Raw genomic sequence first — 69,800 nt, 5'->3', positions numbered from 1 at the left:
AAGGACATTTTTATCTCCCCCTGCTTCAACAACAACAACAGGCATGAGTGGGAGGGAAACTGGAAGAAAATGGCAAATAATCTAATTGGTAGTTAAACTTCAGTTTGTAGGCTCTGAATTAATTATTACTAAAATATGCATAATAGATGAATTAGTGCATTCAAACTGTGTGTGTGTGTGTGTGTGTGTGTGTGTGTGTGTGTGTGTGTGTGTGTGTGTGTGTGTGTGTGTGTGTGTGCGTGTGTGCGTGCGTGTGCGTGTGTGCGTGTGTGTCTGCCTGTGGGTAACAGACCTCCCAGTTCTTCAAGTAATGTAAAAATCTGTTTTTAACGTTTAGTCTTATTTGAACAAAATAAACAAGTCTATTTATGCTCCGACAACCCCCCCGGCAGAGCTGTGAATTCTCCATCTAGAGGAGAGAACTTTTTCGAATATATTTGGGAGCGATAATTTCACAGAAGGACAAAACAGTAAATGCCCATTCTTTTCTCTCACGTGTGAAAAAAAGAATTAAAAAACAAAAAAGCTGTTAGAAAATGCTTTACTTTGCATCCAGTAGCTGGTGGGTATTTTCAGAGGGTGAGATGCCGTTACAAAACAAAACACAGGCACGCACACACACACACACACACACACACACACACACACACACACATAAACTGGTCAGTAGCAAAACACAAATAAGGGGTAGGAAACCTCCTTCCTGTTTGAGACCAAATTACTAATTAAACACATCATAATGGGCAATAGACTAGTATTAGCTATTCAAGAGAAAAAGGCCGAACTGTCCCAAATTAATCCAATTCTTTTTAATGAAATAAGGTAGGACCGATTTTTCTAAATGGGGTCAGAGGTTTCCCACCCCTGCCACTCGCATCCAGACGGAGAACAATTGAGCTGGAGAAATCACTGCGTTGCGTAACGAGGGGCCTTGTATTGTTCAGACTGTGACTGAGTCTTTCCGTTGCCGTGGCCCGCCCAGCTGCTTTGGTCGTCATCTACAGTCCCTCTCCTCGTCGTCCTCTCACCTATTTCAGAATCAGAATCAGCATCAGCATCAGCATCAGAATGAGAATCAGAATGGTCTTTTATTGCCAGGTATTGGTTCTGGACATAAGCGACATTTTACATTTTACACATATACAGTCTACGCATTCCTAAAAGCAGGATCTGAAATTCTGACTGTTATGTTCACGTGGTGTAAGGACGGGGTAGGGGTTCAGTTCACCGTTGCTATTTTTGTTCATTTGTTTGAGTCCTAAATCAGTCAGTATTGAAGCCAAATGCCGGTACGACCCATTTATCGAGCTTTACCTGTGTAGTACGGGCTGAATCGAAAATGATCATTTAAACAGGGGCCATTACAGGGATGTAACACTCCCTCTTTGTGTCAACGAAAGTTGTTTGACGTGCCGCTTGAAATTGTATTTATTTTTTGTATTGTATTGCATTGAATTTGTGCTTGTATTTTCAGGATTGTTGTTTTCGTCCAATATTGTAAAAGTAGGAAACAAAACAGCCTTAATGTCAGGGCTTTTTAGGCGTCTTACTCTCCTCGCTGACTCAGGCTTACATCACACTTTTTTTTGCAGGAGAGGACACGAGCTCCGACAGAGTCCTTTCCATTTCTCAATGAAGTTGAGTTCTGTTTGAGAAGCGCTCTGGATCTCTGCAGATAGACAGATAATCAATGTTATCTATCTATCTATCTATCTATCTATACATCTATCTATACATCTATCTGTTTGTCTATCGATCTGTCTGTCTGTCTTATCTATCTATCTATCTATCTGTCTATCTATCAATCTGTCTGTCTATCTATCTGTCTGTCTGTCTGTCTGTCTGTCTGTCTGTCTGTCTGTCTGTCGATCTCTCTATCTCTCCATCTAAAAAGCTTAGAGAAAATATTTTTGTTGTTTTTATTTTAACAAGCGACACACTATAACTGTTGTTTGTCCAATAAAAGTATGCGCAAGTATTCAATGGAACATGGTGGTCCACATTTGGGAACATCAAAGGCTGACCGCTGCATTTGTCGTTCATTTTATATGATCGTTACCAGCGGGAGGGATTCAGCATCGGATCCTGTGTGTCACCGAAAAAAAAAATACATTTGGCCCTAATCTCTTGACATTCTCATTTTTACAAAGATGTGAAAATCTGGAGTTATCCGCTCACTTCATTTGGTGCATGCAGATTATTTGTCTTGTAATCTATCATTGTTGCTGACCTGGGCTTGTTTATCATTTCAGGAATATCGGTCTCTGGGAAATAAATGTATGTGTTGATTAAATTGCCATCATTTTACGCCAATTGAGGTGAAGTTTGTTTTGCTCCTGAAAATAGACATCGAAATGGACAAAGGGAACATTAAGGAAAGTAGTCGGTACAAATCCAATGTTATTGTGATCATATTCACCCTGGTTTAGCCATCTAGAGGAAAACAATTCAAATGAATACAGGCTTAAAATGCCATGCTCAGTAAATATTTCCCTCGATGTTTTGTGTTAAGAAAGACATAACAATTGTGATTGAGAACCGTAAAAAAGCAAAACATAAAGATACACAGAAGAGCAACAAATTTAGATAAGAAATTAAAAAAGTTAACAAAAACGGACGTACTTTTTCAGTGTTGACGCTTAGTGCTACATCAAAATACATACATGGACATAATAGATAACCTGACCCTAAATCTAACCCTAAACATTACCCTGAACTAATCCTAACCCTAACCCCAACCCTAACCATAAACATTACCCTGAACCTAATCATAACCTAATCATGACAAAATGTACTTATTATATTAATAATTTGATTAATATTATAACATTATACTAATATCATAGCACAGATATGCATTTGCATCCATTTCTCTATTTAGGATCTGATTAGTTCTGGTAAAGATTCATAAGTGCCAGCAAAGATGCGTGTGTGTGTGTGTGTGTGTGTGTGTGTGTGTGTGTGTGTGTGTGTGTGTGTGTGTGTGTGTGTGTGTGTGTGTGTGTGTGTGTGTGTGTGTGTGTGCGCGGGCGCGTGCGTGCGTGGGTGTGCGTGTGTGTGGGTGGGGGCGGACCTGGGACCCAAACAAGGAGAACCCGGTGAGTAATGGATGGAGGGATGGGGCAACATAAGTCCCATATAGTGCAGCATTACACGCCCACCACATGGAAGTTTAATCAAAGAATATGACGTTGGCCACGTGACAAACAAACGTTTTTATCACTTTTACCCAGTTTTACACTCATGGTCTCACCTCAACGCAGCTCAGAAACCTTGGGAGACGCTCTTCATCAGTGATTTGTAACGTGCCGTACAATGTGAGCAAACCTGGCAACCTTCCTTACAAGGTGAGTCAGCACGTTGGCGGTCCCTGAAGACACAAGACTCATTGCTGTTTGTTTAGGTTCCAACAATTCACACACAAATGTGTGCGTGTGCGTGTGCGTGTGCGTGTGCGTGTGCGTGTGCGTGCGTGTGTGTGTGTGTGTGTGTGTGCGTGTGTGTGTGTGTTCAACAGATCTGCTGATAAACTACTTAATGCAACATCCAAAGTTCAGTTTTAGTTTCACACCCAGTCCCCTGGTGAGCCAATACACAGAAAAAAACATCTTGGTTCTGTGATGAGTTTGTACAGCACTGATGGCAGATCAGATTTATCAACAAAACGACTGGCATATAAATCCACGTGTCATTTTAGATACTTCTCTGTGTGAAAAAAACAGGAAATCAAGTAATTGCAATATCTAACCTTGGATTTGACTCTTGACATCAGATATTTTTGTTGTTTTAGCCCTGAATAGTGTAGTATTGGCGCATCTCTGTCAGTTCTTCTTTCTTTCGTTCTTTTATTCTTTCTTTCTTCCTTTATTTATTTATTTATTTATTTATTTATTTCATGCACATAGTCTTTTGGGTTTGTTACCACATCAAAATGTTGACAAATTCCACAATATTTCACCAGATCCAATGAAAAGAAAGCAAATTTCAAGCAGTTCACATTTTTTCCTGCCTGGTGAATAAAAGGATTCTGATTTGTGATTTGTTTGTGGCTGTGTCTGTATGCGCCTGCGCATGCACAGGCACGTGCACAGTGTGTGTGTGTGTGTGTGTGTGTGTGTGTGTGTGTGTATGTGTCTGTGTCTGTGTCTGTGTGCTTTGCTTGCGTGTACATGAACAAAAAGCTCAGAAAATGAAAAATATCCCTCGGAAGCCCTTGTGAAAAATATGTCGCTTTGACAATTATAAACAGCAAATACTTCATTTTAGACAAATAAGAAGTGGGTCCTTGGAGTGGAAAGCCCTGCGCCGGAAAAAACCACATGAGAAAAGATAAAGGAAAAGGGAGCTTGCCTGCGTCTTCCCTGCTCTCCAGCGCTATAGAGGTGCAGAAAAATGGATTTCCGGGCAGCCCAAATATGGGCAGCCGTGATGAGGTGTGCAACAGATGAGTCATGCATTGAACTCCCACACTGAAGCCTCACATGCTTGCAAGAGATAGAGGAGGAGAAAGAAGAGGAATGACAGAAGTGCTGCTGCTGCTGCTGCAAAAAAAGGGGTGTATTATCCAGCGGACAGGGTACACATTGCTGCAGCAGCAGCAACGAGAATGAAAAGAAAAAATGGTGCATAGCAGCATCGTCCGTGTCTTTTGTTCTCCGATGTGAAACCCCGTGGCTCTGCAGCATCATGTCGCCAGATGTGAAATGCGTTTTAAACATGCACATTACCCTTCATTTTGAACTCAGCCGAATACAGTTTGCTCCGTGCTTTACGATGTGCACAAAGAATGAAACGTCTCGGTTCAGGTGATGCATCTCCTGACCGGTTCAAACTGGAACCTGGAAAGAATCTGACCTAACTACGTGGGGAAGTGCAAATGAATGGCCATTTAAGTCGGAATTCAGATTGTTCGGGGCCGAGTTTATGGTGAACAACATCTGACAAAGATCGAAAGAACTTCGGTTTGAGCTCCTGTGCAAGCATCATAAGCAGAGGTTTTCCCAAACAAAAGCACTGGCACGTGATGCAGAGTTACTGGAATGCAGCCGTGTTTAAGAGAAAACACCGGATCCAGGAAAAGCAAGGCTTTCAAATTGTAAAATCAAAATGCAGTGCTTAACAGTCAAAAATATAGAGCTGACTATTCCACGCTTGATGAAATGGTAGTGAATAAAGGTTGAGTCGAACTGGGAAACAAAATCCATCGGTTCTTTCACTTTCATGACAACAATTTGTTCATTTTCATCAAACGTGCTATAGCTCATTTTGAATCAAAGTTATTCCAGTCAAATAAAATTGTCTCCAGATCTGCTTCATTGCTGAGGTCTATGTCTTTACAGGTTCCAGTGAAAAGAAACTGTAGTTCTGATATGACAGGCTTTAAAACCATATGAGCAAGAATCAGCTTCCAAGGGGACAGGGGTCGGGCAATGTTAACATTAACATTAAATGACGATCTTCACGTTCTGTTAAAAACGTGTATTACATCAGTACCGCAACTGCTATTGCGTTACAACAAAAATGACCGTCCAGTTAATCTGGCCTTTTGTCTAAGTGTCTCTGTGTTCTGACACTTCCTGAATTTATTAAGGATACAGCATCACCGGAAGCGGCGGCTGCGGCGCTCTCTTGGACAATAAACTGTTGCAGATGGGAGACGGAGGCTTCCTCGGGCTAATACACTCCCTGCGTCACGGACCGGTCATGGGCATCTTGAATTGCCTGTAATTCCTCTCCCTCTGGTCTCTTCTTGTTTGTCTTTGGTCCCGTGTATGTCTCCCTCCTGTCTCCCGGCTTCCTGTGCCATCCAGCTGTTTTCTAATGGTCAATTTCCAATGGTCCCCGTGTGTATTTGTTGCGTCTCGTTGCTCGTTCGTCATTCCTTCTATGTGTTATGTTACCCGGCCACTTTGATTACTACCGCCTCAAAGTTCGCTATTGGACTCAAAGTAAAGTTACTCAGCGTTACCCAACCGGGCCGTCGTCTCGGTGCCTGATTCTGGGTTCTACCTTCCTCCCTATTTGCCGTGACACCCTGTTATTCCATTGCGGGGCCTACACCTCGCTTCAGTGGCGCGAAAGGTAACACCTTCCTCCACTTTCTAAAATAAAAACAGGGCTTTTTCACAGATGGGGGGATGACTGGTCTGCTCGGTATGTGCTGTGAGCCGGCTGCTGCTGGTGATGGGCAGCAGGAGGAAACCTCCACTTGATTAAAAACAAAATTTGCATTCTTGGCAGGAAACTTCACACTGACATCTCACGCAAATACAACAAAAAACCCAGCATTCTCAAAACCATTAATTAAGAAAACACTTGTTTTCATTTTAGTTCATTTTATTTTATCTCTTTATTTATTTTGCAGCTTTGTGTCTGTTTTTTTATTCATATTTTTAATATCATATTGCATCTTTTGTTACATTTATCTATTTATCTATTTATAATAATATAGTATTATAATTGCATTCAGTCCTTTTAAATTGTTCTATCTTCGTTTAATTAAGTTTATTTTTTACCGTATTAAAATCCAAAACAAAAATCCTAAAAAGAAGAAAGAAAATACATAGTGCTATGCAACGGCAATTCTGTTGTTTCATCAGTTGTGATTACTCTGCAAAGTACGATGTTTGTTCCCTTCTCTTTAAACCCTGATGACCGACCCATAGCCTGGGTGCGCAGTGTTTGTGCCTCCTTCCATTACGGCCCAGCGGTGGCCTTGGAACATCTCACTTTCTAGTGGTATTTTCTGGAAGGAAGATGGAGCACGGGGAGAAGGGGAGTTTGGTTTATTTTGAAAGGCTTCGGTAGAGACTTGCAGCTTTAAGCAGAATTTGCACAACCAGAAGTGCACGCTTAATGTCGTATGCCCTTGACTACAGGGAAGCCAGACCAAAAAGGGAACTAAATGGGAAAATGGGAACAGCTGGATGTTGCAGAGAACGTCAATTTACACCTTTTATACACTACCCTATGTCAGCGTTGATCACCAAAATGATTGCATAACAGCCCGGGATGTTCAGACGGAGCAAATAATCACTGTGGTTCTCAGACAGTGACAGATAGTGTTCAGGACTTGCTGATGTGCCTCTGGGGCATCGATCAGGACAGTGAGACTACATCTCACTGTCTTCCCTCTCCAGGCCAACTGGCACCTTGGACGGGGTAGATATGTTTTAATCATATCCAACCTCAACTGTCAACTTTGGTCATGTCAATCCGCTTGAAGCATTGTTTGATTAGAATTTTGTGAGAGTAGGTTGAAGTGCTGCATGAGTCTCACGGTTTCCCACCCAGCGCTAATAGCACAATGGAACCTTTTTGTGATTGCTTTGGTTTGAATGCGAGGGGGTGAGATATAAAGAGAGAGAGAGAGAGGGATGGAGAGAAGCAGGGAAGACAAGAGATGACATAAGTGAAAACATAGCAAGACGGGGACAGGCTTCACTGTTATAATAGGGAGTAGGTGTCAAAATGGAATTGAAGGGACATTTGACAAAACTCCTTCTCCTGCTCTGAACACTGGTATTAAAAAAAAAAAGCCCTGTTTTAGTTTCATCATTCTATAAGTGTTGAATGAGCATTTACTTGGCTCCACCACACGTGGAAACCTTTACTTTGTATGGTTTTTGGGAAGGTTCAAAATCAACTGTCTTCAATACATTTCAATGGATATACAGAGAAAAGGCTAACAATATGCTTTACAAGGCAGAATTTGGACTGAGCTAGCGGGGCCAGTGCCAGGGGGCCTCGGACAGCCAGGGGGCCTCCAAGCCTCAAAGCCTCAGGCCGCGTGCGGTGTATGGCAGAAGACTTCCAAAGGAAGTTGAATACCAGGGCCCTCAGTGCACACAGCAGACCCCTTGGTGTTTTAAATGTAGGCAGACCACTACTGCCCCCCAGACCCCTCAGTGTGTGAGGGTCCGCAGACCCCTTGGTGTTTAAAACATAAGATGACCACCACTGCCCACCAATTTTATTTTATGTGATTTTCAATTTAATTTTCTTTAATATACCCAAATCTGCCTTTAGGTACAAGTAGATTACACAATACTACCACTTGATTGTAGTTTCCAACAGTATTTGAATGTTGTAATTATTTAATAAGTATTGAGATATGCTATACATATATTATACATACATATACATATTAATACCATACTAGTTCTGAATTATGGACCACAAATGTTTGAATAGTGGTTGTGGTGTGGGGATGGTGTGGTTTGAGCAGCCACACCTGACCTGGATCTTGGTCATTTGGGGCCCAGGATCAGGGTGGCTGCATACTTGTTGCTCGTTGGTTGGCACAGTGACACAGAGACCCTGAACAGTCCCTGAACAAACCACTTGGAAGGCACGTGGTAGGCGAAACTGCCACAGTGGTGCTTCCAAAAGGAAAGCCAAAAAGGAAAAGGAGGCAAGAGAGGCAATTTTGCCTCGTCTAAGTGTTCCACTCCTTGCCAACTCCTTTCAAAACCCCTCAGATAGTAATAATGATGGCCGCCACACTATTCAGTCAGCTGTGAGGAAGAAACTAGCACTAGTTCGGTTTCCAGTAATGTTGTCACGCCCCCAGAGCCATCCTTTGAAGGCGAACCCTCAACAGCTAATGGTATATGTGGTATAGACGAGGGGGCGTGGTCAAGCCACGGTGTGCAGGTGACAGCTTGGCTTCTTCCCGCCGCGGCGCAGCTGTACCGGATCCGCCTAATCAGCCTCATTAGATTGGTCGGACCCGGTCGGACCCGGTCGGACCCGGCTGGAAGAGCTTTCTTATGTGTTGGATCGCGTGGTGCAGGTCGCTGAAACGCCTGCGGACCAGACCGCTACCCAGTGGAACCCTGGATACCGATTATTCCCTTTATTTTATGCTTCCGTTTCGGCCAGCGAGCCTTTTTGTCTATAATTGTTCATTAAATTCTCGCCATGTCGGCATCCCACTGCCAGAAACACTCCCTCTCCTTCCCTAAACCCATATCTGTGGATAGAGACTCCCACACTATACAAGGACCACAATTTCCACCTTAGCAGTTGGGCACTTCACAAGAATCAAATCAGCAATCAAGCCATCCCTGGTGTTATGAGGTTAATGAGCCTGCATTATGGCAAAGCACTTCAAGTGGCAGTGTTAAGTCGGTGCTTATTCAAAGAAGAGCAGTCCCCTTCCAAAAGAATGCAGTCAAAGACATCCAGCTTTAGTCCGAGATAGAGCGCTTGGTGGAAAGACTAGAACTTTTAACAATGAACTTCTGAACTGCATATTGCCAAATGGGCCGAAGGTTTCAAGACAGTGGCTACTGTACTCACCTTCTCCAGGTTGAAGCTGTCTGTCCTACATGCAAACTGTTCTCCAGCAAGCTAGGTGGCTTAAGTCAGGGGTTTAGTGACTGGAAGCACTTTAAAAATAGGGGAAAACGAAAAGAATGCAAACACCGATCATCATGCATGCCTTGCACCAGCGAACAAAGGGCAGTGCTATACTGTAGATGCAGATCCCATGCAGCAACTTGATGGGGTCGTAAACACTGGAGGGACATTTTGAAAAGACTTGTAGCAGTGATCAAGCTCTTGGGTGAAAGAGGGCTTGTCTTTAGGGGAAATGATGAACAGTTGGGTCAACCCATAACAGTAATTTCCTTAGCGTCCTAGAATTGCTATCCAGATATGACCCATTCTTAGCTGGACATATTTTAAAAGTTTGACGCCAAAAGGAAGAGGCGCGCTACAGTGTCAAATTTGCCATCGACAATATGTGAAGAACTCGTTGAGCTAATGGGTCAGAAAACTCGCCAAAAAATAGCAGATGAGATTTGGGATGCCAAATAATTATAATAATTTTTGACTCCACCCCAGATCTGTCACATGCGGAACGATTGACGTTCAAATTTGGGTTTGTTAACAGCAGAGGGAATGTGGTAGAGCGATTCCTGGGCTTTGAACCAGTTGAGAGCCACACTGGTAAAAGTATTAGCAGGCTGTGTGACTTTGATGGTGTTATTGTGTTATGAAGTTATTCAGAAGACAGATGTCAGACTGACATTAAAAGTCAAGTACTCGGCCGAGTGCTCGGGCGGAGTCGACCGAGGCACTACGGAGAAATGACGCCCACCTTTGAGAGGCCTTTGGTGGTATGCGCAATGATGATAATGAGAAAAGTGATGCTGGAATCGAGGCCGCTGGGCGATGTGCTAAGTTGGACACCTTCGGGATGGCGATCATGGCACATTTCTGGGAAGTCATACTTGACCGGTTCCACGCTACAACCATGCACCTACAGAAAATTGACATCGACATCTCTGTTGCGACGCAGCTCGTGACCTCGTTCTAGGCTTTTGCAGGCGCAGCCTCAAATGTGACAGGTGTCTCTCAGTCATATAAGCGCAATCTTCAGGGAACGTGAAACAACTGCGGCTGAGAGCTCAGAGGAAAAGTTTGAAATAGAAACAATATATACGGTCAGTGATAAGCTAGTGGCATGCTTTGAACATCACTTGGACGCTTACAAGCGTTTGGCCGGTCTCTTTGGAGTTCTGCCTATGTCTGATCAGGCTGTTTAACGGGGATGTCACAGTGGAAAAAAGTAAATGCACTCTCCGCTGCGTATCCATCAGACCTGGACGGGAACTTTGCCGACAAACTCATCCAATTCAAGTCTTTCATTTCTGACTCTGAGGGTAATAAGTGCCCGACTAAATTGCTTGAGACGTTGCAGGCACTCACCCCGCAGCCACTGTTCCCCAATGTTTTCCTGCCACTTCGGATTTTTCTAACTTGTGACAAACTGCCGGGGTGAGCGAACATTTTCCCTTTTAGGCAGAATAAGAAATGAGCTGCTGAGTAGCATGATCCAAACACATCTCAGCTCATTGTTACTTCTGTCAAAAGAGTCAGACCTGGTCAGACAGCTAGATTTTAATGATCTGTTGGATGATTTTGCACGATTTTTGATGTTTTTGATGATTTTTGCAGGAAAGACCCCAATATAGGAAAGCGTAGCGTGGGTGTCTGTGCTCACCAAGGTTCCCCAGAATCCACACCCACACACCCAATAGAGTGACAGAGAAAGACACCCCAACACAGTAAGAATGATGAAGAGTCGGTCACGTTGGATCGAGTGCGCCAACTCTAAATAAAGACCCAGGGATGTGATCAGACCACAGGATTTAGTCACAGAATACATTTTGGGGGTGGGAAGGAAAAAAAAGTGTTTATTCTGTAGAACCGGACAGAATGGGTCATTTTGTGTCTCACCGCCCGCTTGTCTCTCAGTGTCATAATCTGCGACACAAACGACTTGCATCTTCTTTCCAACCAAAATTATTTGTGTGTCATTTCAAACCCTTTTTTTTTTTTTTTTTTTTAATCCGAGACAACAGAATCAACGAAAGGACTGCCACACGTGTCACCCAGTGCATCTTATTGAAAGATGTGTGAAAACCAAACAGGCGAAATTAATTATGACTGAAATCCCTCTCAGGTGCAAAGTAGTTATTATCCCAGCTGTGTAAGAAAACACAACCTGCGTCATGGGTGTGGCCTCAGCCCGTCCGTCTCTTTCATGCTGTCGTTCCAGGCTTCAAATCACTCTTTCTGCAACAGATTGCCAGTAGTTTCTATCTGTCTGTCTATCTGTCTGTCTGTCAGTCTGTCTGTCTCCCTCTTGAACTCTCTCAAATCACTCTCTCCCCCTCTGTTGTCTGTTTGTATTCCCCCCATTTCCCCACAAACCAATCCATCTTAAGCCCGAGCAGGTGTTGAACAAGAATCAGACTTTCAGAGTGCGGCCGCTGCCAAAGGGACTTTTAACTGTCTGCATTCTGCAGACAGGGTTTACCTTCCACTAGATAAAATGAAGTGGATAATGAAAGGTGATTCATATTTTTTTACCTGAGGTGCCAGGAGACAATGCAGCCACAGTCTCATTGACCTGGATTGATCTTAAACCCTCTGGACACAGGTTGGGAGCGGTTGTCGGCCGTTTCCTCCAGCTGCGTTGCATTCCTCTCCTTTCCTCCCTCATTTACTGCCATAACTACGGCAGGAAGAGGCCACGTGACCAGTTGTTAGGTCAGTTTTCCTGGACATAAATAACTGTTTTCCAATGTTACATGTCGTCCAATGTTTATGTTTTTGTGTAAATGTTATTTGTCTCACCCGTGGTGATTCTCCCCCTCTTGGAGTAATGATCAGTTGTTTATAGACCCAAACATGATAAATAGTTCTCCAAAGAGGGGGGTTGGTGGTGGTTCTCTAAAACCAAAAACTGTGCTCTTGTCGTCCTACAGGTCGTCCACAGGACAGAGTTATTGCAGCAGTTGTTGATGATTTAAGAATGAATAAAGAGTTGCATTGCAGGTTGAGAAGTTGAACTCCACTTGCAGACTAACTCTGTCCTAGATGCAATGGCATCCAAATACTTTTTGTTGTATGCCCAGCATGCTGACAGCACAGGTTAAAAAAAAAAAATAAAAAAATAAAAAAACCTGTGGACACATCTGAAAACAGCAACCTCTAGAGGATAAACAGCCTCATAACTAGAAAAGATTGCAGGAGAGATATTAGATTGAGAAATAAGGTCATTATCACTCCGGCTGAACGAAACCCTTCAATGGTTTTGTAGGGTGATAAACAGGCGATAAACAGATTGTGATACCGTTTCAAATTCTAACTGCCCTGATCACAGGAAATGCAAATCCACAATTTCAATATGCATTCCACCATCTCAGATCCGTGTTTTTTTGTTTCTCATACAAACATAGCAACATTTGGTCCTTCAATCCCATAATCCAACAAAACCCACAAAGCCAAGTCTGCAATGTAAGAATTTGATATTTATTATCGTCTTTTGATTATTTTCAGTGCCTCAAACTGCGTTTGGAAATAGAAGTGAATATTGGGCTGTCCTGGCGTGTGTGGGATCGAGTGCAGAGGCAGTCGGTGCAGAGGAGCATTACAGTGGTCATTCCTCAAAACGTTCTCTTCCACCAGCCAATATATGGGCATTTGTTTACATAAGAGTGCCAGCGGCTGCCCACGCCTCCCCTGAAAGGAGAGCGAGTGCAACACGAGCTCAGACCCAGTGGCCCGCACTGCTCCACGCCATAGATGAGCTATTAATTGTTTACCATTAGATTATCGCTGATTGGTTTGCAAGTGTGTTCCCCCCACGGCGAATCAACTGCCATGTTTTAAACTCCATCAGGGGTCACCCAAACATTTATCGAAACAAAACATCTTTGGAAATATGCACGTTATAATCGGCCCTTGGTGTTAATGGAGTTATCAGAGGCCTGATCTAGAAAGCTCCCTTTCGGAACAATATCTTGCCACAAGCCTCTGTGGCAGGTTTGTCAACACATTTCACAAATTTGTTTATTGAGCTTTCCAAGCTTAAAATACAATGTAGTAGTTAGCAGTTAGCAGTGTATATATATATATATATATATATATATGTATATAGTATATTTGTACAGTTCATGTACCATAACATAGAGGCAGAAAACCTTAAAACCACTACCTGCAATTGAACATTACATCAATCAATCATAACAATTGAGACAGAACAAACACAACAAAAGATCATAATAAAATAAGATACAAATACTTATAAATGACCACGATACATACAATACCAGCGAGGTAAGATATCGATTTCACAGGATACAATCGTCGAAGATACAATATAAATACCAAGAGCCAATAAAGCTACAAGTCATTGGTCATAACACATCAGCAGTGCATGCACCTCACAATGAAATGAGGAAATAAGGACATGCAATCCCAGAAATTACCAGAAAATAATAGAGAGAACAGAATCATGGATGTATTTGAAAAAAGAATATCTTATTCAATTTGCTAGTTGAACCAGGTTTGTCGATACAGACCGCCACGTCAGTTCAGCTCCTTCCATGCCTTTAAACCCCATGACAAACATCTGTTTCATTTGATTGATTTGACTGGTCATCTTCAGCCAAATTGACTGAAAAAGCATTGGGGGTTACGTTGATCTTTGCTTATATAGAGTTAAATCCCTTTCACTGGCTGGGGACGCTCAGTGTCGACCACAGGCGTGCCACTTTTGGCCTCTGAGCGACCCCCCTGGAGCGGCAACAGGTTTGGGCGCGCTGTGCTGTGGTCAGAGGAGGGGTGGATGGATGGATGCGCATGTCATTGACTTCCTCCCGACAGTAACGACCGTCTTCTTCTCTCACGCTCACTCCTCCGTGATATTTCTCTCGCTCGCGCTGTTTCTTCCATGGCGCCGCTGATTACACACAGTTGCGGTGCAATCAAAGGCACCTGATGTCAGACGTTTCTTCCGGGATGAATCCTGCAGGCCCTTTATTGAACAAATGGGAAAAAAGAAAAACAAAGGAAAAAAAAAGCATGGGTATCGTTGAGGCGAGTGTCTCGCGCTGAACGTGTGGCTTGTGACAACAACTGTGAGCGAAATGAAAACTCCAAATCCTGCCTCCAAAGGACGACGGAGGCGTAATCACATTGCGTCAGAGTAAACAAGGAAGGGGCAGGTGGGTGAGAAGAAGTCATAATGTTGTAAGCAGCGAGCAGAGGGCTGCGTTGTTGTTGTTGATTTTGCTTTTTCGTTGCGATGCACTAGATAGTGTAGTGGTGACACATCTCATTCTGACGACGGACCCAAGCCACTTGTGACACACTTTGTCCTTCTGAGGTGGCTGCTACTGACGCCATAGAAACCACTGGCCTTCACGCGTCAAGTTCAACACAAAGAAAGAATTAAGGCTCATAAGGTCAAGCGTTAAATGCTTAATTTCGTACATTTAAGGTATTTATATGTTAATCAAGTGAAAGGGTGTTGGTCACATTTTCCTCAACATTTTTCTTTGTTTTATTTTCCTTTATTTTTTCAAAAGGTTTTCCAAAACCGTTAACGTGCCAAAGGTTTCCCCCTTACATTTTTTTGCCTTTTTGTCACATTGGTTTCCAAAGGACCGCCATTCCCCTTGACCAACGGCCACCAAAAAGTCGAAACCAACGGGTAGTGGTACTTTTATGACACATGTACTAAGTGATACAGCCATGGATTCACAACGTTAAGAAAAAAAAAACAGTGATCGTTCCCACATATCTCTTCACACGGCGGAAGCTAAAAATTTATTTTGCACTATTCACTGTTTTCTAGGGGAATCCCTTACCAGAAAAAAACCCCAGCACCTGGCCTTTTATGATCAGTGATATCTCATAAACAACTCTTTTACATAATTATTGAGTCATGATGTTTTGGCCTTGTGACAGTGCTTCATTTTTTTTTCTCAGTGAGAGAAACCAAGGCTTTTCACCAACGGGGAGACGCCCACCGAGGTCCTCCTTCACACTCGGAGACAGCAGGCACAGCGAGCTACCCAGATCCACCCACATCCCCAAAGAGAGGAGGAGAGGAGGAAGAGGGGGGGGGGAGGTCTCCCCTCCCTCTCCCTCTCTGTCACTCTCACTTTCGCTGTCTCCCTCTCTCTCTTCCTCCGTCCCTCTGCCCCTCTGTCTGGATGCGTGGTCCACTGCTTCTCCCTACTATTACTAATTGCCTTACTAGTTGGAGATGCTGTCGCCATGGCAGCGGCTAGAGAGGTGTGTGCATCATCTGTATTCCAAATGTGAGTTTACATAACATGGATTAAATGATTTTTCATTTTAATTAAGTGGTTTCACAAAAGTTTGCAGCCCATAAGCTCTTGAACCAAACACGTGCCCATGCTGAAAACAAATCCTAGGCTTTATTTGGAGACACTGGATCAACTTCAAGGAATTGCTTGTATTTATTCAACCTTGGTTTGTTTTGTTGTTTTTGGTAAGGTCTTCTGAACTTAAAATGTCCATCTTAGTTATTCAATGTCAAGTTGAGATCACCTAAGGAATATAGATTCGACATGTTTTAAGTATTGAATATGATGCTTTAATTATCCAGTTCATCTTGAATAATTATCCAGTTCATCTTGGAGATAATCATCACGACATGTAAAAGAGGCAATCCATAAGATCTTCCATGTTGGGTGGATTACATTACAAATTCCACAGTTCCATTTGAAACGGCAATGATTTTCGCTTGAAGGAGAGCCCTTTTCTCCACAGTTTGCCCCATTCTGATCAATTGATTAGCTTGTTTTTCTTGGTCACTTGAGGTGGTGGAGATACATTTTTTATCAGAGGGTACTGTCCTTACTTGTGGATGTTCATCCATATCAACAGTTTACTGACCACGACTACTGTAGCTTCTTCCCCGTGGCAGACCGCGCCACCAACAATGTTCACAGCATATAAAGGAAGCACATGCATAACTCAAATCTATTGAACGGATGTTTCTTATAAGTGCCAGATGAATAGTGTCTCAAATATGTTTGATTTTTTTAATGAAATTATCTGACGAATTCACCACCTTAATTCTACTTACACTCGACCTGTATTGTTTCCACTAACAGTTCCACTGTTCTATCCCCTTGCAGAGTAATTCTAGTGATCCTCTTTCCGGTGCTTTTGCCTCTACGTTGATATCTGCGTAGTTTGCTTGTTGCATCTCCCTCCCTTCCCTCAGGAGCCCTCCCTCTCCGCCATGCACTGACACACTCACACTCTCTCTCTCACACACACACACACAGACACATGCGGCTCTTCCCCACGCACACTCACACTCCGCCCCTCCTTTCTCCTTGCTGTCTCATTCACTCCAGAATGCTTTCCACGCACTGACTCCTCAGAGCAGGGGGGGCGGGGTGGGATATATAGTGGGAGAGCAGGCCACATGCTTCACTGAGACTGGACCCACTTGCAGTGCAAAGGACCACAAGCAAGAAGACTCCGAAGCCGGGAGTAAAAGTACCAACACCCGGAGCCAGAGAAGAGAAAAGAAAAGACCCGATCTGTTTTTCGCTTTCTGGAGCTCCGGTTCAGCCTAATTCGACACTACCGCTATGCACCAGTTGCACTGGACATAGCGACCGAGAAGAAGTTGGTAGTAAACTCTTTGGAGTTTGGTCAGAGTCATTTTATCTTTTTGAAAAAATTTTTGCTTGTGAGAGTGGACCGCACTGAAACTTGGGGATCGGAAGCTGGGGAACCGTGCCGCGGCTTCCAGTGTGAAGTCTGGAGAAGACTTTCCGAAGTCCAGAGTCCAGCCGGTCAGAGTTTCCAGTCAGAGTTTCACGGTAAGACATCACTCTCCTACAAGTGTTTTCTTTTATTAAGAAAGTTACTGTGTCATGCAGATCTAAGTGGTGGATGGAAGGGATGGATCATAGCAAATAGGCTGTTCACATATTGAATATTATGCAAGTATTGTTACTGTTGAGTGTGTTCTGGCTGAGGGGGAAGCATTTCAGCACCACGGACAGCGCCATGCTGCACAGTGCCGCTGTCCGTGGTTCTGAAATGCCCCCCCTCCCCCGTGCCTTCACTCCCTACGCTGGACTAAGTTCATCCCGGACCTCAAGTCTCAAATAGTCACAAAAGAGTGTCCCATTTTGCCCCAAATCCGATCCCCGGAAAAATCAGTTTGAAGAAAAAAATAAATAGATGCCATTTGAAATGTTCCAATTCGCAAGTTACATGAAAGATTTTCTACATTGGCCGAGTGATGTGCCGTGAATCCGCTCAGAATTAAGTCATTGTGATTCTGGAAGCGGCAGGAAAGTTGCACACTACGGCAACAGGTTGACGCAGCGACTTATCTGAGGAGACGCGCAGGAACCCTCGTGTGCAGGATGCAAAACCCCAGAAAGGGAATGTTGTGAGTGCACTCCCTGTTTGTGCAGACTTGACTTTAATTTTGCCGTAAAATCTCTGTAATGACCACCCGCGGTCTGCAGATTGTGACTTCTTATTTTGTTTCATCGTTTCTCAGCTGACCTGTCCTGTGTTACACAGATGAGTCTCAATCTCACACAGAAGAGAGCAGAACCTAAGAGTTTGGGCGTTATTTACACACTAAAGATGCCTATAAGGTTGTTTTTGTCTCAAATTGTGATCATGTTCACTCTCACTTGATTATGAAATAGATACTGGTGTCCTGTCTGATTTTAGGAATTCAAGATAAGTTTGTAATACATATATATGTGTGTGTATGTGTTTATAATGATGATAAGGCACATGTGTCCAGGGAATCATTTATCTAAGGTCCAGAACATTTGGTGTCGATTCATTGTTCATTTTTTTCTTTAGTCGGTTGTTTTTGTTTTCACGTGGACTCGGAAAGAATCGCGGGGTCGAGATGTGTTCCCTCGTCCTGCATGCTGTTCCTTCTGTGCCTCAGAGCGCACAGAGAGGAAAACGTGAGCAATTTGGGAGCAAAGGATGACCCAGAAAGGAACAGGGACAAAAGTGGTCTTTCTTAAGATTGTCTCTCATCTCTGTGAGTCTGTGAAGTCTCTGAATTCTCTGAAAGAGAAAAAATTGGCAAGAAATGTATTGGGCAGGAAAAACTGCGATAACTCCTTTCTCTCTCCTTTGCTTCCCCAACACGCTCACTTCAACCTGTGCCGTTCTATCTCTTGCATTTACAGCATGCACAGACATACGCACACACACACACAGACACACACACATACACACACACACACACACACACACACATGAATGCACACACTACCCTTAGGCATCTGTGGCAGATGGTGGCTTCATAAGTAGGTTTTCTCTTCTTGCAAAATTTATTCTAAATTTGAAATCATAGGAAAGGTGAACTAGAGCTCTGGAACTCTTCACACAGTGTAGTTCATGTATGTCTTGATGTCCTATGCATAGTGATCTTATTATTCTGCCTATGGCTGTCTGTGTTGATGGTTTATGTGTAAGTTATCTCACTGCAAACTTTGTTCCAAAGCCTGGTAAACATTCAGTTTTTTAAGTTTTTTAGGAAATGAAAAAAGTCTGGCAGAACATTATCAGCATAAAATAATTAGTTATTTTTGTTTGTTTGTGTTATTCACTTTTGGATTTTGTGCAAAGCTTATCATTTAATCTAGGATAATAAGTTTAGATATGTGCATCACAGCATAAACAAGGAGTATGTGGCTGCAAAATCATTTGGCTCTTCTCCCCTGTTTTTCACACTAAACTGCAAAAATAACTGTGGTCTCCATAGCAACCTGCTGCCCACATTGCACAAATGCTGTGTTGACGACAGCGAATTCAGAGAGAAGAAGGTAATAGGAAAGTGTAGTAGGAAAAAAAGCAAAGAATCTGATTGAAGAGTAGAGAAAAAAATATACAGATAAAGGGGAGAAAAAGGGGGACAAGGAAAAGCATAGAGAGCAGCCTGTTGTGACAGTCAGACGATCCGCAGTCTCTGTGTGCGGCATCAGAAGCCCATTCATGGCATTTCCGGTCGAGGGAAGACGGGAAGGAGACAACCGCCTAGACAAAGCTGTAGTCTCTACTCTGTCGCTCTGAGAGATGAGGAGAGGGAGGGAGGAGGGGAGGGGGGGATGGAGGGAGGGAGGCAAGGAGATGAGGAAAGCAATTATGAGTCTATCTGAGAACTGCAGGTGCGCTTCAAAGTGTGTGTAGCCATAGGCATCCATTATTGTCCATATTCCGAAGTTATCTCTGCACTCCACATCCTTCCTTATGATTAGACATATTGAGACATACAGTAATTACCTGCACTAATTACACAGCTCTAAGGAGTACTTATTTTCTCCTTTTCATAAATCCACGGCCTCTGATCCTGAATCATTCCTTTTACTGAAGCATTGGAACATTGCCCGGACGCATATGACAAAAGGCCATCAAAACCACATGTATAGTTTTGCTGGACAGTGTTGCTGGGCAACAGTGTTTCCTTCTTGTCTGCTTGCTCCGAGGACCAACTCTTGTTTAATTAATATAAATTATTCCACTGCACAGACCTTGACATTGATTCCATGTGCTCTTTCCTGCAGGTCAGGCAGTGTTCACCATGGATGCAGTTGCATGCTCAACTCTGTGCATGGAGATGTGTAAACTACATTACGTATCTTTCAAAGTTGCAAAAAACTTTCTGCAAAGACAAAGTAAAAAGAGTCTAATAAGTTTAATTGCAGTGCCTTATTAGCCATACTTGCAGAATTAATTAGACATTTGCAAGCATTTTACCATTCACACCTACAGTACATATTTTACATGGGTGTTCTGCATTCACATGCGTGCATCTACAGTGGATTCTGCAGCACATTCAATTTGTTAGATTCCTCTCCACTCAATGCACTGCTATGCTGCAGAGTAAGTCACAAGTGCCGGTGCTTGTGTAGGAAACGATGCTTTGCTATGGCAACAGACGAACCACAGCTCCTGTTTAGCACTCAACGGGGATGAGGACATTGTATATGTAATGGAAGTGATGAGCGTCTGTAGTTTCCAGTGGCGAGCGATACTGCTATGGACGTCAGACTGACGCACTTTGTCACGGCAGCCTAGTGTGTGGGAGGATAGAGAAAAAGCATGGAGTTACCAGCCTGCTGGCAAGGACTGTCATTTCAGTTTCGGAGGAATTATGTTTAGAACTGTGAATATTTTTCTATCACAGATTGTGCATAAAAATGCATTGCATACTAACCATGACTTTATCTTTTCTCCTCTTGGTTTCCTTCTCTTCCACAGCATATAGGACCGTCTGTCTGTCTCACTTAAGACTACAGACCCCATCCAACCCTTCAAGAAAGTGGCCAGAAGTTTCAAAGCAATCAAAGTAACATTCTAAACAATAAACCAGCAATCACTTCAACAAAAACGCACAACACCTTAGCTGACCAAATGGCGTGGTCAGCTCTCTACGGCCCTTGGGTGGCCCTTGTCCTGGTGTTTTTCGGTTTGACCTCCTGCACTCCGTCTGGCCCGGCCTCCGCCACCTGTGCCACCCTGGAAAGGAGCCGCTTCTTCGGCATGTTCTCATCTGCTGTCGCCTTGCCCTCCACACCGTGTTCCTGGACCCTGCAGAACCCCGACCCACGGCGCTACACCGTCTACATGAAGATCACCAAGCCCACCGACTCCTGCATGCCCCGCCAGATCAAGACCTTCCAGTTCGACTCCTTCATCGAGACCTCCCGCACCTACCTGGGCATGGAGAGCTTCGACGATGTGGTCAGGTTGTGTGACGCTTCCACCACTGTCACCTACCTGGAGTCCAGCAAGCAGTTCCTGCAGCTTCGCAAGGTGATGCCAAGAAATGGCCTGGAGGTTTACGGGGGAGAGAGCGACGTCAGCGAGTTCAAAGCAGAGTTTCTTGTTGTCGGGAAGAGGAACCCCAGCATGCCCGCCTGCCAGATGCTGTGCCAGTGGCTAGAGAAGTGTCTGTCCAGCAGCACCCATGACAATCCCTGCGGCATCATGAACACCCCCTGCCAGTGCTGGGAGACGCCACAGAGGAAGCCAGGCAGTTGCTTCAGGGGAGGCGTCTACGTTGAGAAATGCCTCCCAGTCCCCAGAGACAATGTGCGCGACGCTGAGCTCATCAGTAAGTAGAATACATCAGCACTACATTGGTGTTAAGTGGAAAACCATTACATTCAGCAGTTGCAAAACGTGAAGTTGTGCAGGGAAGACAAAACAAACACATCAAAACAGCTCTCCACATAAAAAGAGAAAGAGACAAGGAAAAACAGTGCAACCCCACACATCTGCTGTGTTCCCCTAATGCTAGTTCCTGCTGTGTCCTCTAATGCCGTCTGTCTGATTAGATGTAGTGTTGCCGACAGGGAGTTATGTTCTCTAGGACTCCTCGGCCCAAGCTGCCTCCAGACCAACTACCTCCCATTAGCCCCCGTGTCCGAGCAACCGCTGAGGATAATCATTTTCGCCTGGACAGCAGAGGGCACGGACCAAGAGATGTGCCCTCTGCTGCCCCAAAGTAATGAGGAGTAAATCAATGGTGTTCGGGAAATGCATGGGTGCTCCTTCAAACCACCTAAGTGGCCCGACCACCTGGACTGCACACAATGCTCGCTCTCCATGTTGCCTGAGGCGGGCGTGTCATGAGATTTGAGGGTGTTGCTTGGCAAGAGCTATGATGCTGGGGTGAGCAGGGGGTTTGGGGGTTTGGGGTAAGGGGGGGGTTATAGAATGAGCACAAAACCCTCGCAGTCAGCTGGCAGCGGAAATCGAAGCGCAGCACTTGTGGTCGTCATAGCAACGCACTAGCCAGCCTTCCACAGCGCTCTGCCGCGGTTCACACCAAGTGCTTTAAAGCATACAATCACCATTTCAATTGGACCGTCTATCGACTTGAGCGTGCGACAACAAAGAGCTGTCCTTGTCCACATTCTCCCATGATCGCCCGGCACAGAGCATAATTATTACTCATTTCCTGTCCTAACATTTAAAGTTTACTGATGCCGCTATCACTCAAATTATGTTATATGGTTCTCTTCATGAAAGGCAGACATTTAATTTATGTGAAGATCGAAAGGTGCAAAATATCTGCCACCACTCGACCACAGTCACAACTCAACTGTCATTTGTCATTGTGTAATATATGATGTCATTTCCAGTGTTATGTCATTTCCAATTTATAGACTGCTAATTACTGAGCTGCCATCGTTCTTCATTCTTCTCCTTGTCACAGAGGCCTGGAACGGTTGGGGCCGCTGGTCTGAGTGCAGCCAGGAGTGCGGGGGAGGGGTCCAGGTGCGGAGCAGATCCTGCCAGCCGGAAGACGGAGTGTGCGAGGGTGTGGTTGAAGAAGGGCGGGCATGCAACCCTCAGCCCTGCATTGGTAAGCTTCTGTCTCAGTAATTTAGTTTCCGGATGTGCTGGGTTACAGGTGCAAAGTAAATGACGATGCATTTCCTCCAACTCTTAACAGGCCAAATGCGCAGCAGGAGCCAAGCCCTGCGCTCCATCATCGGCCTGAAGGGAGACAATGTTGATGAACCCAACAGAGGTGTCGCGACTCAAAAAGGTGAGGTGATTTTGCTTTGAAGGTTTAAATCGTACCATGGGAGTAAGTGACGCTTATTTGAAAGGAGAAAAAACACTGACATAGCAAAGAAAAAGAAACAACAAACAATCTGAGAAGCCGCAGTTCAATTTGACATCTACTTGACTGCCCACTGCTTTAGATGTAGCTTTGCAGACATCCATCGCTGAGCTTGTGTTCCTGTGCACTTTGGAGCAGATGCCGTGGCAGACGAGTGGTCCTCCTGGAGTGTGTGTTCAGTCACTTGTGGGGAGGGCTGGCAGAGCCGCACCCGCTCCTGCGTCGGCGCCTCCCACGCGACCCAGTGCACGGGACCCCTTCGCGAGAACCGCCCCTGCAACAATACTGCCGTCTGCCCTGGTGAGTCGTCAGCTCTTGGCTGGCTCCACACCCACAACTTTGTTTGCAAGTCGGGGTGTGTGCATCTGTCTGTTAGTGAGGGAAGAAAGTTGATATTCTCAGTTGTTTCTGTAGCATGGACCACTTCGCCACCTGGTGGACAATTTACAAAATACATGCACATTGGAGACTTGAATTCTACATTCTTTTTTGTACAGTTGATGGTGCCTGGGATGAGTGGGCCCCCTGGAGCCTGTGTTCCTCCACCTGTGGACGTGGTTACCGTGACCGCTCTCGCACCTGCAAGGGCCCTCAACATGGAGGACAATCCTGCCCTGGCCCCGCCAAACAAACCAAGTTTTGCAACATCGCCGTCTGCCCTGGTCAGTTATATAACGTTATCATCCCACGTAGGCATATCCTAAATTACTAAATTCAACTATTTAGTCAGCTCACATCACGATTGAGTAGCGACACTATTTTCTAAGGACCTCATGACTTACTCCACTCCACCCCAAACCTGTGAAAATGTACTTTCAATAGAGGTGGTTGGAACCGCATTGTTCCTACTCACTGACTCACTGACACTTCAGTGCCAATTAAACAGCTTAATGGTCAACCCTCCCATAACAAAAAGCACCAACAGCAGCTTGGAATCACATCTGACGCACCCCTGAACAAATGCCGCTAGGTATTAGTCAGCGGCTCCATACAGCCAGGGAGTGACTCATACAGTTCTCATGGTCATACACCACATTTCACCCTCAGTTTTCATTCACCATCTCCCCTACTTTTGTCCTGGAGGGATTCAATGTCATTTAGTCGGTCTGTCCTTTCAATAGGCTGAAAAGGAGGCTTTAAAACATGGCAGTAAAGTCAAGTTTGTTTGTGAAGCTCTTTATTAAAGTGTATCTAACTTGCATTGAATTTCAAGTTTGACTTGGCTGCTTGGTCTGTCCAGTGAAATTGTCTTCATGCAGTTTCATGCATCCACCACCAGATGGCTCTCTGCACCAATGGTGAATTGTTGAACCCCTGAATCTGGTTGTAATGGAGGGTCATTACTGAGAAATGATTACTCATCTTACATCAAATGGAAAGATTTATTCATCCTCAGTAATCCATTAGAATTCATGGAAATAAACTAATTGCAATCATTTTTCAGACAAGGAACACTTTACCTCGTCTATTTTGGGGCGATGAGACCTTTAAGGCCTTAGAATATCTGCAAAATGTGAAATGTCTGAATAGGATTTTATGTCCTAAATTGTCTCTCAACCTTGGAGAAACATGTTTCTCTCAATAAAACATCTCTTCCATACCTTTAAAACAAATATGGTAGAGAATAAAGGGGTTTCATCTGATTATAATGTTGAGGGGAAAGTCGACACCAGAAGCTGAAAAGCACCTCCAGTGGTGCCGGAGGGATAAAAAAAAAAGACCCATCCTCTAAACTTTCTGTTTTGCTGAAATTCAGCCAAAGTGGGCCATGTGAAATGTTAATAGGATCAGTGAGTGCGCTGCATGTGGCCCGAGGGTTGATATTGTCCTAATACTCCATCGTCCTTTGCTTTCCCACTTCTTTGGCTTCCTCTAGTGGATGGATCCTGGAACGAATGGTCAGGTTGGACCACTTGCTCTGCCTCTTGCTCCAATGGGACAACACAGAGGACCAGGGAATGCAACGGGCCGTCCTACGGAGGCTCTGAGTGCTACGGGAGCTGGAAGGAGAGCACCAACTGCTTCCTGAAAGAGTGCCCTGGTGAATAAAGGATCCACTGTCACTTAGTCCTCAATGGTTTCAGTCGGTCCTGTCAGAGTTGTGGGCTTTAACGTGTGCGTTAACACTGTTTTTCCTAGTTGATGGACGTTGGCATTCATGGACCACCTGGGGCAGCTGCAGCAGGACTTGTGGTGGGGGAATGCAGCAGAGACAGAGAGTGTGTGATGGGCCTTTATTTGGTGGAGCGCAATGCCCCGGTGAGAAGGACGAGAAGAAGCGCTGCAATGAGAGAAGATGCCCAGGTTTGTGAGCGCGCGCCCCTCAAAACACACACATGTTCAACACTACAATCCAACGGCGTATATTAAAAGAGAACTTAATATATGAACGCACAAATGAAAACCAAGCTTTTGCATCCATCTAGAACCCCATGAGATCTGCCCCGAGGAGGTCGCTGGAGATGTGGTATGGAAGAAAACCCCCGCTGGAGACATGGCTGCAGTCACCTGCCCAGCTGATGCATCAGGTACCACGACACACTGGTTTCACTCAGCGAGCGTGATTGCAACTTCACGTACACACAGTGTGGACAGAAAAAAACAGTATTTGATGATTATGACTCATCCAAAAACTCCTCTGAGTGAACCCTTACGCCCAATCTGCGATGCACACGACTGGACATATTTGATTTCATATTGCTCATCATGACAACCATCGCCTTTACACTGTCCCACGTCAACAGGGTTGATTCTGCGTCGCTGCACCCTCGATGCCGTAGGCCTTGCCTTCTGGGAGAGTCCGACTCACGTCAAATGTGTTTCCGAGAACTATAAGAAAATCCAGATGATGGTAAGTCCTGCTGTCATGAAAAAAAAAAAACCCGAACCCATTAAGAAACCAAATTGAAATGGTATAAACGCCTGTTGTGCTCCGGCACTGCTAATTTCCCCATAGGGTACAAGAGCTTAGATTGAATTAAGAATGATGTTTTTTATCTCTCCTCTGCCTTTCACGTAGACACAGGACGACATCTCCAGGACGCAGACGGGGCAGGGGATTGACGGGGTCTCTGAAGTGATTTCACGCCTCAGATCCTCCTCGGACAAGGGCACCAAGTACAGCGGCGACCTCGTCGCCATCATGGAGATCCTGAAGAACACCACCCAACTGTACAAGGGAACCGGTCTGAGGCTCAACCACGCCGACGTGGAGGTCAGCTCACAAACCTGTTCTCGCCGATTAGATTACAGCGATGAGTGAAGTCTTTGAAATGCAGCGACAGTGTTTTCTGTGATTCCTCTCTCACAAAAATAGTTTTTAATTGGGTGCGTTATTTGGTCCGCTCACACTTGTGTTCCCCATCTAATGATCTGCAGAACTACGTTCAGATCATCAGCAACCTACTGAAGGAGGAACATCGTGACAAATGGGAGGAGGCACAGCTGGTAAGTGATAAGAGGGTGTGTGTGTGTGTGTGTGTGTGTGTGTGTGTGTGTGTGTGTGTGTGTGTGTGTGTGTGTGTGTGTGTGTGTGCGTTTGTGCAAGTGAGTTGGTGTGAATATTGGTTAGGGAGAAAATAAACCCGCCATGTGAACGTTCCAGTGATGGGCCGAAATTTGCTGTGTGGGCGAAATTGGGGAGAAGGTTTTTCGGGCACATTTGACGAGTTGACATGAACAGTGTGTAAGTGTGAAAGCGAGGGGGTAAGAGCAGTGAGCTGTTCTACTAATTAACACTCGCAGAAGGCACCAAACTCTGGTTTCAGATGGTTAAAATGGGCAAGCAACAAGACAACAGAACACAGGAAAACATGCAAGATCAGATATGACCACCTGTTGATCGATTTGATCCTTTCAGTCAGGGCCACAGTTGGTCAAAGAAACCTTTATCCAATTGCAGTAACGCATATGTGGCCGCATGGCTCTGTTCTGCAGCAGCAAAGACCCCCAAGGGAACAGAACGGAGCGGCATCAATGGCAACCGAAATGGCATTGATAGCCAGAGACAGCATGAAAGGCGGCGCTGGGGCGAGGGTGGGCTGCAAAGCGGCTGGCAAAGAAAGCGGCGGGGGGGGCAGGCCGAAGCAGCTTAAATAAGGCGCCGCGGATGAGATAGCCAATCGCAGGCGTAGACGGGATCAGCTGATCCATTAGCAGATGTGGCTCGGACGGCGTGGCGGGCTTCTGAGCTGAGCATGGCTTCGTGAACTAACCTGAACTAACTCCACGCTCAAAGTTGTTCCGGAGGACGTATTTCCATTCTGCCATTACTATTGTGATGATATCTAGACTGTGAGTCAGTTTTAGTCCGCCTAGTTGCCGAGCTGCATAACCTGCAAAGCAAAAGAGTGAACAGATCGTCCGCCAATGAGTGAAGTTGAATTGTCAATCGCCAAGGACAGAGAGAGAGAGAGAGCGCGAGAGAGAGAGAGAGAGAGAGAGAGAGAGAGAGAGAGAGAGAGAGAGAGAGAGATTGAATCACAACTCCCACTCTCCAATCTGCGCGTCGCTGAGTCGGTGCCATCCTTTAGCCCGATGAGAGTTGTAAAGGGACAGAGACGGCGCATCGCACATATGCGCACGCCTTGCGCCCACATCGCTGCGGTTCTGCGTCAGAGAGACGCACACGCCGGCCCCGGCCCTCCCCGCCGGGGGGAGGGCGAGGGAGAAAATGTGTGCACGCGGAGGGAAAGGGAAAAAAAAAAGGAAAGACAGCCTTGTCCATTTATGGGCCTGAGGAAGTTATCCGCCAGTAGATGTCGTAGTTAAGTGCTCTTAACAAGAACCTGAGGGTTGGCTGACATGAGAGCAGAGAGCGTTGGAATTGTAGGAATTTGAGATGGGAAATAGTGTGATACTGCTCAATGAAACCAATTTCCGAAATTGTACACACCTGACATCTTACGTCGCCAAAGTGGCTCACTCCCTTTCTCTCCTTTTCTCCCCATCGTATAGATGGGTGCCACAATCAAGGAGTTCCTGCGCCTCGTCGAAGACTTCGTCGACATGATTGGCACGAAAATGAGCGGCTTTCAGGACATTTATGAAGCCACCGAGAATTTAGGTGAGCCCTAATTTCCCCCGCCAGCCGCTGCCTCTCTCGCGTCTGGCCGCGATGATTTGTCTTTACCTATACCCGGCCGGGGTGCGCATCCATCTTAATCACGCCACTGAATACGGAGTCACTTCCATCAGTTATCACTCTGACACAGTGGCAGGTACATGGACCATCCCATGTTACTCCTGACATCGCCCCAGCATTAAATGATTATAGGTACATTCACAGTTACGCACATATGGCTGTTACATAGGTTTCTCACATTCTATTAAAGAAAATGGATTCGGTAGCATGTGCCTCCTCTGTACAGAGAAACCGTACGTGGTTCCCATGCATGAAATTATTCATGGAGTCATGGGTGTCTAGGCTCTTTGGAGAAAGGGGATTAAGGGATTGCAAGGCCCAGCTCGCTAACAAGGCTCTTTTCTGTCCCTCCGTCTCTTCCTTCCCCAGTGCTGAGCATCCACAAGCGCCCCACGACCACCACCTCCAACTTCACCTTCCCCGTGAAGGGCTGGGGGGGGATGCTGGACTGGGTCAGGACCTCGGAGGAGAAGATCACCGTCTCCCGCGACGCCCTCTCCATCGAGGAGTCAGGTGAGACCCCCCCCCCCCCCCCCACAATCACATCGACTCCCCGTTTTGATCCCTCGGAGGCCCCTTGAGACAGCGGCCCTGTTCATTTCCTGCCATGTGCTCAAGAAGCCGTTTTGGTTTATTTTCCAGAGGGCACCACATCATTCGTGACGGGCGTCGTCCTCTACAGAAACCTCGGTACCATCATGTCATCCCAAAGGTAGCGCCACTCAAATTGTCCGTATGATGTTGTACCATGTGCAGAGCGGTTTTTCAAATAGTGGTCTTTGTCTTTTAGATCCGTCATGACCGCCGTGAATCGTTACAGGTCTCTAACTGCCCCCAACGTGTTCTCTCCTCCGTCCCCATAGCAACAGCACACTCCTCAACTCCAAGGTGGTGACTGTGACCGTCCAGCCCGCCCCGACTCTGCTGTCGACCCCCGTTGAGATTGAGTTCCCCCACCTCCACAATGTAAGTTCTCAGTGGTTGCCCGTCTAATGGAGCCCTTAAAAAAAAAAACACCCCCTCCTCCCGGGCTGTTTGCTCACCACAGCACACGGAGCTTGACATTTCGTCCTGTGCTGACATTTGCAGTGCCGCACAGAATTTGGGCCGAATCCCACAAACGCCGCACAGCACGGCCTAAAGTTGGATGAACAATCATGGATAAGCCGGCTCAATTAGGAGCTCGGGCGGAGGACGCATGGCCGTTTTTTAGTCACTTCTATGATGAAGGGCGGCGGTAATGTGGGCAGGAGGCTGGCACCGAGCTGTTGCATCTCACATGTTAGTAGTAGGGCGCTCCAACCGGGCGCCGCCCGCACGTTGTGTTCAGAACCGACACGTTTCCCTTCCCTGCGCAGTTTTCTCACGTCGCTCCGTCTGTCTCTCTCTGCCTCCTTACAGGGCACCATCAACGAGACCTGCATCTCCTGGGACGAGAGTGAAACGTAAGTGGTGACTAATGCCGGCCTCCCGCTAAAATCTGTGTAGACACATCCATCCCAACTATCTCCCCGCGCTGGGTGGCCTTGTCGGCTCGTCCGCCGATCGGCTTCGCGGTCGTTGATGCCGTTGTTTATCCACTCCCCTCCGCTACCAAGGTCCTCGCGCCGATGCATTTGTCACCGATCGCACACACATACACCACGTACTTACCGCGGCGAGAGAAGCGTGGGATTTTTTTTGTCACTTACGTCAATCATCTTGTGACGGGGAGGAAAGGCAAGGCTTCAGCACATTCACCACCAGCCCCAGACACCAGGCTCAGCCGTCCCACGTGTTTACGGCGTGATGGGCACTTTTGATGACTGACAAGCGAGCTGATTGACCGAGCGGAGCCCGCCGAGCGGAGCGACTGTTCCCTCCGATCTAACAGACTGCATTGTGACAGGGTTGACCCCAATCCTGCGTTGGAAGCTTACACGCAGGCGATACTTCCAACCTCGGTTGCGCGCGACCGAGCCGGAGCGCTGGCAACTGCGACTCCACTCCCTCTCGCCCCCCTTTGCCTCGCGCTCGCTCGCCATTTCCGAAGTTAAAGGGTTTTGGTCCGTGGAAATTCGTAAAGATGCCTGGATGCCTTGCGCTGCATCCTGAAAGGCCTGCACCAATTTGCCCCCCAGGTCCACCGCCCAAGCACACGCAGGTGGACAAAGGTATTTGCATTTAGATGTATAAACTCTTGGAGCACAGATAAGCAATGAAGATGCATTCAGCTCCACCTGCATATCGCCCCCATTGCCCCAACGCACACACACACAGCCGCAGCCACACACACACACACACACACACACACAGCCCTCACATATACTACTGGATCTGTAACCATCTACTGCCAGAGCAAAGCAAAACCAATTTCTAAATCAATTCAAGAAGGAAATGCAGAGCATAGGGGAAACGGGGATTAAATGTAATTAACTTATATACTTTCAGTGGGGAGGATTACGTGCCTCCAGCCAAATTAGATTCATTTTGGACACTGGATGTGATTAATGGCAGGATAGAGACGGCAAATGGCGGGGGGGCGGGGGGAGCCCTGGCTGGTGATACTGTTCGGGTCAATGTTGATTGTTCAGACTTGTATTGTTAAGGAAGTACCTTCACGAGAGAGAGAGAGAGAGAGAGAGAGAGAGAGAGGGATCTCTGGTATCTTCTGCCGCACCATCCCCTACAATAACACATTACATCATGGTGAACCAATGTTTCACGATTTGCACAAAGTGCAAACACAAGGCGATACAACACTGCTTCAAATCGCGAGGTCGTGTCCCTTTGCATATCACGCCGCTCGTAAGACATTACAGAAAGATATGATTGAACAATGGAGCCGACGGGGACTTTTTTCATTTCGCTCAATCCGTCTCAGACACGGCTGGACGTGCGATATATATACGCGAGAGCAGACGGAAAGCAAAATGTGGCCGCGTTCCCTTCATATTCCCACACCAGCCACCTTCAGCCACGAGGCGGGAACACGCTGTTCTCTGTCCACTCTGCGTAGAGTTCATCGGGGAGTGGGGGCGGCGGGCTGGCGGGGGTGGGCTTCCAACAATCTCAAATCTATTGCAACTGTGAAAGGATCGTCCCATTGTGATGGACAGCCCCATGATGACAATTCATTTCGTTATGTCGTTTTAATGGTGGCAATCGGACATTAAGTATCTTCATTTTACCTCATGTTCCACGTTTATAAATATGAATTTCGCTCGGCTGCGACACGCATGTATGTATTGTCTGCATGCTGCTTGTGTTTGTTTCTCGAATAATCACGACAATTGAAAAACTGAATTAAGCGGCGGATGACCATCAGTTGTCATCACAAGCCATGTGTTCACATCATCAGGGCCTTGTTTCACCTGCGTGGACCGTTAAGGCCTATTTAATTGACTCAATTTGCATAGAACACTCGGCACAGGCCTAATAATGGATTTTGATGCAAAATGAAAAGGCATTATCATTCGATTCAGTGACACTGACAAATTATTTTTCATTTATTCGACTTTTTTTTTTTTTTTTTTTTCTAAAGGCTCGTGACGAGCCCTCAAAGAAAGAAAAATAAAAAAGACAACGTGTGTGTCGAACCCTTCCCAGTTCCGTGCAGTTTGATGTGCTGTATTTCTCAGATCTGCCTCTCTCTCTCTCTCTCTCTCGCCCCCCCCCCCCCCCTCCCTCTCTCTTTCTCTCCTTGCAGATCTTCGCTGCTCGGCTCCTGGTCTGCGCGGAGCTGCAGAGCTGTGGCCGTGGACTCATTCAGGACCAAATGCGTGTGTGACAGCCTCTCCACCTTCGCCATCTTAGCGCGGATAAACCCCGATCCGGTAAATATCTTTCGATTATAATGATCTCACTCTTTTTTTTTTTTATCGTTATGATGATGATGGTGATGATGATGATGATGATGATGATGATGATGATGATGATGATGATGACGACGACGATGGTGTAGGTGTGAATGCATCGAGCGCGTGTGTGTGCGCGCCCGCGCGCGGGTCCGTGCGCGTCCTTTGTCTTTTCTGCAGGAGCCGTTGGACACCTCGCAGAACAGACCCCGGTGCTTTAATGCAACACGTTGGGGGCGCGGGTTGTTGCACGGAAGTGTAGGAAAAAGGCAAAGATAGCGACGAGCTTGTTCGTCGTCTCCCGCTAAGCCGATCGATATCGATTATTTGCCTGCAGCCAATTAAAGCATGACTTGTCACTGATAACTATACATCCTGATGAGAGGACAACAACAAAAAAAGTCATGCGGTTTGTCGCGCGAAGAAACAGCCTACATTTACCGTTGTATTTTTATTGATTTATTCGTTTTTAATAATCAGTTTATTAAAAACAAATAAATAATCAATAATAATCAATTTGTTGTTCACCCAGACTGCCAGTGCGCATTTTTATTATTTGATCATTGTATTGTTTTTGGTTGTTTTTTTTAAATACTGTATATTATCATATTATTTGCTTCTGAAGGGATTCTCTGTCTAGTTGCCGTGGCAACGTCCTCTGCTGCGCAAACTCGATCTGTAATTTCTACTATTGAAGAAAAATACAACCCCCCAGGTCATAGAAACAGCTTCACCCTCTAACCCTCTGCTACTGTGAAACTGTGTTTGCAGTGGCTTAACATGTTTGCTTTTTTCATTATTATTATTATTATTATTATTATTATTATTATTATTATTATTATTATAATTTTTACTTATTGATTTCTTTATATTAATGTAAAGTGCATTTAATAGTATGCTGTGTATGAAAGGTGCTATACGTATATTTAAAGGTTTTTATTATTATTATTATTATTATTATTATTATTATTACAATCCTCATTATAAATAACCATCAACACATGGCTTACTTGGTGCACTGGTATGCACACATTTGTCTCATTGCATTGTTTCAGTCAATAGTTTTGCTCCATTAACAACCGTTAATTAGCATAAAATAGCCTTGAAATCAATTTATCAGTCTGAATTGGTGATCTCCGTTTTCTTTTTTTTTTGCCATCAAACCTGCCCTTCACAGACACGGTGTGACTTGTTGACACCGTCTTCTTCTTTTTTTTTCTTTTTTTTTTTACAAGAAGCACATTCGCCGTTCTCAGCTGAGCCAATCATTCTGTCTGCCAATATCTCTGAATCCCCCATTACCTCAACCCCCCCCCCCCCCCCCAGCCGCCCCCGCCTCCTCCTCCGTCTCCTTCTCCACCTCCTCCCCCTCCTCCGTCTCCTTCCCCACCTCCTCCTCCTCCCACCCCTGGCCGCTGCAGTCTCACCCTGAAAATGCCAGAGTAGCTGACCAATGAGAGACAGACGTCTGGTCATGCTCTGATGCCCGCCCCCCCTCCCTCATCCTCGTCCCCATCCGCCCCTGTATCCCTCCTTTGATGTGAGCTGTGGACATTTTCAATACCGTTCGCCTGCCAGTTGTATAAGAAACACAAACAAGACGCGGGGAGGGGGGTGGGGTGGAGAGAGCAGGAGGGAGAGAGAGAGAGAGAGAGAGAGAGAGAGAGAGACGGAGAGATGAGGTGGAGTAAAGAGAAAGAGGAGGGTGCCCAGGCACTGCAGTGTTTTAGCTCTCATTTGATATGATCTTGTGTTTTTCTCCTGCACCAGTTGTGGTGTGTTCCGGACACACCGTGGCCCCAGCGGTGGCAGCCTACTTAGCGAGCGGAGCGGGTGCCCTTGACCGGTAGACCCTGATTAGCGGGTGGCACCCTGGGTAATCAATTATCAACACAAATGAAAATGTCCGCCAGTTAGAGGCTCCTCAGTGTGGATTCCCTTTGCCTCCCCTCGCTTCTTTGATCTCGTCTCTCGATGTCGAGAAAGTAGGATTCGGTCAAGGGCATGCACAAGATGTGCCTTTATATGTAGGTTACGCAGGCTGTCTGAGTTCCCCCCGCTGTGCCAGAATCAACCCAGATAGAGTGAGAGGGAAATTAAATAGAACATCCCACGGTATATCGCCCCTTTCGCTATTCCCACGAAGCCACCGACTTCAATCAAGGTAGAAGCAAAAAAAAAAAGAAGAAAAAGCAGCTCCCCACGTTGCTATCTGCCATCTGTTTCGGGGGCGGGGGCCCTCTGATCCCCGTAGTTGGGCGGATTTTGAAACAAATTTGCAAGCCTAATTTGGAATTTGGCTGCCATTGTGTGGACTTGACCGGCTGTGCTTTGACATCAGTCAGGTCCACGCGGGAGCGCGGGAAACCGTCTCTGTCTGAGGTGCTTTTGGCATAATGACAGAGGAATGCGTTCATAAGTTTGACGACAAACAATGCCGTTCGTTTTTTTCTGCCGGGCCTCACACCCGCGTCTGTAGAAACCTGCGCTTCCGGCCACTTACGCCCTGTCCGCCGCATTCCAATTTCTTACCTAAATATAATCGTATCGTTTAACACGAGGGCCTTTAGCGGGGAGCCTCGAACTCACGCGGCTCCGTCAGGCTCGCTCGCTCTGCGGCGATGGAGACTAATCAGAGGTGTTAGATCACCTCATATTCTCGCGGAAGCCGGGGGGGGGAGCAGGCACGAGACAGGCGCCAAGCAGCCGGTAAGCCCGGCCAATTATCCTCTGAGCGGCTGTAGGTCTGTGTGCCGGGCGGGCGCGGGGGGAAGGCTTTCGCGTTTGGCTACGGCCGAGACCCCGGCCGGCGCCGGTGCCCTTTCCGGGCAGATGGGCCGCAGGTGGGAAAGCAAGCGGAGACATCCCCCTCTCCGTGTCCGGTGCCGCGGGGTTCGGCGGCGGGTCCGTCGGAGACACGGGGCGGTCACAGCCGCCGGCAGTGGCGGGCGCTAAGCTGCTGTCACAGCTCGGCAGGGCGCACGGGGGGAGGGGATAGATTAACTCACAGGTGATAATGGCCCACCTGTCCGTTTCCTGCAGGGATGGCGGTGGAACTTGCCGGCTGCGGCATCGACTCACCATCTTGCCGATGCAGAGGAAGTGTGAGAGGGAAGGGGGGGGGACTGCCACCGATTTAATGGCTGCCGAGGAAAGAAAATATCTTTGAAATGGCCATGGGAATCAAACAACCCCACCCTTTGCTTAGTGGAGGGAGATATATGTTTTTATATCCTCCACGCTTCATTTGCTGCTTCAAAAGCTCGGTGGAAAAATGCGATGACCTTGGCCATGGGGTTTAGCTGGCCACTCCATCTTTCTGACATGTTTCCCCCGGGGTCACCTTGCCGCAGCCGTGGCCTAATTGTGCCATTCATCCGTTTGCCTACAGGGAGCTGTCTGCTACTCCAGATAGCACACGTAGAGAAAAATGGCTTTTTCGGCGATGCGCTTTTTTTTTTTGTGGGTGTTTCACACAACGCGTCGCTCATCGGATATTTTCCCTCTTGTCTCCTCTCTACAGATCATGGACAAGGCACTGCTTCCGTCCGTGACTCTCATTGTGGGCTGTGGGGTCTCCTCGCTCACCCTGCTGCTCCTCATCATTATCTACGTCTCCGTGTGGAAGTAAGTGGCCCGGGCATGCCCAGTTTAGCCGCGTCAGCACCCAGCTCGCCGCGCCCGGAACCCTCCCGGCATCTCCCCCAGGCACTCACCGGCTCTTCTCCTCTTTCCTTCCCGCAGGTACATTCGCTCTGAGCGCTCCGTTATCCTCATCAACTTCTGCCTCTCCATCATATGCTCCAATGCCCTCATTCTGGTCGGACAGACTCAGGCTCGCAACAAGGTGAGTCGCGGTTCGGGCCGATCGCGGCCGCTCTTCCAGGGCTCTCGGAGGGCAACTTCATCTCTAATCCATTAAGACACTCCGTCTGACAGCGTTCTTTTCCTCCCTCTCCCGACCCCTTCGTCCCCTCCTCACCTCAGGTGGTGTGCAGTCTCCTGGCGGCTTTGCTGCAGTTCTTCTTCCTCTCCTCCTTCTGCTGGGTGCTGACGGAAGCTTGGCAGTCCTACATGGCCGTCACGGGCCGCCTGCGTAACCGCATCATCCGCAAACGCTTCCTGTGCTTAGGCTGGGGTAAGGGCGCCTGTCTCCCTCTCTCTCTCCCCCTCTCTCTCCCCCTTCTCTCTCTCTCTCTCTCTCTCTCTCTCTCTCTCCATCCACAACCCACTCCCCTCTTCATCCCGGGTCAACTCTCACTTGACGCTCAACTCTCTCTTCCCACCATTTCTTTCCCCCTAACAGGGCTCCCTGCGCTGGTGGTGGCCGTTTCTGTGGGGTTCACCAAGGCCAAGGGATACGGCACCGTCAATTAGTAAGTGAAATTCAATTGCAGCTTTCCTCTTTCCCCACTCCTCCCCCGCCCCCCTCTCTGCTGCTGTGTTCCCCGAGCTCAAATGTTTCCACTCTTTTTCCTCGTCTTTTTTTAGCTGCTGGCTTTCTCTTGAGGGCGGACTTCTCTACTCGTTCGTGGGCCCCGCCGCAGCTGTTGTTCTGGTTCGTATTTCTGGACGTATCTCGACCCAATTTGCTAAAGAGTAATTGCAATTCCATGCAAATCGTGGCTTAGAATGTGTTCATTGCCGCATCGTCTCATCCGCCGCCAATTTTCTCGCCAACAGGTGAACATGGTCATTGGTATTCTGGTCTTCAACAAGCTGGTGTCCAAGGACGGCATCACCGATGTGAAGCTGAAGGAAAGAGCAGGGTAGGTCTTGTTGATCAAGTCCCTCGTCGGCGCCACGATTATCTTTGATATCGCCTCTGAAATACGCTTCTGTGTTAGCTAAGTGTGACCCTGACCGCCGTTCTGTTCCCGCTCTGCAGGGCATCGCTGTGGAGCTCCTGCGTCGTTCTGCCTCTCCTGGCCCTGACCTGGATGTCTGCCGTCCTGGCCATCACCGACCGCCGCTCCGCCCTCTTCCAGATACTCTTCGCCGTCTTCGACTCCCTGGAAGGTTTCATCATTGTAATGGTCCACTGCATTCTGCGCAGAGAGGTAGGCATAAGAAAAAGGATTTTCCAGACGGAGCATCCTGACGGATTAAAGATGGAGCGTGATCACTGATCCCTTCGTTGTTTAACTGTCCCTTTTAGGTTCAAGAGGCCGTAAAGTGCAGAGTGGTTGACCGTAAGGATGATGGCAACGGAGACTCTGGCAGCTCCCTTCAGAATGGCCATACCCAGCTTATGGTACGTTTTTTTTGTTTGGCATGTTGTTTTTAATGTCTTGAGTGCCTCCTGCATTTATCCCCTAATGAGAATTTTTTAAGCGGTCACATCACCATCTCTTCTTCTTTTCTCTTCCCTTATCAACAGTCTGATTTCGAAAAGGATGGAGATTCTAGCAGACAAGGTGAGACCTTTTAAGTTTTGTTGTAGTCGATTTCGCATTTTGTATTCAAATTGTGTGCTATGTAGCGTCCCTTTCAGACAAGGGGATCGAAATGATAGCCAGATGTTTGGTCCACTAATTTCCTCCTCTTCTGTCTGAAAAGGGATGAAGAGTTCCTCTGAGGAGAAGATGCCCCCGCCCCAGATGCCCCTCCCCATGGGCTCCAACTTCCACACGCTGCCGTCTAACCCCAGCAAGAGCCACATGCAGGCGGTCCCCGAGTATTCCAGCCACACCCTGACCCTGAAGAGAGAGAAGAGTCGCCTGGCGATGGGCGTGGACCCGTCCTGCGGGAAGCCCGTGTACGTGTGCGACGGCGAGCTCTTCAAGCAGCTGGACGCCGACCTCACCCGCAGCCAGGCCGAGGGCGGAGTCCCCGACGGCGCCGGCTACGTCCTCATGCCCAACACCACGTCCACGCTGAGGTCCAAGCCCAAAGACGACATATCCAAGTACAACATCGGCCTGGACCAGCTCCCCCAGACCCGGCTCGTGCACCTCAGCGGGCCCTTCGCCGAGCCCCAGGCAGCCTTCGGGCTGAAGTCGCTGCCGGCCGACCAGGTCAGCGTGTCGTACTCGGAGAGGGACTCCCCCATCCAGAACATCCACAACATGTCCAGTGAGTCCCACATCACCCACAGCAGTCTGGAGAACACCTTCGAATCCATGAACTCCATGATGTCCAAGAGCGAGACCATCTCTACGCTGTCCATGAGCTCCCTGGAGGTAAGGGCGGGCCCTCGTGCAGGGACACCTCCGTGCGCGGCTGAATAGTTGCGTTTTTACCTTATTTATTTGCCCGCAAACCATATTTGAGACTAATGAGAGTTTCTTGGCTTTCCCGTTGTCTCCACAGAGGCAGAAGTCCCGCTACGCAGAGTTGGATTTCGAGGTAAATACGATTCGGAATTTATCCTTCCGGGGAATAACAAATGCCGCATCTTGGAATGTTACGATGAGACTCGTGAGCTCTTTCTGACGGGTTTCCCCTCGTTGCCTTCTCCCCTGTAGAAGATCATGCACACGAAGAAGCGCCATCAGAACATGTTCCAGGACCTGAACAGGAAGTTACATCACGCTGAGAAAGACAGAGAGTCACCCGCCTCTGACACCAAGGTAAACTATTCTCACAAACAGCGAACCAATTACCCAGTGATCCATCAGGCAGGACATCAATTGAAGACAAACGCAGGACATGAAAAATGTACCTTCTAAAGGAAAACCCTTTGATTGTTTGAGCGGACGTTCCTGTTGAAAGTATAACAATGACCCAAACAACCAACACACTGCTTTTTATTTCTGAACTGTGGTTGTTTATTGCCTCGGGGTCATTTAAATAAGGATCTATTTCCTTCCTCCTTACAGTCTGTGAGATGGAGTGTGTCTTCAGGAGGAAGTGACAAAACGAACCACAGCGTGAGTGTTTAAAACACAACCTCACAGTTTCAAATTTGGACTAAGATATCCAAGATATTTGGTCTGATATCGCACTTGCCTCAAGGATAATTCACCAAAATGGCAATATGACCACCAAGTCCCCTCTGACATCATGCATCTCATTTTACATTCATCAACATGGTCAAGTCATATAAATCTTAGCGGTGGTCACTGGCTTTACTAAAGTCCCATCTTGTTTTTCTTCCACAGGACAAGCAGCAGGGTCCAATGGAGCGACCGTGGGAGGGGGTCCGGGGAATGCAGCAGTCGCCCCCCGCATGGGTGCGCAAAGACCTGGAGCCCCTGGCCGCCTCGCCCCTCGAGCTGCACTCGGTGGAGTGGGAGAAGGCCAGCACCACCATCCCAATGGTGGGGCAGGACATTATAGACCTGCAGACGGAGGTCTGAGGAGAATGGAGAACAGGGGGGCCAGCAGAGCCCCCTGAATTTCACCTCAGTCGCCTTTTTGGTTTTAGGAAGGATCCTGTACGGACTGAAGAGCGGGAAACCAAGGAGGGTGACAGTCAGAAAGTGTGACCCAGAATCAATGTCTTCAAAGTCCTAGATGGGGGGGAGGAGCGGGGGGAGCCGAGGGGGTGGTTCGATGTCGTTTCCCAGAGTGGACTCTAAGCAACCCTCGTACGGCGGAGAGCTCTTTAGGGGTTTAACGGTTAGCCGAGTGCCGGGTTGGTTACGTGGACCGGGACCGGCTGTGGTTCCGCTCGCGCCCCGTGCCCTTCTGCCCGGGCTCAGGAGCGGTGGTCAACACGTTTGTGCTTCTTTTTCCTTTCGACTCACAATTGAACAGATATAAACAGTGCATCCTCTCTCCCATAGAGGAGGGGGTGACCGTGACACGTGGCCTGTCCTGCTTTGAGCCAAGACACCTTCCAAAAAAAGGACAAGGAAAAGGGAAACGAAGGCACCGGATCCGTGCTCGGAATCGCACTCTGTGCTTTTGCAGACGGGCTCAGCCATTTTGATTTTGCTAAGTTTATTCAAGTTCTTCTACAGAGCTTAACATGGGACTCCCCTCGGAGAAACTGAATTCATGTTATTGTCATTTCCATTGTGATTATTCTCAAATCATTATTATAACAATAATTGTTATTGTCACAAGTACCATTCATATTATTATTATTATTATTATTATTATTATTATTATTATTATTATTATTATTATTATTACTTCTATTTTTTTTCCCTATTTTGACACAGATTTTATTTTTATGTAAAGACTTTCAGTCATTGATTTATTTTTGTTAAATCATAAGGCTAAGCTATAATTGACTAAAGGATTCTGTAAAGAATTTTAGGCCAACGTGGACTGCAATGGGACAAACACAACGAGTGGTGATGGAGGCGAGAGACGGGCCGCCCCGCCCCGCCCTGCCCCGCCCGCTCCTCCCCGTAGGTCTTGGTTTCATTGATACCAACACGCCAGGATGTGAACAGACTCACACGGGAAGAGCGGTGCATTCTGGGAAACTGTCAACGCGACGGCACAAACTCGGGCACGGGGGAGGGGGCGGGGCGGGCGTGGGAATGCAGGGTCCATCCGACCTTTCATCATCACCCTTTCGTTTCTCAGCCTTGCGGGACTCTTTACACTTTAACTAAGAGGAGGCTCCTGCCGCTGAACACACTTCCGCGGCGGCAGGTCCTGGAACAAAAAAAAAAAAAAAAGAATCGACACATATTTGTGTTTTTAGCCATCAGCGTGAAATAGTGCAATATGATGGGCGCTTGATGCTCAAGCAGATTGATATCAGTACTTAGGCAGTTCTTTTCTTACCAACGTTTCAAAACTTTTATACCATGTCATACTTACAGAGCATATAGATACTTTATGACACTATTGTATAACGGATCTGTATTAGCAATTAAAGGAATCTATTTACTAGGGGTTTCTTAGCGAAAGACTCCATATTTGGAGGTCTCTGTTTGTGACAGGTAGATACTTGTACTTCTTACACAGAAATTATATAGAATGAATGATAGCCTATGAATATATTCCAACTGTGCTTCAGGATGTTGTTACTTGGCACTATGTGGCGCAGAGTAACAGAACCTCATGTCTTCTGTAATAATGTGCTTTTAATAGCCTTGTCAGTAAGTCCACGGTATGTTTGACACCTTCTCCTGGTCCTTAGACCCCTCTTTCCAGGCCACACCCCAAATCCAAACCTCGAGTTACTTGTGTGGAATACCCCTTTGTATCTCCTTGTCTTCAATTTGCTGACATTTATTTTACTATTTTCCTCTTGTAAATGTACAGTTTTCAGAGCACAAAATGAATGTCAATTATTTCTAATAAAAACAAACACCTATATTACACAGTGTCTTTTGCTGCTTAAGTCAACCGCCATGAGACATCGTGAGAAAATCGACTTGGAGCTTTGAATCATTTTTCATATTTTGATGATATTGCAAAAAGAAAAGAAGAAAAAAAGCAAAAAAGCCCCCCCTCAAAAAACATGCAAGTATTATTTTTGCAAACTTAAAATATATTCTCTGTGTTATTTCCAAAACCAGTGAGAAAAGGCAAGTCATTACCTAGAAAAAGACTCCAATAATTGGCAGACGACAGCATGAACAAAGATAAAATGGATGCCGAGTTGGCATATGTATTTTTATTTATTTTTTGTCACATTGAAGCCCCAGAGGCCAGGTAAATATAGAAATGATTTGAAGGTGACAAAGTCCTTTTTTTCTTTGCAAGACGATGAAAACACATCACACCTCGGGTCTATTTCCGCACTTTGCGACGAGCCGATCAGACGACTAAGCACCAAATGCTGGAAATTAAAAACTGACGGGATACACAAAACGTGACAAAGACAAGATTATCACTCTGCCCACCTTTAAAAATAGGTGCTGTTCTGTGAAACCCTTATTTAGTCCTGCCAGGTTTCACTGCAGCGCCGGGTGTGTTTTTTCCATTTCCATCTCCTTCTTCTCTGCCTCCTCTCTAAAATTAGAGTTTTTGTTCTCGATGAATTTTAATTGTACTGCGATTCTCCTTCGAGCACGACAAAGACGAGAGACGAGTTTTGCATTATCCGCGTGTGTGTGTGTGTTGAGCACTGCTCATTTCTGTGAGGTCATCTGGAGAGCAAGCTGCAGCTCAGACGGAGGAACGACGTTGCAGGGTTGTGATTTTGGGTTCTCAGCATCATTTTGATTAGAGATCAGCAATGAAATAATAAAAAAAAGGGGGCTTGTTTAAACATCAAAAGCAGAAGTTTTACCATTTCCATTGATGGAAACGTGTTATCAACAATGTAAAAGCACAGAGACAGGGAAAACAGTGAATTTTAATTTACCAAATTTAGTCCAATGAACATGCCATTCATGTAAAACACACATAAACACACATTTTTCGGGCCTGAGGGCTCCATTTCATATATTTTCTCTGTTGACTTTGACTGTTTTGATCAGGAAATCTACATCAAAACATTTACATCTCACTTGCTTCATCAAATCCAAAACACAGTCATGGAATTTGAGGTCAGTGAACATGTGTGTGTTTGTGTAAATATGTGTGTGTGTGTGTGTGTGTGTGTGTGTGTGTGTGTGTGTGTGTGTGTGTGCGTGTGTGTGTGCGTGTGTGTGTGCGTGTGTGTGCGTGTGTGTGTGTGTGGTGTGTTCGGGGTGTGTGCACAAGACATCCAATGCAAATTTGAAGCCCTAGATCCCCCCCCCACCACCACCACCACCACCATCCCCAATTTCCCAATCTTACCCCCACCATCCTTCTCCCATGTGAAATTCAATATCAATTAGCGCCTTGCTGGCAACAATAACATCATCTTGACTGGTGCTTAATTGAAGGATGTTACCATGGAAACGGCAGATGCTAATCCTCAGGATGGGTGGGGGGGGGGGGGGGCTTTGAATCTCCAGAGGGACTGGAGAGGAGAGGAGATGCCGAGGCAATCATGTTCTCACTAATCATTGTCAGCAGTAATAATGTCACGAAACTGGCGAATATAAAGGCAGACGTGGAGCTGAAATTGGGGGTCTTGCATTCTCAGCTGGCGGCCACGTGCGCGTTTCGTTTAATCACAAGGTCGTTCAAGGTCACAGGTCAACGTCATGGGCTCAGTTCGACTTTTTGGAATTGCTGGATCAATGTCACTGATTGACGATGCGATCAGGTACCTGCAAGGTATTGCCTGCAGTGGATTGATGCCATATTGTGCTACTGGTCAAAAAATAGTTATTTAAATGTAGGTAAGGAAGTTAAATGGTCCACTAAATTTACTGTTCCCAGGTGTGCGGAAGCGATGCCGTTAGTAAAACAGATGACCTTGTCTTAGGCTTCATCTACACGTTAATAACGTGACTTCCCCTTCTGACAGAGGAATCGTTGTGTGTCGAATGTCGATGCATATTTTAAAGCCTTCACCGGTGGTTTATTGAATCAGCACACGCAGGAGGCAGCACGTCCGGTCCTGTCTGGTTTAGACTATGGTTGTTCGCTGATTTTAAGGGAGTATGAACACCTACGCTGTGTCTATCTCTCTTTCTTCTCTCTCTCTCTCTCTCTTCTCTCTCTCCCAGTGTTCAAAAAAAGAAGTCACCTATACGCAAGATGCATTTTGTCTGATGTTTTTTGGAAAAAAAAAAAAAAGCGCCCGTTATGAGTTGTGTGAGTAGTCATCAATATAGTGAGGATAGAACTGGAAATAGAGTAATTATTTGTCTATTTTTTTCCCCTCCCCCGCAAAAAAACCAAAACTGTGGCTGGTGAAATTAAAGATACTGGGGGTGGAAAATTGGCCCACAATCATGGTTTGGCTTTGGACAAATTGGATTTATTTTTTTCTATAACGTGTTTTGTGAATCCCCAACGTGAATCCTGTCAATAATACCCATGACCATTCCTTGACCAAAGAACCTGCCGTGCACAGCATAGAAAATAAATCTATGTCCTTTCACTTAGTCCAGTGGTCCCCATGGCAACAGTGAAGACATCCATAGCTATGAAGGCCGTAGAGATCTTTCGTGACTGCCCATTTTTTTGAACAGCTCCGTTTCCGGAAGTGAATTTCCATTCATTCAGTCCATTGATGTTTCAGGAAATCCTCGTAAAAAGAGTTTTACGCCTGGAACCAAACCAACCAACTACCAGTGTGGTCCACCACTACCACCACCAGTACCATCGTGACCATGAAACATTTTATTCCGTGCAAATAAATAAATTGGAAAACAGATAAAAAGGTTGATGTCATACGGACTTGTGGCTTCTACAGGAGCATATACCCTCGTTTCACAATCTCATAGCCGGCGGTCGGTCTACCTTGGATGGTTACCAAATTATCTTTTAGTGGGGGTTTAAAGGGTCCAAAACTAGCATTCAAAACTAAGATCTGTTTCTTAGGTTTTTATTCTAAGATGCATCACTTAAATAACTCTGCTTTTGAGACGCTGGAAGGTGTGTTCCGCTAACTTCACAGGAGCTAGGCTAGTTGATCCCATCTGCAGCTTTGCATTGTGCTAACACAGGTAGCATGCAGAACTGGAGTGTCCCTTTAAGTAATAAGCAATATGTTCTTTGCAAGTAAAGAGGTCAAGGACTGGACAGCTCTTCCAAGAGTCAGTCTGCTATTGCTCCTCATGTAAAACCTTTTTTGTTAAAAGAAAAAAAAAGAGTGTTACTTTACTCTGCATGATACTGCATGCTTATTACACTAAGAAGTTAGGGAAGGAAAGTGTCCCGCATTTGCATTTTATCCTCAAATGGTTCCATATCAACACAATGGTAATACCACAGCAGTGTGCGTTCAAATGGAGGACAGGGGATTTATTTGATACTATGTTGTGGTGTGGTTTGAGCAGCCACACCTGTCTTGGGTCTAGGTAATCGGCCCAGGATCAAGGCGGCTGTACACCAGTTGCTCGGTGGGATGCATGCAGTGGCAGTGCATTGCAGCACAAAGCAAAAAGGTCCTGGGTTCGATTCCCGCCTGGGGCGCTGTTGGCACCGTGCTCCGGCGGGTTATCTCCCAAATAGGAGCCTTTCTGTGCGGAGTTTGCATGTTCTCCCCGTGCTCACATGGGGTTTCCTCCACCTAACGTCAGTAAGGACCCCCACCAAAAACATGCACACATCATTGTCTCATGGACACTCGTCACCAGGTCCCCGGGCGCATTGACGAATGCTGCCCACTGCTCCTGGCTGCCCCCCCTGAGGAGGCACAAGCCAGGATGGGTCAAATGCAGAGGCCTCATCCAAAGCATGTGCGTGTGTGTGTGTGTATGCATGTGTGTGTGTATGCATGTGCTGTAATGTGGTGTGTTGCGTGACAATTAAAGATTCTTCTTCTTCTGAAAGGAGCCCTTGTCATGACATGTTGTCCATTTGCCCTGGGCTTGTTACAGCTTGCCCCACTGTTGGAGACAGTGGGCAAGCTTGGTTGGTGAGGTTAATCTGCCCGCTACAAGGAAACAAAAGTGAGAATATTAAAGATATTTATTCTGCAGAATAAAGGGAAAGATTCAGTGCTGCTCCAAAACAGTGTTCTGATCATCCTGCCCCTATTTCTGACGAAGAGGGCTTTATACCACAGAGAGGTTTTATACCACAGATTGTTCAGAAGTCATTTGTGAGACTGTGCCCCTCAATTGTGTTACCTTCAAACAGTGAATTGACAGGTACTGCAGGCTGACTGATATCAGAGGCTGATTATGAGGATGACCAAAGGCATCCGATCACATGAATTGATAAAAACAACTGCATGGACAAGCCTCGTCGGGGGTAGCGCACGTGATGGCAGTTCAACACTATTCCGACTCCGACCTTATGATGCAAAGATTATAGGGTTGCAGCGTAACCAAATTGCATTGAATGTTCTGGCAATCGGCGGCTATAGAAAGCGAATCGTTGGCACGGGGACATCTTGCCAGTTCTCATAAGCTCTGCATGACCTCACTTTGTCTTTGCTCAGGTTGCTGCTGTTGCCAGGATACTATTTCCTATGGCAACACTTGAGCCAGAGAGGTAAGCAACGCTGAAAATATGCAGGTAAATGGCTTGGCTAGACCCTGTGCGCCGGAAGTCCATAAATGACCATGCAAAAACACACACACACACACACACACACACGCACGCATGCACAGAGAGAGAGAGAGATAGAGAGAGAGAGAGAGAGAGAGAGAGAGAGAGAGAGAGAGAGAGAGAGATTCTTGATGTTCATAATACCCCTTTCTGCAGCAAAATAATAAATATCTATTTCCAAAATACATGCAAAACCTACTGTGATCTCAGAAGCAATGTTATATTGAAATTCTTCATAGAGAATGAATATATTTTACACTATTCATGTAAAACAAAGAATTATGGTAGAATTTTTTATTCGCATTTTCACTAGCACAATTTTCCAACTTTTTGGTGTATAATTCAAATCAATTTGATGTGTTGTAGGAATGTTGCAAGCAACCTGGGAAAAGCGAGGAAAATTAATCCCTCTACTGTGCATGCATGCGGCTCCTCTTCCTCTCTGAAGGGGTTCTCGATGAAGAGCGGCGTTTTGCTTCCCTGCGTTCTGCTGGATGTGAGGCAGGCGGCCGCCGCACCTGCGAGAGCACACTGCCACCATATGTTGCAAGATTGTCACTGCTTCAGTATTTCCCTTTTATGCAGCTGGAATGGTGGCCACCGCTTTTTACACTTCCGACAAAGGAAGAGTGTCCAGGGCCGGCCCAAGCCTTTGTGGGGCCCGAAGCAGAATTTGATTTGGGTGCAGTGGCGTCAGTGAGCGGGGGGTGGGGGGTGGTAAGTTGCCATGCGTGACGCGGCACAGGGCTTTCTAAGTTTAATTCAATTAGGAAGCGGAGAGAAATACATTTGTCTGAAATAAAAACAGTTTTAATTTGTTTTGTTTGGAGGAACAGGGAACGGGGACGCACAGCAGAGCGGAGATCGCTCCCTCTCCCTACGCATCACCTGCCCTGATGGGGGGCCCCCCACCACTCGTCTTTAAAATCACTATAATCCATTATAATCGAATGAATTGGAGAATAGGGTGACTGTAAGGTACAAATATGTCACAACAGATGCCGTTTCTTCGTCATTAAATCTGACCTGATCGCCTTCCATGTTTCCTTCCTCTCCCGGTTCGCAGGCCAAGGCTGTTTGAACGCTGCCGGCAAAACGGAATAACTACCTCTCGGGAGAATTCATAATTGAAAACTTCATTCGGCGTCTCTCCCGCAAGGGCGCGCGGGGCCGTCACAGCCGTGGGTGAACTTTTCCACAAGTGGTTTTGGTCTTTTGCAAGGACGGCGCCCGGGCCCACGTCCTGGTCGGCCGCCAACCCTGCCCCGAGTTGGAGCACCACCTCAGGGCCGTGGGGGAACGAGGATGAGCCGAGTCTGCATGGGCGGGTCTGCGTCACGGCTCATTTGTGCTTGACTCCCACAGTCTCTCTCTCGCTCTCCCTTTCCGTGCCGGAAAGCTTCCTTTGTGCCGCGTAGTGTGTCTCATCTCGGGCTTGAAGGATAAATGAGACATCCTGTCCTTAGCAATGGCCTTGTGACAAAGGAAGTGCAGATTGGCAAAGTTTACAACATTAACTGGTTGGGAGTCCCCTTGAACGACTCCTAGAACAGTCACCGCTATTGTGGGTTGTTTGTTAAAAACGTAGCCATCAATGCGCCACTCAACGGGCTTTGGTGAAGTCGCCTAATACGGCCTCGCATACATCACTGACGGTTATAAAATCTGATGTCCGCGTACATCTGTACACGATCACAACATCTTACTTAATCAGTTGTTGTGAGTGCTTGCTCGTCAGGGCAGAGTTAATCAGTCATCTCCCGATTCGAATTATTTTTGAAAATACAAAGATGTGAAACACTTGAACCTGTAACTGTAAAAAAAAAATGATTTATTTGTTTGAATAAGTTCCTGGGAAAAAAAAACCCAAAAAGGATTATTTCACAGATTGAATCAGGGGTCTCCCAACCAACAATTTGGTCAAATCTCACAGACTTCCCACATACATATGCTTCCAAAATAACACACACGCTCACTGAGAACTTTATTAGGAACACTACACTAATACTGGCTAGGGCTTCCATTTGCTCTCAAAACAGCCTCAAATCCTCTTAGCGTGGATTCCAGAAGATGTTTGAAACATTCCTTTGAGATTCTGGTCCATGTTAACATTATCAGATCATGCAATTCCTGCAGATTTCTCAGCTGCACATCTCCTGTCCTATCACATCCCAAAGCTGTTCTATTGGATTCAGACCCGGTGACTGGGAAGGCCACTGAACAACATTGAACTTGTCGTCTCTCATGAAACCAGTTTGAGACGACTTTTGCTTTGTGACATGATGCATTATCCTGCGAGAAGTAGCCATTAGAAGAAGGGTAAATTGCGCCCATGAAAGGATGCACATGGTCGGCAACAATACTCAAATAGGCTGTGGAATTCAAGTGATGATTGATTGGTATTAAAGGGCCCAAAGTGGGGCAAGAAAAAAATCCTCACACCATAACAACACCGCCACCAACCTGGCAGGTTGGGTCCATGGATTCATGCTGTTGACGTCAAATTCTGACCCTACCATCTGTGTGCCTCAGCAGAAATCCAGATTCATCAGATGAGGCGACGTTTTTCCAGTCTTCAACTGTCCAGTTTTGGAGAGCATGTGCCCACTGCAGCCTCGGCTTTCTGTTCTTGGCTGACTGAAGTGGAACCCGACGTGGTGTCCTGCTGTTGTAACCACAATTGTACAGAGTGGTTATCATAGTCACCGTAGCCTTTCTGTCAGCTCCTACCTGTCTGGCCATTCTCCGGTGATCTCTCTCATCAACAAGGCGTCTCCGTCCGCAGAACTGCCGCTCACTGGATGCTTTTTTGTTTTTCATACCATTCTGAGTAAACTCTAGAGACTGTTGTGCGTGAAAGTCCCAGGAGTTTAGCAATTACAGAAATACTCAAACCAGCCCGTCTGGCACCAACAATCATGCCACGGTCGAAAACACTGAGATCACATTTTTTCCCCCATTCTGATTAGAAGAAGAATCTTTAAGAAGAAGAAGAATCTTTAATCATCACACGACACGCCACACTGCAACACATGCATACATACACACACACACATACACACACACACACACACACAAACACTCACACACACACACGCTTCGGATGGTGGCCGGTGAATTGTGGCCTCTGCATTTGACCCATCCTGGCTTGTCCTTCCTCCGGGGGGGCAGCCAGGAGCAGTGGGCAGCATTCGACGCTGCGCCCGGGGACCTGGCTCCATATGTCCATCGCTGGTCAGACGATGGTGATGTGTGCATGTTTTTGATGGGGGTCCCTACTGATGTTAAAGGGAGGAAACCCCATGTGAGCACAGGGAGAACATGCAAACTCCACACAGAAAGGCTCCTATTTGGGAGCAAACCCCCCGGAGCACGGTGCCAACGGTGCTGCGAGGCAACAGTGCACAGCAAGAAGGTCCCGGGTTCGATTCCCACCTGGGGCGCTGTTGGCACCGTGCTCTGGCTGACGGTTGATGTGAACATTAATCGAAGCTGCTGGCCCGTATCTGCATGATTTTATGAATTCCACTGCCGCCACACGATTGGCTGATTAGATAATTGAATAAATAAGTAGGTGTACAGTTCAAGTTCAAGTTCAAGTTCAAGAGATTATTTGTCGTTCCTAATGATGTTCTCCGATATTCTATGTCAGGCCTATTCAAGTGACTGAAAAAAAACACAAAAGATTGACCGTTGGTTCATTTGAGTAAATGTCCTCTAATAAATAAAGAGGCAGTTTCCATGAAGTCCCACCCAACCAGTCCAACTCATGGTTAACACAGGACCAAGTGGGAAACATATATTGATAATTTGTCAAAGTTACAAAATGTTTCTTCTTCATTGATGTGAGAAAAACCTCGTGGTTGAATTCAATGCAGAAGCAGCATTAAAAAAAAAAGATGACGTATGTATGTAATACGCGTATGATCGCGTAATATATAAAAAAAAAAAAATACAGTTATAAGATACAAAGCATTTGGCGCTTGTGCATTTTGTTTTTCATTGTTTGACATTTGCAGCCAAGCTGTTTCACCGGAATAAAAACCATGAACCCTGAGCTGGTAGCAAGTTGCAGAAACAGGCTGAGGCGCTTCAAAAACAGAAATAACAACAACAACAACAACAACAAAAAAAAGGGTGCGCTGCAGTCCCGGTCTCCGCCGCTAGATGGCAGTGCAGAGAACACCAGGCACGCGTTGTAATTTCCGCATTGTAAACCGGACTGAGGCTTCTTCTGCAGCTGCCGTTGTTAGCACCAGAGCGATCATGACACGGCTCCTGGCCAGAACCCACTTTAGGGGCTTTATTGCCACACAGATTAGGATGGCGTCCGACCAGGTAAACACGGGACGGATGTGAATATTTGGCCGCTAGCGTGGACGGCAAGGCTGCTATCGTTAGCTTCGCTAGCTCCTCCAGTAATGCGGCGTTCACGTGAAGTGGGAGCTCGGGGGGGGGGGGAATCCGGCGTCCTACCCGCGAAATCGCAAAGGAACAGGCGTTTAAACGTGGCTTGGAGTTGGTGTAAACGTTTTGAAGAGTTTGTTAAAAAAAAAACAAAAAAAAAAACAAACAAAAACAAAACTTACGGCAGGTGACCTTGTTTTCACGAACAGAGTCTATGGATCGCGTTTAGGTCGGAAGTGGGTACTACTGACGCGGAATTACAGATTTCCGAGGGTCAACGGAACAGCACAAGGCGCGTCTGTCTGGATATCTGCAACCCTGATACTGATAAGCAAGTTGCGAAGCCGAAGTGGATAACCCATAATAATATCACATAAAAATTTCAAATTGCAATGGCTGTACATGTTTTGTATTGGGTGGTTTTTTTTGCGTCACATTTTAGTTATGTTATAGGTTTATTGCATTTTTTGTATTATTATTATAATTATTATTACTTATTGGTTTAAGGTGAGCTATTGGAGCACTGCAACTTTTCCTCTGGAATGAGTAAAGTAATTATCTCATCTAGTCGGTTTAAAAGCTGTGATCTAAGTTTAGATCTGCTTTACAGCTCGGTGAATTGGGTAAAGGAGCAGGGAAGGGTGGAGGTGGAGGAGGCTCCATCAGGGAGGCTGGAGGAGCTTTTGGGAAGAGGGAGGCTGCAGCGGAGGAGAGATATTTCAGGTAAAGGGAGAAATGTGCATTCACCAGTACAAATGATCCCATCACCTTCTCACATGAGATCCAACCATTAGTTAGACACCTTTGGTTTCCTTACGCCCACTCTCACTTTGTCCTTGCAGGCAGAAGGAGAAGGAGCAGCTGGCATCCCTCAGAAAACACCACGAAGAGGAGATCGAGCACCACAAAAAGGAGATTGAGCGCATGCAACGTGAAATCGATCGCCATAAGGGAAAAATTAGGAAGTTAAAACACGATGACTGAGCTCTGACTCTGTTTACATTCTTCTGCCTGACACTCCAAACCTTAAAAACATTGCCAATATAATTTAGATCTTAATAGTTAACGAGAGTGCATGTGACTTGAATTATAGTTCCATAAAATAAAAAGGACAAATAAAGCACTTGTATTGGGTACGTGACCCTGCTTTTTCGCTGCATATTTCCAAATAACATTTTGTTAATTCAGGCATTTTGGCATGGGGCCACGCCAGCCCGGGTTGAAGGGAGGGCGAGTTCAAATTTCCAGTTGGGCAAGACCCGCTGCATAAGCTCCAGGGGCCTCATCCCCACTGCACACTGCCCAGGCGCAGCCAGGGAGAGAGCGGAGGAAGCGTATGATTGGCTGCTCGTGTCACCCGGTTGTTTCTGTGCTCTTCTTCTTCTTCTTCTTTCGTATATCATCAGATGGCCAACTCAGTGTCATATAGCCACGCCCTCGTCTCCAGTCCTAGGTCAAAAAGGCCAGCTTCTGAGGGTGGGCTGTATAGGGGGCAGCTGGTGATTATGTGCTCGGCAGTCTGTTCAGGTTCGCCACACTCGCATGACGCACTGTCGGATAGGCCACTACTGTTCTTCTGTGCTCTGTACGATTGGCTGTTCGTGTCACATGGTTTTTTTCTCTGCTCTGTACGATTGGCTGTTCGTCTAACATGTTTTGTAAAACGCGGCGCAAGTTCGTTTTCCGAGTTTCATGTTAACGCACCGCCGGCCCAAGCTGTCTAGTTGTTGCACTCGCAAGTGGCTGGAGGGGAGTGACTTCCGAGAGACGAAGTTTGGACTTAGACAACTTTGGATGACGATGTCGCAAAGCGGCCCGCTCCCCAGACTAATCAAATTAAGAGGTTTTCACTAATTGCTGCTTCGCACGCAGATCGACCTTGATCGACCTTGATCAAATTCGAACGGCAAGACATCCAAGACGTCTCGGGTTCTAACGAGAACTCAAAACATGTCTGCGTACTGCCGCTGTCGTGTTTCAGATACGTTTAGCCCGTAAAGCGCCAAGATTAAAAAATAAAAAAAAGCAGCGCAATAACGGGCTTAGACCCCTTATTATACATGTTTGACGAATAGATAGATTGCGGTGTTACAGTAGCAGATATATCCAAAAAATTGCCAATAAGAAAATTTGGCAATATGTAAAAATCTAGAAATGAACAATAAACCTCTATCAGCAATTCTCACGCTGTTAAAAATAGTTTTATGCCAACGTGTGAGCAAAATAAAAACGCATACTGTGTGTGCCAGGGTGGAACCCAAAATGTTCCGTTTTGTGACGTTTTCAGCGGTTAACGTCAAAGTGGTGATCCGTGGGACGACGTTGTGTCATGGTGACGGGGGAAGAAAAGGTTTGAATATACGCTCTGGGTCGGACCATGTTGTAAACGACCAGGGGGAGAAAAACAAAACACACACACACACACAAACCCTAAATCACGGAAACCCAACTTCAAACTGCGTGGGCGGCTGTTTTGAGACGCGCCACGGCGCTCGGGTCGCGACTCCAGCGCCTCTCGCTGTACTCTCGCGATAACTGGCGGTGGGCGGGTAATGGGGTCGAATCCTTCCGTCTTAAATGATACGGGGTGGAAATGCCTCCGTCTGTGTGTGTGTGTGTTCGTTCGTTCCTCCCTCCCGCCCTCGAAGCCGCGTCGCGATGGTTTCCCCTCTAGCGCCGCTCCTCCACACTTGTGCCCGGAGGAGCGGACGCGACGCCCCCCGTCCCTCCCCTTCGCCCCGGTCCGGCGGCAATCACCGAGCGGTGCCGAGGTGAGGAAAGGTTCGACTCCTCTTGTGCAGATCCGGTTCTCGACGAGTCACTCGGCGGGGAAGAGTCGTTCGGTTTTGCCCTCGTTTTGATGGCGATGCCGAGGGTCCGAGGAGGCGCTGGCCTCTGCTGAGGCGGGGATGGGATTGTCACAGGAGTCGTCTAATTCGGCCAAAATAGATTAGGGGGAGTAAATGCAAATTGTAGATCCTGGAAAATATATTTGGCCCGATTCTCTCAAAAGATATGTGTGTGTGTGTGTGTGTGTGTATTGACAGCTTCGTGCGGAGTGTGAATCCCGCCAAAGTAGTTTCACGATTTTTATTTGTCGCATACATATACATACTTTCATACATATATGCAGTGAAATGTAATGTAGTATGTCTTTTAAATGAAATGTAAAAGTAACTTGCTTCTGTCAAAACTATTTATTTCTGGTCGAACGTACGCCTGTAAATGAGTCACATTCAATATCAATTATACCAAACGCCTTTGACTTTCATCTGGCTTGTGTGTGTGTGTGTGTGTGTGTGTGTGTGTGTGTGTGTGTGTGTGTGTGTGTGTGTGTGTGTGTGTGTGTGTGTATATATATAAATTATTATTTTTTATTCGGTTTGTCTTTCACAGATGAATTCACGAGTCCGACGTTTCACCGGGGGCGACTCCTCGCGCCCGAGTCGTCCCAGATATCCGTTCGGTTCGAGCGAATCGTTCCCGCGGCCCCGCGTCACCAGCGGTGGCGTTGTTCGAGCGACGACGGCACCGTCTGGAAATCCGTCTCCCGAGGTAGCGCTGCGCGTATCCCGTTGATTTCGCCCCGTTTCGACGCGTCCGCCGCGGCTATCGTCTCACGGTGCAACGCGCGGTTGTTTTTTTTTTTGTACTAAGATCCCGGAATAGAAAGGTGAGTCGTGCTAACTGTTCATTTTGCGCGGCGCGTCCGCGTTTGAATTCCGAGAGGCCAGCAGGCCTCTACGCCAGCCCCAGCGATGCTGGCTAGCCGCAGTTGGGTCTTTTTTACTCGATAAAATGTCACGCTTTCCGCCGCGCGAATCACCCCGGGTCTTGGTGCTTGTGTTTGACTGCGTTTGCGGTTACGTTGGACGTTCGTGTGCAGAACCATGGAAGTAAAATGCAAAGAAATGTGTTAAATCGACTTGCTTTGCTAGCTCGTTGCATGGGCAGGGGGCGGGGCGGTGCCGCGGCTTCTTTCAAGGGAGTGACGTAGTGACGTCACGGCGGCGCGCAGTGCTTTTATTTACTGCAGGGATACGGGGGTGTTGTTATGGGTCTAAAGTTGGATTTGGTGACCGTTAAACTCAGCCTCTGGCGTCATGTCCATTGGATTCCATATGAAATATTCCGCCCCCTGGACCCCCCTTGTTGCTGGTTCCCGTGACGGCACAAATAATAATTATATCGGCCAAATTATTTCATCAAGAGAATAAAAGGAATTACAATAGACGCCACCGTAACACTTCATCCACCCTGTGTTCAGGAGGAGAATATTATAAAAGCCATTGCAATCATTTCGTAATAACGTTGTAGTCATATAGACATGCCGTGTATGATTACCTACAGATAATTTCTTAGATATATTTATACCCACAGATAATACTTTACCCTGTGCATAGGCCGCATTTTGTATATTCTGTATACTTTTGGATAGTTTGTTTGGCTTTTTTGCCCTTTTTCTTTTAGACTGTTAAGGTTTCTATGCCAAGTGTGTTATAGTTACCACTTACCAAGACAAATTCCTTGTATGTGAAAATGTAGATTGCGAAATAATGAGGTTCTGATAACTTAATCTATAAACTCCCCAGCAGAATGGCTGCCGCTGAGGTGAACGGTAGTTCGGCCCTGGCGAAGGAGGAGGAAGAACCGATGGACGTGTCCACCACGCACACTAAAAACTACCAGACGCTCATTGATGCTGGACTCCCCCAGAAAGTGGCAGAAAGCTTGGATAACATCTTCCAGACAGGTGAGCTGCTTTTCTACTACTGCTTTCCTCCTACCTTAGTACATTGTCAACCTGTCTGCCATGCGGTTAAGCTGGGAAGAATGACTGACATGTTATTGCAGGTTTGGTGGCGTATGACGACCTGGACGAAAGGGCAATTGATGCACTGCGGGAGTTCAATGAGGAGGGAGCTTTGACTGTGCTGCAGCAGTTCAAAGAGAGTGACCTGTCCCATGTTCAGGTTAGCACACACAATGAATATTAATACTCTGGCTCAGTGGATCGTCTTATTTTTGCAGTATTGCTACATGCAGGGGGGGCGAGTCTGGGCTCAGCAATTAAAATCCCACTCTGGGGTTTTGAGTCAACTGCGTGTTTGTTAATTGAGACAACCCAGTTCCTGAACCTGGAATTGTATGTACATGTAATTATAAAGTGTTTTTCTCCCCTCAGAATAAAAGTGCTTTCCTTTGTGGAGTCATGAAGACTTATAGACAAAGGGAAAAACAAGGCAGCAAAGTACAAGAATCCACCAAAGGTCCAGATGAGTCTAAAATTAAGGTAAACCATTTTGTCTCAGCCTATTGTGAAGTAGGCCAAAAGCTACTTAACCAGTCCGTACAAACTCGAGGCTACTGGTGCATTCTTGTACTAATGTGCTTGGGTATTGTTTTTTCTTTTGAAGGCGCTGTTGGATCGAACAGGATACACCCTCGATGTCACCACGGGGCAGAGGAAATATGGAGGCCCCCCACCTGAAGAGATATTCACAGGAACACAGCCAGGGATCGGAACTGAGGTAGGTAGTCGGGAAAATTGTGCAACATGCAAAACACAATTCCGGGTGTTGGTTTCTGAGTATTACAGTTTGTCCTAGATGCCACTTGAGCAAATAGGACAAACTGTAAAGGGTATTTACATTTTGACAGGGCCCCAGGCTATGAGCCAGTTATTACTTCGTCTCTGGATTCCATTTCCATTACTTAGTTAATGTCGTACAGTGCTTTATAATAACTTGTTTTGGTTGTTTTACGAAAACACTTTAATAAAAAGATAATTTCATGACAAGTTTAGGCTTATTGATTGTTCAATCACTTCGATTTTTTGCTCAGTGACACTGAAGAGGTTGAAATTAAGACAACTGCAATGCTCTAACTTTGTAGCTGGGTTTGTTAGAAATTTTGATAATACATTTGCACTGTTGGTTTAATTGCATTAGTGGAAATGTAGTTTTCACATTAGTGTTGGGTAGCGTTACCGGTGTTTGTTACACAGTGTTCGGGCGTACACCGATTTCATTATTTGCCCGGGGTTTTCCCCAGTGTATAGCAAGCCGGCGGCCCGCCAGGCTTAAGCATCAGCGTATTTTTTTTTATTATTGTTATTATTAATATGTATTTTTTAGGCATTTCTATTTAATTTTTATTTTTTTTTTTATTTTTTTAACAACATATCAACATTTATCACCTCATTTTATTTATTTGTTTATTTTTTAAACTATTTAAAATGGATATCATCTTATTTTGTTGTGGCGTGCAGAACATTGATTCTCTCGCGCTCTCACTCACTCACTCTCACAATGGACCCGTCTGTGAATAGCGCTTCCTTTCCGTGCACACTCTGAATCCAAACATGATCATGCGTGGGATGTTTTAAACATCCCATTGGGTTGGGCACCTGGTACCACTATGGCAGCGTTTCCTATATGATGTATTTACTGGGCCGGATCGCAGATTTCTGTGCATTATTTCGTTACCATGCCGATGGAAATTTCCACCCTGCGCTGCTCCAAAATCGCACGCAGCTTCATTATGGTTTGGAGCGTGCTGCTGGAATTCCTCTCTATGACACGTTGCCGCTTTACTCTCCTTTGCAACTCGAGCCAAACTACAGCAGCGCTTGTTAATATCCTATTTTGGTCGCTTAGCCATTCAGATAAGAGGCGGGGTGGGTCGTAAAATGTTTCACTACCAATAACGTCTGGTTCATACAAACTTTCAGTTATTTGTTAATATCTGAAAAGTAATGGACAAATGGGGTTAAGTACATACAAAAATAACTCTAAAATAGCCCTGATCTAAAAATGTCTGTTTTTTTTGTTTTACAAAAATAAGTATTTTATTTTACTGAATTTCCTTATTGAACAGAACAAAAAAACTGTGTGCATAATGGGGACACTCTCAGCATCACTCTCTTACATATATCAATATACATATACATATATTCACAGCTTTTATTTAAGCCATTAAGTGGGATATTCCTGAGAAAACGGTTTCTACCGGTCCAGTAGCACTGGTGTTGTCGTAAGTTTATTAACTGTGGGGGGAAAAAACCCTCACGGGTGAATCCCTGGTGTTGGGCTATTATTATTATTAGTAGTAGTAGTATATTATTCAGGCAAGTCAATATTCATATATCTTTTTATGATCCTAATTGCTCTCACACTTTTTCCACTTGACTTCCTCAGGTGTTTGTGGGAAAGATCCCCAGGGACCTGTATGAAGATGAGCTAGTCCCCCTTTTTGAGACTGCCGGTCCTATCTGGGACCTGAGGCTAATGATGGACCCTCTCTCAGGCCAGAACAGAGGGTACGCCTTCATTACCTACTGCAAAAAGGAGGATGCACAAGAGGCTGTGAAACTAGTAAGTTTGCAAATGCAGTGTAACAAAATGTTTCTTAACATTTTCAGAGTTTAAAATTACATATATGCATGAATTATATATTTATCATTTTTCTTTTCATTGAGTAACTGTACCTGGCCAGTTTACTACAACTCCACCACTCTTTCAGACTAAACATTTACCCTTTTCTTGATTTTTACAGTGTGATAATTATGAAATCCGGTCTGGGAAGTTCTTGGGAGTGTGCATATCTGTCGCGAACAACCGTTTGTTTGTTGGATCAATTCCAAAGAACAAAACAAGAGAAAGTATATTGGAGGACTTCGGCAAAGTTACAGGTTTGTCTTTGTTGGTCTTTGTACGATTTCTTTTTTGTCTCAATTATTATATATATATATATATATATATATATATATATATATATATATATATATATATATATATGTATATATGATTATTATTATTATTATTTTTTTTATATTGTGTGTGTGTCTCTCTCTCTCTCTCAGAGGGTCTTCAGGAGGTGATCCTGTACCACCAGCCAGACGACAAAAAAAAGAACCGTGGCTTCTGCTTTTTGGAGTATGAGGATCACAAGTCGGCAGCACAGGCCCGTCGCCGCCTCATGAGTGGCAAGGTGAAGGTGTGGGGGAACCCGGTGACCGTAGAGTGGGCTGATCCAGTCGCCGAACCAGATCCCGAGGTTATGGCCAAGGTAAGTCAGGCTCAGTCTCCTCTTGTTAGATGTCCACCTTTTTTTTTTTTTTTTTTTTTTTTTTTTTTTCTTTCCTCGTAATAGAAATGGACTTGTTGTTCACAGGTAAAGGTGCTCTTTGTGAGAAAACTGGCCACACCAGTTACAGAGGAGCTTCTAGAAAAGACCTTCTCTCAGTTTGGAAAGTTAGAGCGAGTCAAGAAACTCAAAGACTATGCCTTTGTCCACTTTGAAGAAAGGGATGCAGCTGTGAAGGTTGGTGTTCCCGAATGGACCCATTCTTTGCGTCTTGTTCGCACAATTCCTCACATTTGTTTTAAACAACCATTTTTCCCTTTTGTTACTAGGCGATGGAGGAGATGAATGGGAAGGAACTGGGGGGAGAAGAGATTGAGATTGTCCTTGCAAAGCCCCCAGACAAAAAGAGGAAAGAGCGCCAGGCAGCAAGGCAGACCACCAGGAATACAGGGTAAGGCCCAGTCCACACCAGAAAAAAAGCTATTTAATTTGCAACTATCAGCAATGCTTACTATCAACAAGAAGGGATGATGTGACGTAGGTGGAATTATCTTTTCACCCCTCCTTGCAGGTATGATGACTACTACTACTACGCACCTCCACGCATGCCTCCACCAGGGAGGGGCAGGGGCCGTGGCGGTAGGGGGGGCTATGCCTACCCGCCCGATTACTATGGATATGAAGACTACTATGATGACTACTACGGCTACGACTATCATGACTACCGTGGCGGCTACGAAGACCCTTACTACGGCTATGAAGACATGTACAGCATGAGGGGTCGCGGTGCGCGGCCCAGCAGGGGGGGCCCTCCTCCACCCAGGGCCCGCGGTGCCCCACCGTCACGAGGCCGAGGGGGTTATGCCCAGCGGGGGCCGCCTATCGGTGGGCCAAGGGGTGGGAGAGGAGGGCGAGGAGCCCCCTTCCAGCCGCAGAGAGGCCGCGGTCCCCGGGGGGCCCGGGGAAACCGTGGGGGCAACGTTGGCGGAAAGAGGAAGGCAGATGTGTTTAACCAGCCTGACTCCAAGCGCCGGCAGACCAACAACCAGCAGAACTGGGGATCGCAGCCCATCGCCCAGCAGCCCCTGCAGCAAGGGGCCGACTATTCCGGTAACTATGGTTACAGTAATGACACCCTGGAGTTTTCACAGGATTCTTATGGGCAGCAGTGGAAGTAGGTGCACCAAAAGGTATTTGTCAAAGTAAGCGACAACAAAAAAAAATGTGAAAAGAACAATAAAAAAAAAGGAAAACAAAAGATAACAGGAGATTGGGCCCCAATTTTTGATTGACTTTTTATTCTTCACTCTTCGACAAAAAAAAAGAAAAAAAATCACAGAAAAAAAATGGACACCCCACCCCCAGAATTGGCTCAACTTGATTGGCTGGAAATCTTTTTGGCTGAAGAAGTGTGCGTAGCCATTTTGCTGAATCGTTTCTTACTCCTACGATTACATTGGGACACACGTCTCAGAAAACAAGCAAAACACTTTTACTGTTTGTTCCCCATTCTTTAAAGTCAACAATGAACACTAAAAAAAATCGGACATTCATTTTCAAAAGTCTGAAAGGACATTAAATCATGATATTGCCTTGCAGGAAGTTTGTGTCCATGCTCCTCCCTCCTCCTCCCCTACTTGTACTCTCTATTTGTGGTTTCTCATAGTGGCTTAGGGACATGCTTGTAAATAAACGCATATGGTTAGAGCTTCATATTCATTTTTTGCAGTGGTGGAGTAAGGAATCCACTGGAAGAAAGGAGGGGAAAAAAAGTTTTGTAATGTTCAAAGTGTATGCCTAGCATTTCTAGAAGTAGATGAATTGTGTTTTTTTAAACTGATATAACTTCCTATGTTTTCTTTGAACTTGCCCAATAGAGTTTGGTTTGGCTTACCTTAAGAGCCATAGCGTTTGTTCTCTGGTGTTCATTGTATTTATAACTTTTACGTTTGTTCAGTTTCAATAAAACTCAGTTGAGCATCAGTCAATTGTCTAGATACCTCAAATTCAATGGTGTCATTCGGTATTTGATTCTGATTTCTACCTCTATTCTCACATTTGGACGGAGATTTTCCATTACAAGTAAAACAAAATGATGCCTCAAAGTTCTAACCAAAGTCTCACTGAAATTGTGAAATGAGACAACTGGCCGATTACCCAGGCGGCATTTGGGTGAAACGATCAAACAGGATTTTAACCCTTTTATTTCCAGTGCATGTCTTTATTAAAGCACCCTCTATTTCTCAATTATTATTATTATTATTAATGTGGCAAACATTACAGGTACTCCAAGACCTATTAAAGTCTTCTGTCACACTTGAAATGTTTTTCTCCAGTTAAAGAACTGCTATGACTGCTAAATGGATCTGTACAGAGACCCCAAATCGTCACCACCCAAACCACAGAAGAGCCATTGAACGACCGATTTCAAATGCAGTTTTTCCTACCATTTCTTTGTTTTCTCTGTGGGACACTAAGGATTTATCTATAAAATGTTTAACATTGTCAACCCATTAAAGAATTGACTTCTCAAAAGGGTTAAAATTCATCCAAGTTCAAATCTTTTCAATTTTTTTTCTTTTTATTTTTTTTTCTGCGTTTAGCAGTTGCTCCTCTTATCAGTTTATTTTATTTTTTTTCCATAGCGTAGTGCTTTCAGCATCTGCCTCTTGGTACCGTGATGTCACTGTGTTTTGTTTGATGTGTTTATCCTCTTATTCTAACTTGCCTAGGTGGAGAAGCATTGCGAGGGGCTCCGCTAGAATGAGGAACTCACCTGAACGGTACTCAAGGGTGAGCTAGCCTTGCACAGAGTACTGTCTCCTCACCTGCAGCTAATTCTAATCACTGGAGAGACTAGTAGACATTGCATTCTCTACTAATATTGCTGTTACGCATACTTGTCTGTTTTGCCAGAAAGGTCTGGGAGTTTTGAGGTTATGAAGAAGAGCAGATCTCTCTCAGTTGACAGGGAATCATGGCTCCATGTGGATTTGGGCCTTGTGTGACTAGAGGGTTGAAGGAGCTCTGTGGGGTTAATCGCTTAATGAACAATGTCCATTTCCACCATAAGCCAATTCTAAATGACACCAAAGGATTTGGTAAGAGCAGTAATGGCCAAAACCCTGCGAACACCTGTTACTTGCGTTGACCCTCTGTGCTTACGATCGCCTTAATTGTCTCAATGTCATGATTCACAGGCGACCGGTACAGATTATCTATCTATCTATCAATCTGACACGTTGAGGACTGTCGGTCTGTCCCATTAAGCCATTTAAATTTTAAATCTAGAGTTGAGGAAGCACTGGGAAAATGAGGACAACTATTATTGGAACAATTTCTTTTAAATTATACCACTGGAAGAAGGGACAATCAATTAAATGTTGCCTATGTCTGAAATTAATCCAATGGCTGCCCCTTGAAGCTGATGTCTTTACTCTGTAAGACCACATGATGGCAGCATTGGGTCAACAGTAGTTATTTTTGGCTTACAGAGAGGTAAGGTGCTGACTCATGTCAATGAGGAATGTCTATATAGGTTTACAATGGAAACGCCACATTAAAGGTGCAAACGACAATGGAAGAGTTTGTTGTATTTAAAGCTTCTCAACTAGAATTGTCTCTTTATGTTGCCTCTTGTCACCAGGCAGTAAGATGGCTTCCTTTCAACCATGTGAATGATTGAAAGAATTCACAAGAATGGAAAAGTTGATTGGTAAGATATTTATCTGAAATAATGCAGCTGAAATATGTATGTATTTTTGTCAGTGCTGTTCTAAAACGAAATATACCCGGTATGTTGTCCCAATCATCTCAGTATGATTCCTTTTCACGTTTTTAATATTGTGGTTTTTTTTCAAGTATTGTTCGTAGTCATATCTAATACAAAAAAGAAAGGAATAAAAACCTGCAATTTAAGAAATGTCCCAAATTGGTTAATACGTCCCTCTCCATGTGGCCTCTCTAGTTCAGAGTCTGGAGAATATTTCCCAGGGAGGTGCCAGTCTGGGCCACGGTGGTGGCTCGGTTTAGGAGAACAGGACGTGACTCGACACTGAGCTGTTTGGTCTCCATGTGTTCGGGTATAAACAAAAAGGTGAGCAATCATCATCTCATGTTCTGTTTTCATCCATACACCTGCTGTTATATTGTATATGGTAATGAAATCACTTAGTTGTAGAAAAGGGCAGGAAATCACTTGGTGTGTGAAATGCCATGAAAAAGTCGAATTATTGGGTTTATAATAGTCGGGACACTTGAATTGGAGCGTGGACAGTCGCACGTGAATCCTTAATTGTTGTTTTTTCGATTCTTTACTCTTGATTATTCTGCTGGATAAGATCATTCTGATAAATATGAATATCCATAATACTGTTCCATTTCCACCATGTGCCCTCTACTCACCGCAGAATGGGGAGAAGTTGGCGTCTTCCTTGGTAAACCTGGAGAGAGCAGCTCTGAGTGCGGCTGATGAGGACCGTGATGCTGCGGCCTGTGGAGGACGCCACGACTGCCGTCCAGGACCACAGCACGCGAAGCTGTTTGCCATCCCGTTGGCCCACAGCTAACCAGCAGCAGGACGACCCTTTGAAAGGTTCATCGCTGGGAAAAGTGTTGCCTTCCAAGTTTGGAAGAAGGAAAAATTTCTCACTGATCTTTAAATACATTTTATTCGTCAAACCAAACAAGTTCTGTGTTTTTTTGCTGATTATACTTCCTAAATACAATCATGAGCTCCACTTGTATATTTTCACAACAACATTGTTGTATGTTAGAAGAAAGATCTCTGATTTATTGGTTAGGGCCAATATTTAAACTTAAGAGAACCTTGAAACAAAACTTTTACCCATTATAAATCTCCAGGGTACACCCCCTCCCCCAAATTATTCACGTTTGACATAATATTAAATACTACTATAGGAGTTCCGCTTTAGTGGTGATATCACACTTAATATTAGACACCTTGCCAAGGGGGAGGACCTTCTCAAAGGCGTCTAGGCGTCCCTGTAAATGTCAAAGACGGTTCCAGTTGTTTTGGATCCATCCCAGAACCTGATCGACAGGGTGGTGGCCTGATTGTCTTGACTCTAACCCACTTTACCATCATCATCATCTACCTCAATTTTACTCACTGTGACGACGGTGAAAAGAAAAAAATGTGATATATATATTTTTGTCTTGTCACGGGTGGTTTGGGGTTAGAAACACCCTCGATCGGCAGGTGGCAGTGAAACAGTCGGTGCCCCATGACATTGACACTCCCTCTGAATATTTTGGACCAGTGTGATGTGATCTTAAAAACGCCTTTAGGGCGTCATCATTCCTCTGTACAATCAGCTTGTCTCGGTAGATGCGATATATACAGTGGAAGACGCGGCTGCGATTTTTTTTTTTTGGTGTTGTTTTTTAAATTCGGGTGTTTTTGAATCCACTGTGGCGTCATGATGAGTTTCGCGGCTCTGGAATGCTCCATTCTGATTGGCCGGTGGCGGTCGGTTATTAGTGAATAATGATCGCTGTCTGTTCATAAATGACCGTTGCCACGGGCAACCGCTTCGCCGCATGTTCAGCGTCAGCAACGTTGTTTTGCACGATTTTTCTTAGTGGAATAGTAGTTATTAAACGCTTGTGATCAATATTCTGGTGTGATTTAGCAAGCGGGTTATTACCAAACCTGACGGCTGCGGTCGGGTTCGGGCAAGCTAGCGCACCCGAGAGCCGCACATAACTTTTACGGACGCCCCGAAAAACACAACCGCGAGTATCGTGGGGTTTGCGTGAGAGCGGAGTTTGCGTGGTTAAGCCGCGGGCCAACGCGGCGCGCTGGCTTGTTCTCCTCAACGCCGTTACCCGCGGATCAGAACCGCTGAACGGGTCCGCGGAGGCTGGAGCGTGCGCTGCGTTCCGGTGCAACTCGGAAGCCTGGCGCGACGTGGGTTCCATCGGGGGGGGGGGGGGGGGACCTTTGTGTCTGTTCACGGTCAACTTCGCGGTGCGCGCCGCCACGCTTGCCGTGACTTCGGGGACGTTCCCTCGGCAAAACGGTCCGCTCCGCGCCACGCTCCGCGCCGCGCTTCCCGCGGCGGGAAGTTTGTCCCGAGTCTCGGCGTCAGTGGAACGCAGCAGCCAGACCGGAAACCCTACTTGTCACGTGACCGACATGTCCGACGTCACACGTAAACCTGGGTCAAGATGGCGGCCGCCGGAGGAGAGCGCTCCGTCCCGAGCTCCTCGGACGAACTCTTCCAGAGTTTCTACACCGAGGTACGGAGCGCCGCGGAACGCACACGCCGCGGATGAGCGGGCGTTGACCCGTGCGGTCGTGGGTCAAGTTCCCCGCCGGGCTGCTCCGGGAGGTGTCGGCCAGGCAGGAGCCCGCCCCCGGGGCTAGCGGCGGCGGCGCTGACTAGCGTGTGTTTATAAATGGCTGTTCTCTCTCCGCGTTGTTGTCCAACAAGTCTACGTCGCAACCCGCTGCGAGCAAGCGGACAGGAGCTGCGAAGCAACCCGCTACTAACGCCCACACCGCGACACATCCCGCACCTCGGACCGCGCTCCGTTTCAGGTTCACTCCCACTCGGTCCAACGTGGGGCTCATCGATCTGTTTTGGGTACAAGCGTCACATTCCACAATGTGCTCGCGTCCAAATGACGATTGGAATTTCAAACCACCCTCCAGCCGTGTTGTTGTTTTATGTTGTGGTTGTTGCCGCAAATAAAATGCTTATTTGGTGCGTTTCAGTTCAGCTGTCCACCTGATTCTTTGTTCCAGTGGCCAACGATAATAAATGTCTGCTCCTCAACAGGTGGATGTGTTATGACATTGCTACAGGTGTAAACAGTGTGGCATAAAACCAACGACAGAGAAGTCTCTCGTTGATTCCATAGAGTCGACACACCTTGCTCGCGGATGACTTCATTTGCTGCCTAAATAGGGACGCGTTTTTTCCCCCCCCCATTGGGATCACAGTGTCCTTTGTCCGTTTCCCTGTGACGCAGGTGAAGCAGATCGAGAAGCGTGACTCCGTGTTGACCTCCAAGCAGCAGATCGACAGGCTGCTCAGGCCCGGAGCTTCCTACTTCAACCTGAACCCGTTCGAGGTGACCGTGCTGCTGCTTCCCTATCTGCTCCCGTTGACTTTCGGTTCCTCCACGGGTCCAGTCGCAGTTGTTGAGATGCAGATTTTGTGCGTCGACACTGAAGCACAAAGATGACTAATATTATGTATAACTCGTCTTTAATTGATCTGCCACTTTGTTCGTATTCTGTTTAAAGTGGTGAAGTGTGACATTTTGTTAAATATGTGTTTTATACTTTTTTTACGGTCATTCAATGTGTTCAGGTGCATGTGCTCCTCTTCACGCCTTTCCCGTCAAAAATGCAAAAAATCAGGCACGCAACAGAAGTTGAAAGGCAGCGTCGGTGAAATTGATAAACTAACATCCAGTAACAAGACGTCACCCACCACCTCACGCCATTCAATCCATCAGAAGACAAACTTTGGAGAGAGGAACGTTGCAGAACCGAGTTCTAGGACCGAGTTCTTTCAACCTTCGGGGTGAAATGTGTTGTGATAAAAGATATCGACTCGCCATTAAACGCAAACTGGACAATTATAGCGTCAGATTCAATACTTAAAACATGTGAAATCTATATTCCCTAGGTGATGTCAACATGAAATTGGGGGGTAAAGCCGGTACGTTGCCGTTTCAAATTGAATCCAGGCAATTGTGGCGTGATCCACCCAACACAGGTGATCTCACGGATTTTCCACTTCAAAGATATTCAACATAATTATTTTTGTTCCAGGTGCTTCAAATTGATCCGGAGGCGACGGACGAGGAATTGAAGAAACGATTCCGAGCGGTAAGTAAATGAGGCTGAAGCACGCCAGGTCGTCCCTTCGGAGCGCTCGTCTTCGACGGGTAGATCAACCAATTTCCAACATGTGGCGTCTTTCTTCGTGCAGTTGTCCATCTTGGTGCATCCAGATAAGAACCAAGACGACCCAGAGAGAGCTCAGCTCGCCTTCGAAGGTGGGTGTCGCTGTTTGGGATCGACGCTCTCGCGTTTTCAAGCCGCCTTATGCGCTTCGCACGCGCCGGCATTTAAAGGTTAAAAAAAAAAAAATAATAATAATCCCGTGTGGATGAGAGATCTGAATGGGGCTCCTGGTGTTTCCCTGCAGCTGTGGACAAGGCCTACAAGCTCCTGCTGGACGCGGAGCAGAAGAAGAGAGCTGTGGACGTCATCAACGCAGGGAAAGAATACGTGGAGCACATGGTGGGTGCCCCGCGGCGGTGACGCGTCTTATTTACTGCACATTTATTCACTTGTTACTCGGTCATTTGCTGCGCGTTTTGGTGGTGGTGGTGGTGGTGGTGGTGAGCTGAATCTTTCCGCTCTCTTCTCCAACAGATGAAAGAGAAAAAGAAGCAGCTGAAGAAGGAAGGGAAGACCGTGTACGTTGAGGAGGACGACCCTGAAATGGTGAGGCAGCTTCGCTTTTTACGGGGACACTCTGTTCAATGGAGCGATCCCAGCACGGCGGCGGTGTAGATGGTGTCGAAGTGAATTCGGAGATTTGCTTCCAAAAACATTACACGTGTTGGAACGTACCGGAAAACAGGCGAAAAAGACTGACAGTTTTTTGTGCTCCGGGTTTTTTTGGGGCGGAATTTCACTGCATATATGTATGAAAGTATGTCTATGTATGTGACGAATAAACCTCTTGAATCGTGTGCCGTAACAACTTCCTACCTGGCAGGCCCCGCCCTCCAACCCTATGTAAACACCGGGTCGGGATCGGAGCATTAGTGGTGATGCGCGAAGCTAACAGCGCAGGGTTTGGGACAAAATGCTGTTTTGGGACTAATCGTCTGGAGTAAAAGGCGCCTTCGGGGAAAGCGTGAGCTCAAGCCAAGGCCTGGCGCTGATCCCGTGCCGCACAGCGGAGCGGAGATTCTCCCGCCGGCACAAACATCAATGTGCACCTATGTGCTGATCACACATTTTTCTGTGGCGTGACCAACTCAAAGCGCATGTATTTTAACTTTACAGGTACAAAATATTATTTCTATTGTATGGATTACTTGGAGGGGGGTTGAAACGAATGAAAAATGATGCTCCCTCGTGGGTTCATGCTCGGGGGTCATGTTTCTGTCTGACAGGGTGTGCGGTTCGTCTCAATATGTCAAAATGTATTTGTCATTTCTTCAAATACCAGTTCAGGCAAGCGGTGTACAAACAGACCATGAAGCTGTTTGCGGAGCTGGAGATTAAGAGGAAGGAAAGGGAAGCAAAGGACATGCACGAAAGGTAAAAAAAAAAAAAAAAATCTTAAATTATAATAAAATAAATACGCACCACCATTAAAGGGAAGCGCTGATTGTTTGGGTTTTAGTTTTTTTTTTTCCCTTAAATCTTGTTTTTTGGTGATGGCGCTTGTCCCGTTGTAAAGGATTCTGACTTCTCGAGTCGACGCTCAAAGATCGGTCGAAAAGTGGTTTGGGTTTAAAAATAACGGAGTTTTCCCTGAAGGAACCAGTTTGATTTACTTCAGATATATAAATGATTAATGTATATTAAATCCCCCCCCCTCTCTTTTACACCACAATCCGCTCATTCACCATTGTTCTGCCTCGTTTGAATTCTGTTATCTATTTTTTCCCCTCTCTTAAAATAACCTCTCCCCTGCAGTGCAATTAATGTGATCCCGTTTTGTTTTCTCCAGGAAAAGGGCAAGAGAGGAAGAAATCGAGACGGCAGAGAAAGCAAAGAGAGACCGAGAATGGCAGAAGAACTTTGAGGTGAATTCCTGCTGGATTCCTCTCATCAGTCAGAAATGAGATTGCTGCGGTTGGGCTTTTTTTTTTTTTTTCTTTTCTCTCGGATAAAAGGAGGAAAAAAAAAAAAAAAAAATCACTTATCTCCCTCACCAGGAAACGAGAGACGGTCGAGTAGACAGTTGGAGGACCTTCCAGGCCAAGGGAAAGACTAAAAAGGAGAAGAAGAACCGCTCCTTCCTCAAGCCCCCCAAAGTGAAGATGGAGCAGCGCGAGTGAAGCAGCCGTTCGTCCCCCAAAAATCCCTCATGAGAAATGTGGTTCTGTGCGCCGTTTGTGTTTTTCTATTGTACATATTTGTGATCTGGAACACTTCTGAGCGCGGCCCTTCAATCCCTGTAACCCCGCGGTGTAGTCATTATCTTTTGTTTTTGTTTTTTTTTTACTGAATAAAGCTTGTTTTCAAGCCTTTTCACTGTGGTCGGCTGAGCTGAGACCCAATTTATTCTCCTAAATTGGGCCTAAATCCTAAAATAGCACAGAAGTCAACGCCATAAATACAGTTCCAGATAAAGGGGTTTGTATTTGAATGCAACATGGTCATTATTAGATAACTAGTACAGAAATACTCTGCAAAGCTTCCTGTGTCGCCAACGGTCAAGGACTCTGGAGACACTCTGTTGTTAAATATCTTCCATGAATGACTAATGCAGTTAATTTCCCATTAGTGCTGCATGTCGGACATGTCATCTTTAATGTTGAATAAAAATACAAAAAATGGTTTTTACATTGGTTTCTTTTTCTCATTTCCATTTTAAACATGAGGCGTTTAACCTTGAAATTCTGGATTGTGTTTTAACTCGGTGTGGTTCAAACATTCGGTTGAATGACATTTCTTTATTTGGCAGATAATTGCGCAAAAAAAAAGACAACTCAGCAGTTCTACAACTACATTCGTTATATTTGCGCTTTTGATTGTATTCATCTTTTTGGAATGACTTTTCTAAAAGAACGAACAAGAATTCTCCTTTCAGTTGGTTATTCGCCAGTTGTTGGATCAACGGCGACTTCCTCATCGAGTCCTTTCTCCTTCACCCTGAACGCTGCGCTCAGGACACTGAAAAGTGACGAATCTCACATGACCTTGCACGGCTCTGCTCCGGCGGCAGCTCCGTGGGAGCCGCCTCCCATCAGCCCGTCCAAACTCAGGCCTTGAAAGGCACCGAAAAACGACTCATCCTTGGCCGCGGTCTTCCTGGCCGCCGTGGTTTGCTGGATGTCAAAGGAAGGGGGAACAAAAAATGAATCAAAATGCGAGGAATTAGTGGAGACGGTGCTTCAAGGATTCCTCTGAAAGTGTTTCCTTTCAAACTTAACAGAAACCGAATAATAATTCTACCCCAATGTTACGGACACAAGCCTTCAATATTTGGTTGGCAAATCTAATGTCTAATCTCTAAAATTAAAATGGTAAGGAAAAAAACAGCAATTTAATGCTGCTTTGGGCAGAATTTCAAACCAGTTTTGTATAAATATTCTTTAATTAGTAATTAATACATGTTTAGTTACATCCTAACCAAGTGTGAATCGACACCAGTTGTAAATGCTT

At 46.0% G+C, this 69,800-nt stretch overlaps 5 protein-coding genes across 10 annotated transcripts in view; 4 read left to right on the top strand and 1 right to left on the bottom strand.

Annotated features, from left to right (window-relative positions):
• Positions 1–20,751: 20,751 nt before the first annotated feature.
• LOC307234658 (adhesion G protein-coupled receptor B1-like) lies at positions 20,752–39,255 on the top strand (the record flags this gene model as incomplete). The annotated part of the gene is made up of 31 exons (XM_080006497.1): positions 20,752–21,454; positions 22,562–22,711; positions 22,802–22,897; positions 23,114–23,275; positions 23,473–23,637; positions 24,852–25,016; positions 25,115–25,279; positions 25,402–25,503; positions 25,720–25,826; positions 25,995–26,189; positions 26,354–26,422; positions 27,932–28,040; positions 28,488–28,631; positions 28,761–28,830; positions 28,982–29,084; positions 29,520–29,563; positions 31,807–31,933; positions 35,478–35,581; positions 35,699–35,801; positions 35,942–36,092; positions 36,261–36,330; positions 36,446–36,512; positions 36,638–36,723; positions 36,843–37,014; positions 37,113–37,208; positions 37,335–37,371; positions 37,514–38,136; positions 38,267–38,302; positions 38,422–38,526; positions 38,776–38,826; positions 39,058–39,255. The coding sequence occupies 31 exons, from the start codon at positions 20,752–20,754 to the stop codon at positions 39,253–39,255; spliced, it is 4,575 nt and encodes a 1,524-aa protein (XP_079862623.1).
• Positions 39,256–50,112: 10,857 nt separating this feature from the next.
• On the top strand, positions 50,113–51,458 carry atp5if1a (ATP synthase inhibitory factor subunit 1a). Its single transcript, XM_080013346.1, has 3 exons — positions 50,113–50,248; positions 50,928–51,040; positions 51,160–51,458. Exons 1-3 carry the CDS (start codon positions 50,177–50,179, stop codon positions 51,299–51,301), a joined length of 327 nt encoding a protein of 108 aa, XP_079869472.1. The 5' UTR covers positions 50,113–50,176; the 3' UTR covers positions 51,302–51,458.
• Positions 51,459–53,744: 2,286 nt separating this feature from the next.
• LOC307237188 (heterogeneous nuclear ribonucleoprotein R) lies at positions 53,745–63,037 on the top strand. 6 transcript variants are annotated; one of them, XM_080009859.1, is made up of 15 exons: positions 53,840–53,990; positions 54,913–55,070; positions 55,172–55,290; positions 55,503–55,610; positions 55,735–55,848; positions 57,517–57,693; positions 57,875–58,010; positions 58,182–58,387; positions 58,493–58,642; positions 58,735–58,856; positions 58,977–59,515; positions 61,138–61,198; positions 62,056–62,120; positions 62,373–62,501; positions 62,815–63,037. In XM_080009859.1, exons 2-12 carry the CDS (start codon positions 54,914–54,916, stop codon positions 61,170–61,172), a joined length of 1,863 nt encoding a protein of 620 aa, XP_079865985.1. In that variant the 5' UTR covers positions 53,840–53,990; position 54,913; the 3' UTR covers positions 61,173–61,198; positions 62,056–62,120; positions 62,373–62,501; positions 62,815–63,037. The 6 variants fall into 6 exon arrangements, with proteins under 6 accessions (XP_079865983.1, XP_079865985.1, XP_079865984.1 ...); XM_080009858.1 differs by having other exon boundaries at positions 62,052–62,120; XM_080009857.1 differs by lacking the exons at positions 61,138–61,198; positions 62,056–62,120; positions 62,373–62,501; positions 62,815–63,037 and having other exon boundaries at positions 53,745–53,872; positions 58,977–60,388.
• Positions 63,038–64,592: 1,555 nt separating this feature from the next.
• dnajc8 (DnaJ (Hsp40) homolog, subfamily C, member 8) lies at positions 64,593–68,956 on the top strand. Its single transcript, XM_080006764.1, has 9 exons — positions 64,593–64,669; positions 65,405–65,506; positions 66,216–66,272; positions 66,376–66,442; positions 66,595–66,689; positions 66,825–66,896; positions 67,633–67,724; positions 68,140–68,215; positions 68,348–68,956. The coding sequence occupies exons 1-9, from the start codon at positions 64,598–64,600 to the stop codon at positions 68,468–68,470; spliced, it is 756 nt and encodes a 251-aa protein (XP_079862890.1). The 5' UTR covers positions 64,593–64,597; the 3' UTR covers positions 68,471–68,956.
• A 323-nt stretch (positions 68,957–69,279) lies between these two features.
• Positions 69,280–69,800, bottom strand: part of LOC307238027 (uncharacterized protein) — a 1,749-nt gene continuing 1,228 nt past the window's right edge. The window contains exon 3 of the mRNA XM_080010873.1: positions 69,280–69,463. Within this exon, the coding sequence (XP_079866999.1) occupies positions 69,326–69,463 (138 nt within the window). The 3' untranslated portion in view covers positions 69,280–69,325. The remainder of the gene's footprint in view (positions 69,464–69,800) is intronic.

This window comes from Zeus faber (assembly GCF_960531495.2).
Source record: "Zeus faber genome assembly, chromosome: 1".
Taxonomy (NCBI): domain Eukaryota; kingdom Metazoa; phylum Chordata; class Actinopteri; order Zeiformes; family Zeidae; genus Zeus; species Zeus faber.
The sequence above is the reverse complement of the archived record's forward strand: the minus strand, read 5'-3'. Positions and strand labels throughout refer to the sequence as shown.

Excerpts from the sequence above, each read along its gene's own strand:
- atp5if1a (XM_080013346.1), top strand. The coding sequence starts at position 50,177 with ATGACACGGCTCCTGGCCAGAACCCACTTTAGGGGCTTTATTGCCACA. Across the intron at positions 50,249-50,927 it reads TTAGGATGGCGTCCGACCAG|CTCGGTGAATTGGGTAAAGG; the intron begins GTAAACACGGGA and ends TCTGCTTTACAG. Across the intron at positions 51,041-51,159 it reads GCGGAGGAGAGATATTTCAG|GCAGAAGGAGAAGGAGCAGC; the intron begins GTAAAGGGAGAA and ends TTGTCCTTGCAG.
- LOC307237188 (XM_080009857.1), top strand. The coding sequence starts at position 54,914 with ATGGCTGCCGCTGAGGTGAACGGTAGTTCGGCCCTGGCGAAGGAGGAG. Across the intron at positions 55,849-57,516 it reads AGCCAGGGATCGGAACTGAG|GTGTTTGTGGGAAAGATCCC; the intron begins GTAGGTAGTCGG and ends TGACTTCCTCAG. Across the intron at positions 58,643-58,734 it reads AAAGGGATGCAGCTGTGAAG|GCGATGGAGGAGATGAATGG; the intron begins GTTGGTGTTCCC and ends TTTTGTTACTAG.
- dnajc8 (XM_080006764.1), top strand. The coding sequence starts at position 64,598 with ATGGCGGCCGCCGGAGGAGAGCGCTCCGTCCCGAGCTCCTCGGACGAA. Across the intron at positions 66,273-66,375 it reads TGAAGAAACGATTCCGAGCG|TTGTCCATCTTGGTGCATCC; the intron begins GTAAGTAAATGA and ends TTCTTCGTGCAG. Across the intron at positions 66,897-67,632 it reads AGGAGGACGACCCTGAAATG|TTCAGGCAAGCGGTGTACAA; the intron begins GTGAGGCAGCTT and ends TTCAAATACCAG.